The sequence below is a fragment of the Tamandua tetradactyla genome, chromosome 2, assembly GCF_023851605.1.
Source record: "Tamandua tetradactyla isolate mTamTet1 chromosome 2, mTamTet1.pri, whole genome shotgun sequence".
NCBI lineage: Eukaryota > Metazoa > Chordata > Mammalia > Pilosa > Myrmecophagidae > Tamandua > Tamandua tetradactyla.
Genome location: NC_135328.1, coordinates 66,538,182 through 66,610,270, shown reverse-complemented (window position 1 = coordinate 66,610,270; position 72,089 = coordinate 66,538,182).

Here is a 72,089-nt window from a genome sequence, read left to right as displayed (position 1 = left end):
ACAGTATGGAGAAATCAATAGTATTACCGAGCTTTTAGATTCAGCTGGTGGGTCAGTTGGTTTGAACTGATACTTGAAATTAACACATATCCAAATTTCAGCATTTGTTACACTTATTTGGCATGGTGAACAGGAAATACACAATCCCTCCACCTGACAAGTTAGTAATTAACGGTCCAGCACATGTGCAACAGGCTTATTGATAACTGGGTTGCTGAAGGGAAAGAGACATTTTTATGGCAAGTATTCCTGGATTTGTTGATAAGGGTAGAAATTGCAGGCTAGGCCAGGAGGTAAGGACTGGCCACAGTAATGGAATAATGGCTTTTCCAGATTGGAAATATTTACCAGTGTGTGATGGTGAGACATCCATTTGCATATAACTTCCTTCTGTGAAATTTTCACACAAGCAAGCTGGTTAAGGAATACTTTTTTGTTGTGGAGTCATTGATGTGACCCAGAGAGGCTGCTAAGGTCGCTCTCTTTGGGAAACTCTCATTGTTTCATTGATTGCTTGATGGAGCTATTCATTCAATCATTAGACATTAATTAGAAATTTTTTGTGTGCCTATCAGTAGTGTGCTACGCTTAAGAACCCTGATTTTGAAGTCAAACTAAGCTAGATCAAAATAACAGTTCGTATATTTAATACCTCTCAGTTCTTTGAAAATTTGTTAACACCTGTACCTCACTTTCAAGATCTGTAAAAAGGAGTGCATCATAGCTACCAAATAGCAGCATTGGGAGGTTTAGATGGGACATTGCCTGTAAAGTGAGTAAAACTTCTGGAATAGGGAAAGCTCAGTAACTATATCAATTTTTGCTGTTGTTTTTACGGTTCAGTAAAAGAATACAACACAGTAGAGCACCTCATGAATGTCCCATAGGTGGGACTCCAAAGTATTTCCAAGAATTCACTGATACCACTGAAAGTTATGCCTAAATCTTGAAGTTGAATGTGAAATTTTGAGATCATGCAAAGTAACATATAAAAGTTTCCCAATAAAAGAGGGAAACAATAAAAGTTTAACAATATGTAGAAGAAATGTATCTTTGAGGCCTGTGCAATAAGAGAAATCTTCATAGAAATCTTATTGGCTGCACTGGATAATATGCCCTAATACCCTTCCCTTGAGGGCTATCTGCAAGGTGAGGAAGAGTTCATTCAATCATGGGCAAAACCACATTTTAACCAGTTACTGCAATGAGAATCTGAATCATAAAAGAAAGAGAATTTCTCTTGCCAGCTGGCTATTCCCATTCTGGGTCTGTGTATTCTCCATGGTTGGCTGCTTGTTTTTAACAATCACTCTTTCTTATTATTTTTCCCCATTACTACTGCTTTGGTGACCTCTTGTATAAAAAGATCAAATTTTGGAACCAATAAATAAGCCAAGGAAAATATGTATTTTTAAAAAGTGGATTGGTTGTGGATGGACTTGGAGGCATTGGAGAGTAGACTGATCCTCTCACTACCCACAAAATTCATGCATCCTGGGTCTTGCCATAGGGTGACCTCAGGAAGTTAGATAAGGGAACTGATGAGGCTTTAGTTAGAACTCAATTTTTTACCCTAGCTACTTTTAGGTACCTATGCAAAAGTATTAGGAGACAGGCTGCTCAATATATCTCGATTTGAATATGGTTAGACTTGCAGTCTTCAGTTTGTGAAGGCTCATCAACAATGGGTCTGTGGTGGGGTGGGGAGATAACTTACCTTTTGCTATTGGCTATCTTTGCTGCACATTTTCCAGATGGACCTGAAGAATACACCAAAGAACAAGGCAAAAGTCAATAGTAAGGAAATAAAATCTACTCTTCAACAATAAAAACATATATCAAGACTTGCGACAGCTAGGGAGGCTCAGAAATGACAACTCACAGGTCAAAGTCTTAAACCTCACATTTGTGAATACCCTATAGTGTAACAAGGATAAAGGATTTTGGAGAAACAGAAATTACTGTTGCAAAAATTTTTATATATCAAGGCAATGATATTGATTTTATGGCTGCAAAAATATTCTCCCTTTCTGTGTTTTTCTACCTATGTTTACTTCTCTCTTTAATTATTTGAAAGCTGCTCTTTTTGTATTCGGAGTGTACCTGGTCTAGAGCTAGTTCCTAAAAATTCTCAACTGTTATGAAGAGAATGTGGCAAAGAATTGATAGTCAGATTTTTAGAGTAGAATTATTTGAGTATATGAACATCGAGGTGGGGGGTGGCACTACTAAAAATCCATTTTACTTAGTCCTGATAAGCACGTAGTCAGCAAACCAGCTCCCATGCTTCTCTGTTCTGGATCTAATGTCCTATTTCTCTTTACTTTGCTGTATTTAAGTGTGGCCCATATGTGTCTGTTCAAGAAGGCTAGGACCCGACTCAGAATGAGGGTCAACATGTGACAACTGCAGAATGGATAGAGTTCCATTCACAATTTGTGTGAATGCTTAAGAATAATGGGGTTATAGCTCCTCTTCAAAATTGGAAAGACACTGAGGAAAACTGGTAGATACGATGATCAGAAAATATTCAGATCCAAACTTTCACAACTATGTATTTAACAACCTAGTTTACAGTTGGACTATCAATATCCTGGAGAAGTGAGTAGTATACCAATATGTGTCAGTAATGCTGAATAATGCAGAATATGATTAGATGCACAACGTGCCACAGAAAAAGGACAAGGGGCATAAGAAATGAGTTGAAATCCCACTCGATGTTTGGAAAACAGCCACTAAAAAGCCCAAGGAGTTGTCTTGGATTATTCAGTGAAATACTGAGAGCAAGAAAACTACAAGTCATGTAAAAAAGACTTAGGTATGTAGTAAAATTTTAAAGATAAATAAATAAAGCCTTAGGTATGTAAATATCCACAGGCTATCTGTCACTTAGTGTTTGTCCAGTAGACTGGTGAAGGTTTCATAAAATGAGGATTATCAAGATTATACTGGAGATTATAAATTTGTTACTATTTTTCTCCTGACATCTTTCTTCCTTTCCATCGTCTGCTTTATTCCATGCAGCCATGTATATATTTGGACACATTTTTATTCTACTAGCAACACATGCAAGGTGAGTCTGAGTATGAATGTCACCAGGGAGATTTGGTAATGAAAACCACCCATGGATTAGAAATGAGGACATAAAGATGGCATCTGTGGAATGTCCGGAAAAAATGTTCCTTGAAGCTTTAGTGACTAGAGTCCTTTCTTCCATGGACAGAAAGTCACATTAATACCATTACCAGACAAATATCCCCATACCAGTATTTGCCATGCCATTAGATTCTTTTACTCAAGCCAGTATCTTTTTGCTGTATACAGGAAAAGTTGTGCATGACAGAGAGACAATCCTGTGAAGGCCAGCATTCTAGAAAGAATATCCTAAAATAGAACCATCAGGATTTATTGAAAGAGAATGCATTAAATTCTAGAATTTCTAAGCACCTTTTAGTAGAAGTTTGGTTCTATTAACTTGAGGAAATTTAGGGAATTGGGAATATGCCTGAAACTTGTTGGAGTATATGAAATTACGTTTTAAATTAAGAATGATAAAATACAAAAAAGTTTTTATTTAGAGCTGAAGCACAGCCATTAAAACACTTCAGAGGCTATATTAGTACTCTGGAAGATATTTTTGAGCATCAGACAGCTTTGGTGGTAAAATCAATGAGGAAGCTAAACTTGATGGAATAACAATGGGAGAATGAGACGTACTAAAAATAAATTTTGAAAGGATGTGAGAGAAGACTTCTGCTTCAGATTAAGTTGTTGAAGGACTAACAATACTCTTATTCCCTTAGTAACAACAATAAAAATTGAAACAAAATTAAGATTCTACTCCAAGGCTAATGAAGAACAATTGCTGCATTGAAGCCTCGATGAACTGATTTCCTGAGTAAATAAAACCCTTTAGAGGATAGCACAGAGATGCAGAGCTGGTGGTGGAAATGAGAAGAGGAAGAAATGGGCCGACCATAGAAGCAGAGATTTTATAGGGGCTAAATGGTATTAGCCAAACATTAGATGACATTATGAGCTTTATGAGCAGAATATAATCCTGAAATCCCCAAAATGAAAGATAAATCACTAGGCCTAATAATTCTCATTATACTCTCACTCCTGACTTTTGGCCAGAAAACAGAAATGAAAAATGGGCTAGAGATGGAGGGAAATAATGTAATCTTTTTTGTTTTTCAAGGTACGTGGATTCTGAGGTGTGTCTGAGTTAAATCTAAGCATGATCCCAAAATATGTGAAACTTCAACACAATCCCTTTCAGTTCAGATAACTACAAGATCAAAAAGGAAGCACAGCCACTGAAAGTTGTGGGTTGGGCCAATCACAGGTAAACTAATCTAATTAAAGCTCGCCCTAATGCCAGCTCAACTTGGTGTAGGAAATAGCAGGACAATTGGCCTCTCCCTATAACACAGAAAAAGGGACACAGATTCTCTTTAATAAACAACAAAAAATAGTATTTACTTCTGTTTCTACTATATTAAGATAATGTTTGAATAATTTAAAAAATTACATGACATGCAAAAACGTTGGAAAGCATAACTTAAAATCAAGAAAAAATATGATTATTAGAAGCAAAATGATGCAGCTATTGCAATTAACAGATAAGGAACTTTAAAACAGCTATTCTAACAATGTTAAAAAATTTACAAGGGAAAATGGAAATATTGGTGGAACAAATGAGGAATCTCAGTAGAGAAAAGAAAACTCTAAAGCAGTACAAAGTAGGAATTCTAGAATCAAATACCTGAATATCTGATATAAAAATGTATTAGATGAGCTTACAAGCAAATTGGATACTAAAGAAATCATCAGTGAACTTGAAAGCTGACAAATAGATATTATCAAAACTGAAGCAGAGAGAAAAATAATTGAATAAAAAACAGTGTCAGTGACTTGTAAGCTAATATGGAGCCTAACGTACATGTAATTGTAGTGTCAGGTTGAGAGGAGTAAGAAAAGATAATGCAGAATTTTTTTTACATATTTTTACTGAGAAATCTTCACACACATACCGTCCATACTTGGCATATGATCAATGGCTTACATAATCATATAGCTGTGTATTAATCACCATGATTGTTTTTAAAACATTTGCACAAGTCCAGAAAAATAAAGAGAAAAATCTCATACATCTCAAACCCCTTTCCCCTCCCTCTCACTGACTACTAGAATTTCAATCTACCCAATTTTTTACCCTTTATACCCTCTTATTATTTATTTTTTATTCTTATTTTCAGAATTTTTTAAAAAGCATGATTGCTATTTTCTCCAATTTTGGTGAAAAAATATCAACCCACTGATTCAATAACTCAGCACACCAAAATTATGTTAAATACCTATCATAAAAAAAATTGTTGAAAACCAAGAGCAAAGGGAAAAAAAACCCAAAATATTGGAGAAAAATATGCATTCCATATAGGTAAACAACAATAGGAAATGCATTCTTCAGAAACAAGACTAGGCAGGAGACAATAGAGTGGCAACTTAAAATATTGAAAGGAAAAAAATTGTCAGCATAAAATTTTTTCTTCAGTGATAATGTCTTTCAAAAATGAAAGTGAAAAAAGCCATCTTCAATAGATGAAAGTGAAGATAATTTGTACTGAGCATAGCTGCCCTATTAGAAATGGTAAAGGAAATTCTTAAGGCTAAAGCAAGAAGATAACAGAAATAGCATATACAAAGAGGGATGCAGAGATTGGAAAATGGTAAAATTTGTGTAAATATGAAGAAGAATTTTTTTCTTTGATATAATTCTTTTATTTTCTCTTTATTAGATAACCTATGGGTTTACATAACAATGAAGCATAAAATACAGGATTCATATATACCACCCCAAATTGCATCGGCATGGAACATTTGTTACAATTGATAATAGCACATTTTTATATGTATGATTACAGTACATAGTTTAACTTAGGGTTCACTGTTGTGCATGGATTTTTAAAAAAGTTTTTCATGTATACAATCTAACATTTTCTCCTCTTAGTCATAGTCATATATCTCTTAGTGTGTTAATTACATTCACTATGTCATGGTACCATCACCACCATATGTTATCAAAAACATTTACAGCTTTCCAAATAGCAACTTTGGACATTTTAAGCCTTAACTTCCCATTCTCTATCCCCTCATAAATTATATTCTAGGTTCTGACTCTATGAGTGTGCTTATTCTAATTGTTTCAAATCAGTGAGATCATACAGTATTTGTCCTTTAGTGTCACACTTATTTCACTTGACATCAGGATTCATCCATGTGTCACATGTATCAAGACTTCATTCCTTTTTATGGTCGAATAATATTCCATTGTATGTATATACCACATTTTGTTTATCCACTCCTCCTTTAATGAGCACTTGGGTTGCTTCTATCTTTCGGCAATTGTGAATGATACCACTATGAACATCAGTGTGCAAATATCTGTTTGAGTCTCTGATTTTAATTCTTTTGGGTACATACCTAGTTGTGGAATTGCTGGGTTATAAGGTAGTTCTATCCTTAACTTTCGGAGGAACTACCAAACTGTCTTCCAAAGTGGCTATAACATTTTGCATTTACTTCAGTCCTCCTATCAGGAAGGGCTGCCCAAGGCAAATGCAGGGTGCAGGGTTTTCCCTGTCTTATTGGGCCTCTGTCTTGTCCTGGGCTTTTGCATTTTAGTTGTTTTCTAGTCTACTTGTTTACAGGAGTTTGGTTGTCCTGTCTGTGACCCAGGAGACATACAACCCTCTCCCAAGTATTCAAAGCCTTCAGGTCTTTGTCCTAGAAGATCTGCCTCAATATTTTACAGTCCTTTGGCTATCTCTCTCACTGTTTTCGCATGGAGAGCAAATCCTGGGAGAAGGGGGTCACCTTAGGGAGGATTTTCCCAATTTTGTCTTTCCAAGGGCCAAAGATCCAGGAAATTAGCATGGACTAGCTCCAAGGGCCCTGTGGAGGGGATCAGGAAAGGCACCAAAACTTCTCTGATGGCTTTCCAAAACTGAGCTTTCCTGATCTACCCAGAAAATGTAGCCCTTCAGCTAACTTCCCCCTGCAGCCCCAAGGAAGCTGTGCACCTTTAAATCTCCACTGCCTCCATTCCTGTCTGGGGAGTGTTGAAACAATGGCTGCTGCTATCTTTGTGTGGGGTTTGTTGCAATAATAGGTGTCTTCAGAGCTGGGGCCCAGTGATCTGAATTTGCTGATCAAGAGCCATGATCAGTGATCGGCTGTGCACACCCCTGTTCTGGGGGAAGAGAATTTTTATGTCCCTTTCTGTCATAGTAGCTAGCCAGGAACTGGACCCCTTGGCAGCTTTCTGCAACAGTGGGGTATGGACATTGGTAGCCACTGTGGAAAGTTAGCAAGTTACAGTTCTTTTCCATAGTTTATCTGTCTCTTCCTCCCACTCTTCCTTCGATGCCATATAGTGCTTTTCTTGCCTCTGCAGTTTCAAAATAGTTGTTTCAGAGAATTTCTGTCTGCTTAGTCATTAATTTTGATGGGAGCACTGAGTCCTGGAGCTCCCTACTCCACCATCTTCCTTGAAAGTCTTGACATAATTCTTTTTAAGGACAATTGTTTAAGGTGAAAATAATATAATATTATGTGGTTTGTCATATGTAGAAATGAAATATAGGACAACAATAACTCCAAGGATGGCATGGGAATCAGTGGAAATTTCTGAGCTTTCATACCTCAGATTAAAAACTGTATTAATAACTGACTTAAAACCTATGCATTTGAGGAGCATTGCAGAGGACAAACACTGCTTGGTATGGGAACCAGGAAATTCACCCACAGTTTGGCTTATGAATATGCAGGTCCATTTGTTATCAAGACAGAGAAGACAGATTAGCCTCGAGCTAGAGCTCTCAGTCAGGCCAACAGACAATGATTGCATTGCCAAGGGGAGCACACAGCAGAGAGATTAAGTATGACTACTTTTTTCAACTCTTACTAGGACATTACTGTAGACTTTTTCATTGTCTTACAAAATATTAAGAGACTTATAATAATTGATTTTCATCATTGATATCCTCTAACAAGAGGGGTATTAATTTAAAAAAAAGCAATATACAAAATAGTTGTATAGAAGCATTAATAAGGGATGGGAGTTGGCAGTGGGATATTTCCTGATAGTAAAGAGAAGATGCTTGGCTCAGTGCAACTGGGCTGTGTTCTACACTCTTACATATTTCTCACTGAATGGGTCAGTGGACGCACACATTTCAGGAATGAAGTCACATTGCTTCTGATTTTTCTCCTTTTAGAGGGAGAGACATTCTCAAATTCTATAGTGCTTTTCTTGCGTTAATTTCTCTCTCTTGTTCTTTTTTTTTTTTTTTTTTTTTTTTTTTTTAAAGGAAAGACAGAGAGAAGGAAGGAAGGATAGAAGGAAGGAAGGAAGGAAGAAAGGGAAACATCTTTAAACATTTTCTTGTTTTATTGTATTCTGTTTCTCCGTTTTTGTTACATGGGCTGGGGCCGGGAATCGAACCGAGGTCCTCCGGCATAGCAGGCAAGCACTTTGCCCGCTGAGCCACCGCGGCCCGCCCACTCTCTCTTGTTCTTACATACTCCTCAACTTGTGTTAGCATTCCTTGTTCAGTTAAAGCTAGTTGTACAGTGAGGAATTTCTTTCAACTGACAGTGTAATCAACATAAAAATGTGTGTGTGGTGTTATTAAGTGGGGTTTATTGGGAATGCTAGATTTGAAGTGGGAGTGAAAGCAGGAAAAAAGTATGTGAGGATTAGCCAGATTCCAGCTCCCTCAAAGTCTGGTGACCAGGGACTCCACTGTACTAGAAAGAGGGATGCTTCTTTGTCCTTCTCTGACCTACTCTATTTTCCATACTGGGCACATGGCTGTCCATTGTCTGTAGTAATATCTGGTGCTGTGTGATATAAGCTATTGGTGGTTTCAAAGTCTGACATTGAAGACACTCATCTAGGCAAAAAGATTTCAAATGAAATCTTCAAGCTTTGGGGATGTGAAACGTACATATGTGATCCCAAACTTTAGAATTTGTCAGCTAATATAACAAAATTAGTCTAACAGATGTAAGGGAGTCTAAGTATCTGGGAAATGTGCTCATGATTAAGTGAACTTTGTGAAGTTTTCCCAAAACATTAAGGACAAATGTAGGGGAGTAAGTCCATGAATTTAAGAAAAATTATGGATAATTAGGAAAAATTACAACCTCTAACAAGTTGTAGCTTTTTGTGATAACTTCTTTTCTTTTTCCCTGACGTCTGGGCCTTAGTTTCGCAATCTATAAAATGGAGTAAATATTGTCTTCCACATAAAGTAACTTTGAGGATTAAATGAAACAGTGCTTGCAAAATACTTAGAATGGCTGACACTCACCATGGACTCAGTATTATGTAGCTATAATCAGTTTTTACTACACTTCATTAAGGAAACAGAGACCCTGGGGAGATTGCAAAATGAGTTCCTCATGAGTGATTGAAAGATGGAGCCCATAAAGTATTTCTAAGAATAGTAGATGTTGTCAATTGGAAATTAAGCTCTCATGTCATAAAAAAATTAGGAAAATTGCACTGTACCACATTTAGTACACATTATTCCTAAACATATTAGAGAAAATACAATAAATACTGTGTTGAAGTTGAGCCATTATTAAGCAAGTAAAAATTGTAGTCAGTATATTTGAAGTGTGTTGAAAGGGATGAAACTTCCTGATGGTAAGTAGATATGGTAGATTCTGGAATATTCAGCTGAACTTCCCTACCCCTAAATGCTTACTGATAGGAAGAGAGAATGATGAAACTCAAGAAGCCATGTCACAGGAGTACTGTCACCAGCATGAGACTCCTGAACAGGCCCACTGTGATACATGTCCCACTGGGCTCTGGAGCATCAAAGGAGGATGTTTTCCTTCTTGTGTCAGGAACTGGACATAAACTATCTGGCCCTGCAGCTTCATTCTATCAATGTGACTGTCTTTAAGCATCTCTCCATCTCCTTTTTTCTTCCTTTGATGTCTCTTGTTCTTTCTCTCTTTCTCTATCCCACTCTCCTCCTCCCCCTCTGATAAATTTTTTTTGATTGTGTGGTTGATTATCCATATATGTTTTTTGAATTCACACTGAACTGAGGCCATTTCTATGATGAAGAACAAGTTATAGGAGGCAATGAGTTAAAGAGAATTTACCAAAATGCCTGTGAAGGGAAGTGGACATGTTGGTGACTAAGGAATGAATACAGCTCTAAAGCCCTCTCTTGGTCCTTCATATAGAATGTGTCTGAGAGGAACAAGGTTGAACTGGAATGAGCTATGGATCTCAGAACAAATAGCAGAGCAACCAAAGTGGTACTGCAGGATATTCCAAAGAATGAGTAAAAACAGACCTATGGTAAAAATATTTTCTTCAGCTTAAAACATCTATAAGTGGACTGTGACTTAGAGGAAATTTTGGATTCTTCTGTGACCAAGACTCCAAATGTAATTTGTCAAGACTGCATCAGAAAAGAAGAAATCATCAGTCAAGGACCTTGTCCAGTACCTGAAAATTATCTTAAGCTGCCCATACAGATACAGGTTTGGACAGGAGCACATTTTTTTAATTCATAAAATTAGAAGTGTCACTGTTGAATCTGGGGCTATAAAATATTTTACTCTTCCATTGAGCATGAATAGTGTTATCACTCTTCTTGTGGAAATGCCATATCCAAGTTGAACTTGTGTGGGATGTTTTCTTGTAGACCAATTGGAAGAACATTCTACAAAATGGGAAGGATGACAGGAATTTGGTAACAATAATGGTGCTTATTAGCTTTAGTAGAAACGTTTTCTCCTTATTTTGTCTCCCAAACTTCTGATGTTCCCATAATATTATTTTATAAACAGGTTAGGAATAGTGGTCTAATAGAATAAAAGTGTATCACTAGGTTCTTGGATCTTAGGAATTCTAAGAAATCATTTTTAAAAAGGAAAGAACTGTCAATTTGATGAAGACCAAAAATATAAGTGTATTCCAGAGAAACAGAACCAAAAGGATATGTATGTGTGCATGCATGTGTATGTGCATATGATATTATAAGGAATTGGCTCACACAATTGTGAGGGCCACACAATTCTAGATCCATAGTGTGGACTGGCAGGCTGGAAGTTCCAGCACAGGTTGACATTGAAGTTGTGAGTCTGAAATTCATAGTGGAGGTCATAGGTTGAATTTCCTGAGGGGAGTTTATGCTGTAGTCTTGAAACACAATTTATTTTCTCCCTGGAACCATCAGTTCTTTGCTTTTAAGATCTCCAACTGACTGAATGAGTCCACCCATATTATTGAGGATAATCTTAAAATCAATTGACTGTTGATGCTAATCCACTACAATGTCTTAGACAGAGTTTGATAAAATAACTGGATACCATAGCCCAGCCAAGTTGACATATAAAATTGACCATCATAGTGAGAAATATATCTGAAACCAGATGGAGTATAAGGGAGATAAGTAATCCTCAGAGGCATTGAGAGTAGTTCCTGACGGGCTGTGAGGTATAGTTAACCACACTGCTGCACCTGCCATGTGAGGGCCTGGCCTGTGCTATACCCATGCACATCCCAGCCATGGTAGGCATAGTGATCTTTCAGGACATGTTGGTGATTGGGAAATAGTAAGAAAAAGGGGAAAAATCCTCTTGTGGTATTAGAATCATGCAGCTTGACAGACACCTTCCCCACAAAAAATTGCAAAGCAGTAGCTATGGTATCTAGAACAACTCAACTCTGAACAGAAACAAACAAACAGATAAATGAATATGAGAGGGGTGCCAGTAAGGCAAAGTTGTCTGCACTATGGAAACATTCTGCTGCCCAATTTAATGATACACAAGGAATTTTTACCATTAACATTGGTAGAGGATGATGAACTAACAACCATTCAAGTCTCATTCAAGAAACTAACAAAAAGAGGACTTTCACGTAAGCAAATATATATGCTTTCTGAGTTCATTTCCCGGATGAAACTATAGGAATAGCAGATCAAGAACCAAGTCATTAAAGAGGACCTCCAGTGAACTGCATTAAGGTAGAAATAAAATCCACAGATCATTTTAAGTACAGCGGTATGACACTTGGATGGTGGTATCTAAAAGCAGTGAATTTGAGATTTGTAGGCCAGCAAATTTGTATTACAGAATATTTCATAAGACTTTACTGTGTCTTGAATTGACCTCTGGGATCTCAAGCATATGACAAAGAAGTCTCAAGGACTCCCCATATATTCTAAAGAAACTCCACAACAATTGGGGTCAGACATCTCACAGGGCTTACTTATTCGTGATCAATTTAGCTTTGCTACTCAAACTGTTGACTTTCTTTCTTCCACTCTGTTTCATAAAACCACAGTGGGGAGGGAAGATATTTCAAAGAACTTCATTTGAAGTCTATATATCATTCTAGAAGGAAGTGAAATACCTGGTGCCATCCTCCGATATTGGGGGAAAAGGAGGAGCATGGTCTCTACACACAGGTTAAATGAAAGTAATTCTGAGAGAATAATATGTAGAAAGGAAGGATACCTGAAAGAAGAGGGGACTGGTATCCTATGTCTTTTGGAAGTCTTCTTAGGAAGTGATTTTGCTGATCTGACTTTTGTGCCTTTCTGAATAAGACAATAAGATAGTTGGAGAAGAAAGACAGGGTGGTAAAATGGTCTGGCCTGGGAGGACAGAGAGGGCAGTTATGAAGATACAGAGCCTCCCCTTCCATGTGGTCAGGCAAGGTTTTCATGGGTCTATGAGACCCTTGTAAGGTAGCTGAGCTTGGGTTGTCCTGCAGATATCTCACACAAGAAGGCTGCTTTCTGAATGAAACCAACAGAGGCTGAAGCTGTGGCAGAGGGTGGAAATAAATTAAGCTGGAGTCAGATCTCTTGCATCAGAGAACTGTGCAGTAGGGGAGGACTCTGGTGAAGTTCCTAAAGGAGCTCACATCCACCCAATAGGAGAACTACCCAATCAATACTTGCAACAAAGATAGCATTAAGCATCAGTCAATATTTAATGAGAAAAAGCCCATTGCTTCTTTTCTAAATGCAGCCTGAGAAGTGAGAGACACTATTTCCTACTTGCCCATCCCTGTTTGGCAGAAGCCTGGGGGAGGAAAGGAGGTAAATATTAAATATGATATGAATCAAGATTTAAACAAGTCTAAGGAGTTTGTACTTAAAAGTAATTTGATGTTAGGTGTATTAGCTAGGGTTCTCTAGAGAAACAGAATCAGCAGGAGATATCTGAACAATCTCTACTAAGGCCCAATAGCAGGCCAAAAGCTGTTTCTCAGAAGGAGAATAGTTATCTGCAGCAGATGGTGAGTCTTTGCTCCAAAATCCTAACGGTCTACATTGTGATTCTCCTATAGAGGACTGTCAAAGCCTCCAGACAGCATCTCTATTTGTCATTGACACTTCCAGCACCATTGTATCTGCTAGATCATATGGTCTAAGTGGCAGAGCAGCTTGTCAGCAGCCTGGACCTGTCACAGAGCCTCTTCTTGTTCAGGTCCTCACTCAAAATTAGCTGCTTTTCTGGTCACTCGATAAATGGGTCAGAGTAGCACACCCAAATGAGGAATACTTGTTGCCAAAATCCAAAGAGACCAACTAGGCATTGTTCCTCTTTTTTGGTCATTGGAGGGGCCAGATACAACACCTTATTCTTCACCTTAGAAGGGATATCTCAGCATGCCCCCACACCAGTGGACATCTAAAAATTGCACTGAGGTGGAAGGCCCCTATATTTTTGTCGATTTATCGTCCATCCTCTGACATGCAAATACCTTACCAATTAAGTCTACAGTAGTCGCTACTTCTTGCTCACTAGGTCCAATCAACATGATATCAACAATATAATGGACCAGTGTGATGTCTTGTGGGAGGGAGAAATGATCAAGGTCCCTGCAGACAAGATTATGACATAGGGTTGGAGAGTTGATATACCCCTGAGGTAGGACAGTGAAGGTATATTGCTGACCTTGCCATCTGAAAGCAAACTGATGGTCCTTACTAACAGCTGTTGAGAAAAAAGTGTTTGCCAGATTAATAGCTGCATACTAGGTACCATGGTATGTATTGATTTCCTCAAGCAATGATACCACATCCAGAACAGCAGCTGTAATTGGGGTCACCACCTGGTTGAGTTGATGATAATCCATAGTAATCCTCCAAGACTCATCTGTTTTCTGCACAGTTTAAATAGGAGAGTTGAATGGGGATGTGATAGGAATCACCACCCCTACATACTTCAAGTCCTTAAGGGTGACACTAATATCTGCAATCCTTCCAGGAATCTGCATTGCTTTTGATTCACTATTTTGCAAGGTAGGAGCAGTTCTAGTGGCTTCCACTTAGGCTTTCCTACCATAATAGTCCTCACTCCATGAATCTGTCCAATATGGGGATTCTGCCAGTTGCTCAGTACATCTATGCCAATTATACATTCTGAAACTGGGGAAATAACTACAGAATGAGTCCAAGGGCCCCCTGGACCCACTGTGAGATGGACCTGAGCTAAAACTCCATCAATTACCTGACCTCCCTAAGCCCCCACTCTGACTGGTGGACCAGAGTGAGGTTTTTTGGGTCACTAATTAATGTCAGAATTAATGTCACTTCTGAATCAGTGTCCGATAATCCCCCAAATATCTGATCATTTCCTTTTCCCTAAAGTACAGTTACCCTGGTTTAAATGCTAACAGTCTCCTTGGGGAAGGCTTGAACAAAGATTAACAGTATAAATTTGTGGCAGTGTAACTCCAAAGTGACCTGGCCTCCCCCTCATTCAAGGGGGTCTGGATCTGAAAACTGTCTCAAGTCTAGAAATTGATTAAAGGGCCATGACTCTGTGTTTTTGTAATTCAAGTTAGACTTCTGTTCACATGACCTAGAACTCTTTTGCTTATACAGCTCAAATAAGAATTCAGTAGACTGCCCATCTCTGATACACCTACATACCCCATGATCTCCCAGCCAATACCACAAGTCTCATTGAGTCAGATTATTTTGATTCCTGCTTTGAGTCTACTGTTCATTATGATAGCCACATCCACCTTGTCTTTGGTGATTAAGTGCTGCCACCAGTCTTCCGCCAAAATGGAATCTGATCATTCCCACTGTATTTAAGGATTCCAATTCAGTGTAAGCAGTTTCCACAGTAATATCTACAAAGAAGGGCGACTACAGAGATTTTCAGGGATGATGGAGCTAGTCTCAACAAATTTATTTCTCTCAGTTCTGGTAAAAGGTGCATCCTCTGGAGATTCCTGGGGTATATGAGAAGGCTTTTCTTAATAAATTCATTCTAACATTCTACTGTCTTTAAGTCATTGGATCCCCTCATCACGTTATACCAGGGTAGTTCTGACATCTCAACCTCAAGTAATGTCAGCCACCTGTTGATCCATGCTTCAGCCAATCATCCAAACAAACTGTTAATGCCTCTTCTAGTCCCTTGAGCTATAACATTGAAGGCAGAATCTCTGCTTAGTGGGCCCATATCAATAAATTCAGCCTGATCCAGCTTTATATTCCTCCCACCATTATCCCACACCCTTAAAATCCATTGCCACGTATATTTCCCTGGTTTCTGTTTATATAAATTGGAAAACTCATGCAGTTCTTTTGGAGTATAGCATACCTCCTCATGGGTGATACTTTGTACAGCACTTTTCAGGGTCTGTTGGAATGTTAGCCTAGTTATAGGTCTGGATGAAATGAGGGGTGGTGGGGGTGGGTCATGAAAAGAATTAGAAGTATCTTCCAAGCCAATTGCTTCAGGAATTTCATTTGCAGTTTCATCTGGTGAAACAGGATTAATCACTCCAGGGTTAATCCCTTCAGGTGGAGGTTGGTTGGCCAACTTCTCAGGGCAGGCTGGAGGTGGTGTGGTTATGTCCTCAGTGCATATTATTACAAGGTTATCTAGAAAAGACTTAGTAGGATCTAGTGTTTCTACCTCTCCATAGCCATCATCATCAATCTACATGTCACCATCCCATTTTTCAGGGTCTCACTCCTTTCTAATCAATGCCTTCATTTTAATGGCAGACACCATATAAAGTTGAGATTTCAATTTATGTTGTAAAGTTGCTACCCTAACAATAAGACTCTGGATCTAATTTTCAGAGATCTCAAGTCTATGGCTACAGGAAATAAGATTTTCCTTCAGGGCACTCATAGGAACTTTTATGTCTGTCATACAGTGCATAAGTGTCTCATTTGAAGCCTTTAGCTCATACCTTTACTTCATGAATTTATACAGTCTATCTAACAACAATCAGCCAACATCTCTATACCTCATAATTCAAAACTCTGTAAAGGTGTCAAAAACATTATCCCCCAGATTCTGGCTTCATTTAAATGAAGGATTAGCAGAATCCAACGGTGACATTTTGACTATCTCTTTTGCCAGCTCACCCCACACATTGGCAGTATTGTTCTGATTATGGGAAACAGAGCCTTTAGTGCCTTGAGTCCAGTCAGAGTAGAAAACCAATTGTAAAAACCCATTTTTAAGATTCTGTTTCTTAAGAACCACTCCCAGTACCAAGCTCTGTTAGCTAGGGTTCTCTAGAGAAACAGAATTAGCAGGAGATATCTGTAAACATAAAATTTATAAAAGTGTCTCACATAACCGTGGTGATATAGAGTCCAGGGTCTGTAGTGCAGGCCACAAACTGGCAGCTCTGATGAAGGTCCTCAATGAACTCTCAGGAGAGGCTGGCTGAAGCAGGAAGAGTGACTGTCTCTTCTGAATCCTCCTTAAAAGACTTCTATGATTAACTCATGTGCACTCATTGCAGAAAACACTCCCCCTAGCTGATTGCAAATGTAGTCAGCTGTGGATGCCCTCAACATGGTCATGTTTTAAATCCATGAAATGTCCTCATAGCAAAATACAGGCCAGTGCTTGCCCAACCAGACAATCAGGCACCACCATCTGGCCAAGTTGACACATGACCCTGATCATGACATTAGATAATCTGTCCAATACACAGTTGTGGGACTAGAGGGTCTCTAAGACACAGGTGCAACATAAAATTAAATGAGCAAGCATTCTCTTATGGGAAATACCTGTGAGAAAACATGAAGAGGAAGCCCAGGAAGGTTGGGAAAGCCTTCAGGCAGTAATGTAATCCTGACCTCCAGTGAAGGACAGAGGGAAGAGAGATCAGATCGAAGTACTGTAATCAACCATGCAATCAAGAGAAGGTTCAGCAAGGATCGTGGGGAGTCCTCAGGCCAAAATCACCTATCACCAGAGTCCTGCATCTTCCAGGAATGACTTCTTCATATCCCTGCAGTACCAAGTCCTTGGCTGGGAGCAGCCTGTAGTAAGCCTGGTTTCAGAATAACATGAAGGTGGATTTCATGCCTCAGCTAAGTCCCTTCATCTACTATGGTCCCTGTAGTTGAAGGTATGTAAGGATATTCTCATGATACCTCAAAAGTTGAAAGAAAATAAGGGGAGGTTTGAAAAAGCATAGGTGAAGGAGATGTTGGGAGAAAATTAGAACTTGAAACTCATGAAGTTCAGACTGATCAATAAAGTGACTGCATGAGACAGGGGTAGATGGACAGCTTGTGAAAACAAGAGAATAAAATAGTTCAGGGTCTAGGCCATGACTGAGGCATGTGTGTACTGGCCAAGTGGCCCAGAAGCAGCCATTACCTTGACAAGGAGAAGAGAGAAAAGTAGAGCCTTTAAAATGACAAAAAAATTATGGAACCCATCATTTTTAATACTTTTGCAAAGGAATTATTTTGTCACTACTGTTTGTTTTCTTTTGTTACTCATGTTTACTTTGCCTTATGTATTATTTTATTTAATCTTTTTTTCCTCTGGATTACTCATTCTGTATAAGAGAACAGAGTTAACAAATGCATTTAGTATAAATACTTTCAAAATTGCTACTTGAAAATTTTATTTTGGACAATTTCATGACTTTCAGAAGCAGATAAAATTACCTAATGAACTCGATGTATCAATCACTATCTTCAACACTTTTCAACTTACCTTGTTTCATCAATATCTTTCCCCTATTTCACTCTCCACGTTTACTTTAAGAAATTTCAAAACATCATATCATTTTACCTTCATAAATACTTTTGAGTGCTCTTCTAAAATGATAGATAGCCCTTCAGTTCTGTAACTATTATGAAAGTTGTGGTTTTACAATTTCCAGTTCATGGCACTTAAGGGGCTTTGAAAAGCAAGATGGATTATCAGCAATATAGAACTCTGATTTAGTTTTCAATGATTAATTGATTTAAAAGACATATATTTACATGTACTTTATGAAAGGCAACATTATATACTAAGAGCTTAATTTTTTTGTATGCTGTATGGTGGGGGTCATATTTCATTCTTTTTCCATGTGAGTATCCCCTATTGCAGCACTTTTGTTGAATTTTTGTTTGTTTGATTTTTTATTTGTTTGTGAAGTACATGGGCTGGGAATCAAACCTGGGTCTCCTGAATGGCAGGCGAGAATTCTACCGCTGAGCTACCCTTGCACCATCCTAAGAGTTCAATTTTAAGACTTAGATTGGTTTGAAAGCAAATCCCATTTCTAACTTTTCTAGCTAAATGAGAGTGATTAACTTCTGATCTTCCATATCCTAATCTAATAAAACATATTACTTTCCTCTAAGTTGGTTTTGAGCATTAACTATAGTGAGTAGACAATGACTTTTGAACAGTGACTGGCATAGTATATGGTAGTCAATACTATTATCTGTATTGCAATGTACTGAATATGAAACTTTCATGAGAGAAAAGAGTAACTTCCCATGAGAAATTGACTATGCAATGATATTTGTCTAGAATAATGATCAAAGCCAGAGCTATGTCTCCTAACAATCTAGGTGACAAAAATCTTTCTGTGGTGGTCAGAAGTCTTGGCATTTTCCTTCCCAAACCTTCATTCCAAAGTTAAAATTTTCTACCTAGTATAACCAGCTCTTATCAGTTATCAAGTCTAACATTTATGATATCAGTAGGTTATCTTAAGTTTCATAGAAGATGTAAAAAATAATCATCAGTAATGCCTATGAAATCTAAGCTGGATTTATTTATTTTATTTTTTTGCAAAGTTGACAAGGCTGATCCAAAAATTCATATAGAAACATAACAGATGCGAGAGTCAAAGCAATCTTACAGAAGAATGAAATTGGAGGACTCATACCTCCCAATTTCAAAACTCATTACAAAGCTGCAATAATCAAGAGAGTGTGATACTGTCATAAGGATAGACAGATAAATCCATGGAATAAAATTGAGAGTCCAGAAATTAACCATCACATTTAAGACTAATTGATTTTTTTACAAGAGTGCCAATTGATTCTTTTTTATAATGGCACCAAGTAGGAAAGAACAGTGTTTTGAAGAAATGGTGGTGGGACAATTAGATGTGCAAAAGAGTGATATTAGACCCTATCTCACACCACACTCAAAATTAACTCAAAATGGATTGAAGACCCAAATATAAGAATTAAAGCTATAAAAATCTTAAAAGAAAATATGAAGAATAAATGTCCATGAATTTAGATTAGATAATGGTTCTTTTGCATATGACACCTAAACCCAAGTAACCAAAGGGGGGGGGGGTATAGATAAATTGGGTATATTAAAATTAAAAGCTTTTGTTCTTGTATACTGTGGTAGTTAGATTAATTAGGTTAATTTGGCCAGGTGCTGATGCCCTATTGTTCTGTTTCTGCGAACTTAAATCATTTATGGCTGATTCCATTTGCAGTTGGCTAGGTGGAGTACCCTCCACACTGAGTGAGGTTTAATTTGATTAGCTGCAGGCTTAAGAGAGAGAGAGGTCAGAAAGGAGCTCAATGCAGCACAGCCCACAGGAAAATATTATCAAGATCATTAGTCATAAATGAAATGCACACAAAAACCACAAATAAATGCAACTTCACATGCACCAGTCTGGCTAAAATAATAAAAGCATAATAACAAGGGTTGGGAATTATATGGAGAGATTAATACCCTCATACATTGTTGGTAGGAATGTAAAATGTGCAGCTATTTTGGAAAACAATTTATCAGTTCCTCAAAATATTAACCATAGGATTACCATGCGACCTAGAAATTTCCTGCTAGGTATATATCCAAGAGAAATGAAAATATGTGTATGCACAAAAACTTATACATAAATGGTCAAAAGCACAATTATTCATAATCACCAAAAAGTGCAAACAACCCAAATATCCCCCAACTGTGTATAAATTAAAAAAAGAAAAGGTATCTATACAATCAAATATTAGAAAGCAGTATGTTTAAAAAAAGAATGAAGTACTGATACATACTACAACACGGATGAACTTTGACAACATTATGCTAAGTGAAAGATGCCAGTCACAAAAGACCACCTATTGTATGATTCCACTTATAGGGAATGTCCAGAATAGGTGATCTATAGAGACAAAAAGTAGATTGGTGTTTGCCTATGGTTGGGGGTGGGCAATTTGGGGAATATGGGGTTTCCTCTGGGGTGGTAAAAATGTTCAAAATTAGATTGTGGTGATAGTTGAACAAATCTGTAAATATACTAAATACCATGGAATTTTACACTTTAGGTGAATTTTATGGTATATATTTTAAAAGTATAATTTTCAATGTGTATTAAATATGAATTAAGGGACCTCAAATCCTAGAATTTCTAAGCAAATTCTAATGGAATATGAGGAAACTATTGCCTAAGGGATTTGGCCATATGTCTGAGTCTGACTGAGGTTAATATTTTGGAATACTTGTATAAGGATATCAGGTTAGAACATGAGAAATTCCTGTTCACGGCTGCTGGTTAGATTCACAAGTCAGAACTCAAGTTGACTGGAGCTCTGGAGGAGTCTGCTGAGCTGAAAAAGCCTCATTGGCCTGGAATGTGAGAAATACTAGGTAGAGAGGGAGACAAAGAGAAGGATTTTAAACTCTCTTCAGACTCTAGAGCAGAGGTCAATTTTTTTCTTTCAAGGGTCAAATGGCAAATATTTTAGCTTTAGAAAGCCATAGTGGTCTTTGTCACCATTATTCAACTCTGTCTTTGTTTCCATAGAAAGCATCTATAGATGATATGTAAATAAAGGGCATAACTATGTTCCACAGAAGCCTTATTTACAAAACATGTGGCTGAATGGATTTTGCCTGCAGGCCATAGCTTGCTGACCCCTGCTCTAGAGGAGACCTGGGATGGACAATTGTCTCCATTCAATTCCTGAACCTTCAAATTTGGGGTAAAGAGAAAACTGATGGAAAATTTGACTCCTAGTGTAATACATTGACTCTCTAAGAAAAGAACTGGTGAATTTGGAGACTTAGAATTCCTAGGCCAGCCCAGTGTGTGACAGCAATAGACTGTTGCTATGTAGCAATCTGATGAGAGGTGCAACTGCTACACAAATATAATTAATTGATCTTGCAGAATTTAGCAGAGAATGAGACACCAGCCATTCTCCAGATTTGAAATTTTAGAAATGGGTAGTGGCTGGCCTGAAATACCTGTTCGATTCTACTTTACAAGGCTAAAGTTGCCAAAGCAGTTTTCTGCAACATCAGTATCTCAGAATAAGAGCATCATAGGTTAAGGGTGTTAAGCAGGTTTGCAATGTTACATACCTCATTATAAGATATCTGTGGAGGTAAATATTTTGCACTTTGAAATAGAAACTTTGGTACTAAAATTGAATCTGCATTGCTGGACACATCAAGACTTTGTAAGTAGTTTGGAGAAGTTGGCTGGCATTTCCTACTCTTTTCATCCTCTTTGTTCAAAAACTTGAAAAATCAAGTTTTTCTCATTTTTCATTTATGTAGCTTGTCTGGTAAAAGTAATTATGCCATCCCAGAGGCTGTAGAGTGAAATAGCTAACAATGTGTTATAGACAACTACCTGTGTTTTATCACTGTGTTGTCTTAGAACACTCACTTAATTATAAATCTTTATCTATGAATCAGGAACAATAATTTCTACCTCATGAGTTTTGGTAAAGATTAATAGACATGTATAGACTTATTTATTATCCCATTCTGTGATCCATAATAAGTACTTTCAATAAAAAGGTAGCTATTATTTTTGGTTTTCTTATTATTATGCTTCAGTAAGGAGAAAATAAGGGAAAGTCTGGTGAAAATTGTCAGAAGTTCCTCACAATGCACTTACTGTCTTAGCTGGCAATAGATTGTCCCAGAATAATGGATGACTCTATGGAAAGTTAAGCAGGAAGTCTCATGTGGAATATGCAATATTGAAAACTTACCCTATGGGGTTTTTGTATGTTCTGGGAGAGAAGATGCATGTAATCAAGGAATAGTAAGGTACTGTGGAGACAGTGAGTCTATTTAGAAATTGTCAGCCAGACAAAAATCTTCAGTGGGGATTTTAAAGGAAGAATAATGGTAACAGAGCTGAGATATCCTCTCCAGGGTGCTCATCAGCAGGCACTGTGGTAGAGCATAGACCATTTAGTAACTGTGGGAGGCTGTTGTGGCAGCCGTCCCAGTGGGGGTCCATCCTAATGACTATGGAGAGTTAATTCTGCTTTATCAGGTCTCTCTTTCTCTCCCTCCCGCTTTTTCTTTTCCTTTTTTATTTATTTTTTTTTGTTTATATGCTATTAGTGTGGAGCTTCATTTTTCTGGTTCCACGTTCAAAGTAGCCTGTGGTATGTAGGGTCTTGATCACTGCTCTATCAGGAAAAATAACAGTCCATGAGAAAAGTGAGGGAAGGCAAAGAGGGAGTCTGGGGCAAATCCTGGAACTGCTGATTACCCTGTTGATAGAAATGTATGTGTATTAGTGGGTGGCCTCCATGTGTCCCGTTCAGGATCTGCTTTTTATTTTTTTTATTTTTTTATTTTTTATTTTTTTATTAATGGAAAGAAAAAAAAAAGAAATTAACACAACATTTAGAAATCATACCGTTCTACATATGCACTCAGTAATTCTTAACATCATCACATAGATGCATGATCATTGTTTCTTAGTACATTTGCATCGGTTTAGAGGAACTAGCAACACAACAGAAAAAGATATAAAATGTTAATATAAAAAAAAGAAATAAAAGTAGTAATAATAGTAAAAAACAACAACAACAACAAACAAACAAACAAGCAAACAAAAACAAAAAAAACCCTATAGCTCAGATGCAGCTTCATTCAGTATTTTAACATGATTACTTTACAATTAGGTATTATTGTGCTGTCCATTTTTGAGTTTTTGTATCTAGTCCTGTTGCACAGTCTGTATCCCTTCAGCTTCAATTACCCATTGTCTTACCCTGTTTCTAACTCTTGCTGAACTCTGTTACCAATGACAGGATCTGCTTTTTAATATCAGCATTTTTATTTTTTTAAAAATTTACCCCATTACTCATTGACTCTAACATCTTTGTGGTTTGAACAATAAGTGATGGAAACTGAGATGACACACATAAGGTAGATAATTAGCTTTGAAAAATGTGACTTCGTTCTTAAATATTAGACTTAATAAGTAAATACAAGGATAACAACTAGGATTTTGAGACTTCGAGTGAGATTTGAGGAAGGCCAGAAATATAATCTATCAGTTCAGGTTCTCCAGAGAAAAAGAGAGTATTTTTTCCTCTCTTTTGTGTATCTGTGTGTGTGCGTGTGTGTGTGTGTGTGTGTGTGTGTGTGTGTGTGTGTGAGAGAGAGAGAGAGAGAGAGAGAGAGATGTTATAAGGAATTTGTTTACATAGTTGTGAGGGCTGCAGGTTGGACTTTAAAACAGAAAACTACTAGTCCCTGCCTCCCATCCTTTGTGTGATTGCTGTCATAACATATGCATTCATAACTTGATTTGGATAGTCAATTATCTTTTAGAGCAAATAGAATAGGAAAAATAGATTCTATAACTTTATGCAATTTTTGGTACTCTTTATTTCTATGTATAGACCCAAATTTCTGTCAGCTATCATATTCCTTCTATCTGAAAAAATTACTTTAACATTTATTTTGTTGCATGATGCTGGTGATGAATTTTCCCAGAAATTTTTGCCTGAGAATTTCTTTGTGTTGCCTTAATTTTTGAAAGATATTTTTCTCTGGGTATAGGAATCTATGTTGACATTATTTTTCTTTAAAGATGTGGCTCCATTTCTATTTTTTTCTGATTTTTTAAATTAGAGAAATTGTTGGTTTACAGAAAAATCACACAGAAAATGTATAGTTCCCATATACCTCAACTCACTTGTGTGATTTTCCTTATTATTAACATTTTGCAATAGTGTCATAAGCTTGCTACAAATGATAAAATGATATCCTTATAATTATACTATTAACTATAGTCCATAGTTTACATTAGGGTATACTCTTTTTGCTGTGTAGTTCTATCATTGCCCAAGAAGAAGTGTGTACCAATTGGGCATTAACTCCCTATTGCCTTTTGACATGTATTTTCAGAAGAGAACATAGGTGTATGATGTTTTGGAGGGTTTACAGACCCCAGAAAAGTTCATGATCTTAAAGCTAATCCATTACTGTGGGTGTAAACCTATTGTGGTGGGACCCTTTGATTAGGTTATTTCATTTGAGGTGTACCCAAGTGGGTCTTAATCTTCTTACTGGACTCCTCTACAAAAAGCTGAGAGAGAAGGACCCACACAGAACCTAATTAGATTGAAGAGAGAAAAGACATCTGAAGCTGAGAGAGAACCAGCCAGAAGCTGAAGCAATGAAACCTGGAAGAGAAGTACCAGTAGACATCTGTAATGTGCCTTGTCATGTGACAGAGGAGTCCTGGATTGCCAAAAGCTGGTTTGGGGGAGAAAGCTTGCCTTTTGATGCCTTGATTTGGATATTTACACATTGTATTAGTTAGAGTTCTCTAGAGAAACAGAATCAACAGGTAATACTCGCAAACATAAAATTTATAAAAGTGTCTCACGTGACTGCTGAAATGCGGAATCCAAAATCCCCAGGGCAGGCTGTGAAGCCTACAATTCCGAGGGAGGGTCTGGACGAACTCCACAGGAAAGGCTAGCTAGCCACAGCAGAAAGGGAACCTGTCTCTTCTGAATCCTCCTTAAAAAGCTTCCAGTGATTAGATTGAGCATCACTCATTGAAGAAGACACTCCCCTTGGCTAATTACAAATGGAATCAGCAGTGGATGCAGCTGATGTATATCATGATCTAATCCTATGAAATATCTTCATTGCAACAGACAAGCCAGCACTTGCCCAACCAGACAAACAGGTACCACCCCTTGGCCAAGTTGACACATGAACCTGACCGTGACACACATCCTCAGACCTGTAAATTTGTAAGTAATAAATCCCCATTGTACAAGCCAGCCCATTTCTCATATATTGTATTTTGTCAACCTCAATGTGCTATAATCTTATCTTACTCCTTTGTATCTTATATGACTATTTTCTGGCTACATTCAAGATTTCTTTTTTTATCTTTGCTTCTAAACAGTTTGACATTATTTGTCTAGGTGTGCTTTTTTATTTTTTACTTTTATCTCATTTGGCTTTTTTGATCTGTGGTTCACTGCTCTTTACTAGTTTTTGATGTTTTTAGCCACCACCTCTTCAGATATTTCTTGTTTCCTATTGTGTCTTTCTTTAAATTCTGAGTTTTCAAATATAAGTATGTTAGATAATTTAACACTGTCCCTCATCTCTTAATAGTTTTTGCATTTTAAAAAAAAACTTTTTTTCCTCTGTTCTTTTCCCTCTTTGTGTTTGAGTTGGTGCACTTTCCTTGGTTGTATTGAATCAACTTATAAGCTTATGAAAAACTCTTCATTTATTTACTAGTTTGTTTGTTTCCAGCATTTTCATTAGACTCTTTCTTATAATATATAATGGTTTTGTGAAATTCCCCATATGTTCATGCATGCAGTTCTTTTCCTTCAGACACTTTAATATATTAACCATAGTTAACTTAAATTCCTCCTCGAAATGGTAACAGAGTCTGATTCTGTTAATTAAATTGCATTCTTGGCAGTGTTATATTTTCTTGCTCCTTTGCTCATTTTGTAGTTTTTAGTTGAAAACTGAAGGGAGGCCCCATGTGTATAGAATTTGGGGGTTCTCGGTTCTGGGATATATGTTATTGTTCAATATATATATTTTAATTTTCAGCCATTACTTATTCTTTTAACCTGCTCCCTTTTCTTCTCCAATGATTTCATTTGCATTTATATTAGATTGTTTCATATTGTTGCATAAATCTCAGATGTTCTATTCAACTTTGTTTCACTTTTTTTTTCTCTTTGTGTTTCATTTTTGTTCATTTCTTTTGGACTGTGTCCTATGTAATTGATCACATCTTCTGTTGAGTTGGTCCTACTGGTAAGTGTTTTTTATAGTGTGCTTTATCTCTATCTCTCTATATTTTCACTTCTAGCATTTCTTTTGTACTCCTTTTTATAGTTTCCATCTATCTTTGATGTTAAAGATGCAGAGATTTACCATCTGTTTGTCATATTATGCATCTTTAATATCATAGCCATGCAGTGCTATTATTTAATTAAAAATTCTTATCAAATAGTTCTAGTACCTGTGCAATCTCTGAATTGTTTGTGTGTTCTTTTATCATTTGGCAATGGATATTTTCTCAATATTTTATGCCCCTCACAATTTCTAATTGAATGCCAGACATTTTTTCAATAAATTTTAAATAATATTCACACCCAGAAATGTGACTACCCTTTAGTATAGCTTGTAAAAGCTGCCAAAATGCAATATAACAGAATGGAATGGTTTTTGAAATGGGGAATTATTAAGTTGCAAGTTTGCAGTTCTAAGGCTGTGAAATGTTCAAACTAAGGCATGCAGGGAAAGAAACCTTGATTCAAGAAAGGCTGGTGAGTCTAGAACACCATTGCCAGCTGTAAAGGCACATGGTGTTGTCTGCTAGCTTTCTTTCCCAGCTTCTCCAATGGCTTCCCTTGGTGGGGGGAGGGGGTTCTTTTATCTCATAGGGTCTCTGGCTAGGAGGACTCTCCTGGCTCTAAAACTTTTTCCAAAATGGTTTCCTCTTAAAGGATTCCAGTGCACAGCCCCACCTTGAATGGGTGGAGACACATCTCCAATGGAAACAGTAAAAAAGATCTCACTCAGCAATACTGAATAAGGATTAAAGAACTTGGCTTTTCTGGAGTACACAACAGATTCAGATGGGCATACCCTTTTATTCATACAATAAAGTCAAGTTGTTATTATAGAGAGTTAAGCCTACGTAGTTTATAACTGAGTTGATTTTGGAATTTGTTCCTGCTTTATTTAGCTTTGTTGCACCACAGATGTTTTCAATATTTACAAGACTCAGTTGGGAGGGGGCTTCTCAATTCTTCTGCTTTGATATTAAGTAGACTCTGTGTGCCTGATGCTCAGGGATGGGATTCTTTCCACATCCTTCCTCTTCTTCCAAAGTAAAGCAATTTTTCCATAGAGATTTGTGAATGGTTATAGACTCCCATGGTCTGTGTGGCTTGCTCTCATTGTTTTGGTGGGTATAATATATTCCTGAGCATTTCTACATCTTAGGCAGAAGTGGGAGTCTAATTGCATTTCAAAATAATAGCAGCCAACTACTGAAAATGAACATTAAAAACACAACAATTTATAATGGAGTCAAATAGGAACAATTTTAACAAAATAAATGTAAGAACGCTACAATGAAAACAGTAAAACATTACTGAGATAAATTAAAGAATAACTAAATAAAGGGAGAGATGTACTGTTTTCATGCAGTGGAAAACTCAGTATTTCTAAATTTTCCACTTCCAAAAATGATCTAAATGAAATTTCAACCCAAATCCCAGTATACCTTTTTTTGTGGTAGAAATAGAAAATCTTGCTCTAAAATTTGTTTAGAAGTGCAAAATCCAAAAAGCACAAAGGCATTTTGAAAGAAGAACAACATTGAAGGATTTATGTTACTTGATTTAAGACTTAATGCAAAGCTACAATAATCAAGTGATTGTGTCATTGGTAAAAGGGTAGTTAAATAGAATGGAGAGGCCAGAAATAGACTTACTTTTATTCATTCTTCAAAGCTCAGATTAAATAATTTTCTCATTAAAGCCTTCTATGTCTTCTGAACTTTTAACAGTTTCCTTTACTAACTTCTCTGTTTTTTTAGCTATGTCATAGTACTTTTCACAGAAATACTAAAAAAAAAAAAATTTCTATAATTACTTGTTTTTTGTTAGTCTTCCCCTGAGACCGAAGTATTATAGTACTGTATCTCTTTTGTTCACAGCGTATGTTAAGACACAATACAAAGAAATGGCACATAATATGTTTCTAACCAAATAAATGAAATATTTCAGAGTTATGTGAAAGGCTATAAACAATTTGAGATTTTACTGGTATATAATTGATGGCTATTTATAGGAATTATTATCTGAAATACAATAAAGGGAGACTACAATTTTGCTGCTTTGTAATTTTTGGTGATTTTTCTTCATTGCTTCTCTCTTACTGGCCTCTAGATTGCTGTTTCCTTCAGTATTCTTAATTTCAAGCAATCAGAGCAAATGTGCTTCTTTGTTTGTGATAATGTTCAGCAAATTGTCTTTCTCTTAACAGTGAACTATTTAAAGTGAACCACTGGATTATACAACATTTCATGCTTTTAAGTTCTCATTTTTTTTTACTTTGTATTCTGAAATAACTTCAGAACTATAGATAAATTGCCAAGGTAATACAATGAATTCCCTAAACCTTTATCCAAATTCCTTAAATGTTAACATTTTCACATATAATGTTTTATTCTTTACCTCTCCATGTTATACACAACAATTTGTACATGTATTTTTTTTTCTTTAAAAAGTTTGAAGGAAATTTTCAGATATGCCCTTTTGCCTTTAAATATTTTAGCTTTTAGCTAAAAATAAGGACATTCTTTTAAAAATCAAAATACAATTATCAAAATCAGAAAATTAACATTGATACAGTACTGTTTTCAAAACTGCAGACTTTGTTTAATTTCTACAATTGCCCATTAATGTCCTTTCAGCAAATATATATATATATATATATATATATATATATATATATACACACACATATATTTACTTTTCCAAGATCCAATCCAAGATCAACATTGAATTTCATTCTTGAACCTTTCTTTGTCTTTCTTGATCTCAACATATTTGAAGAATTCTGGGTATTCATTTTCTAATCTATTCCTTAGTTTGTTATTGCCTGATTTGCTCATGATTAGAATCTGGGTGTGCATTTTCAGGAGAAATCATCACAGGAGGCATGTGATGTTAACCTTTCCCATTAATTGTGATGTGACTTTGATCACTTGATTAAAGTATTTGCCGATCATCTCTACTATATGTCCCATGGTAATTAATAAGTCTTTTATGGGCATATCTTATAAATGTTTTGTTTTTCATCATAAAATTTGCCCAGTAATTTTTAAGATGATTATCATCTGAAACAATTAATGATAAGATAGATGTCAAATGATAATTTTCTAATTCTATCATTTTGCCTAAATTCATTAGTTTGGAATCTCCTGTAAGGAAGAAGTTTATCTTCTCTGCTATTTATTTCAATATTGGCTCAGAGGTTCTCTTTTTCTTCAATGGGTTATAATAATTAAGAAAATCATTCCTTTTGTTGCTCCCACATTCTGTTGATTTTGAAGGTTTTATCTACCAATCATCAGTCCACATTATGTCTCAGTAATGTATCTAGAATACATAACTTCTAGATCCCATCAGCATCTAGAGGGCATCAGTCTAGAGGACTGGCATCATGTTCCCTGGATGAAAAGGCAGTCAAGGTTCTTGTGGTCTACAATATGGTTATGAGAGGGAATAACACACCCCAGAGGTAAGATAGTAAATATCTTGAAACTCTGGCTAGGTTAAATAAAAGAACTTCTGTTTTTTTCCATTTATTGGAATATGAAAAAAAAAGTAACATCCTCCAATTCAATAGCTACATACCATCTCTTTTATATCAGCTGAAGTGGTGAATAAAATGAGATGATTGGCAATATTACTTTCCTATGCACACTTCACATCTCTGAGAGTACTGTTGATCTCTTACATTCTCTCCCAGTCATGTTTTTGTTTATGCACTAAAGAAAAGTTAAGGAAGAGGAGTGACAAGGATTTCTACACAGCCCTTCCTAGCATAATAACTGTTATTAAAAGGTAAGAGAATGAATGTGGGGATACTCTAGGTGCTCATAATAGCTATTAGAGTGTATAGTCAAAAGAATCAATAACTGGTGGAAATTTTGGAGTTCATCGTGAATTGTATTCCTGTAAAGTCTATGTCAATCACCTACTCTCCATAGCCCCCCATACAGAATGGTAAACGATAGGGTATGTAAGTCCCAGAAAATAGTGTTAACCTTAGCTAGTATCCAGTAATCTAAACATATAGGTAACTTCTAAAATGCCTACTGGTACTTTGGGTAGACTAGGATAAAAATGCTCAGAATATATGGATGTTTGTCCTCAAGTTTACCCAACTTCTGCTTTGTTCAGTAGGCTATGGAAGAAAGAATTGATTCAGGTTTAGGAATGAGGGACATCAGTTGGACACATATATATTTGGTCCTCAGCATACCATGATTATGTATCATCCAATAAAGAGATTATTTCTCATGAATTAAGTTATTATAGCTAATATCCTAGCCTGCCATCCTACTATGTTAACTAAGACTGCCTTGTTTTTGTTTCTGTGATTTAAGAGACACTGCTTGCTCAGGGACACCTAAAATGTACTTATCTTAATTTATCTGTTGTGTTTCTCATCCACATGATTTGATTACCCTAAAGTGAACAACTTTCCAGGCACTTTTCAGAGACACTGATGCACCTCTTTCTCCTGTGGATTTCAAAGACTTATGTAGGGAAAGTATTCTTGGCCATCTTAGGGACTTTAGTTGGACCCATGCCTGTATTTCCAGCTCTTGAAATATTGGCTGTATTTGCATTATTTCAGGGATTTTTGAACTTTAAATTTTAAAAAGAAGACCCAACACCAAATCTTTTTTTTTTAAATCAGTTATAAAAGCAACACTTTAGAACTGGTCCCACCTGTTGAAGGTAGCAGATTGCATCCAGAATATGTGGGAGGTGAATATGTGTATTGACACGTTCAGCCTGACCTACAATTATGTTTCTCCTTCTTCAGAAAATCAACCTCCAGACTCATCTCTACACATCTTCTCTATATTTAAGCTGTTCATACTGATAAATTTTCAAAGTTGTGCCTTTTATAAAAATAATTGAAGCCTCTTCTTCCCAGGATTAATTTTAAAATTTGTCTGTGATACAAAGTAGGCTAATTCCTTTGGTTTGATTCTTTTTCTGGGGAGTTGGGTGTAAGTAAAGGCTTTATTTTAAAATATGACTGTCTAATATGAGTATTTTATGAAGTCTCAAATAGAAGGAAACACCACTTCATTAGGTAAGGAAGGTGCTACTTTAGCTGGCATGAGAGGTTCTAGAAGGGTTGAGGTTTTGGGAGAGCCATTAATTTTGAAATTCCTTATATACCTGCACTTGACTTTAAGAGCCCATCCATTTACAGTCTGTGCCCTGACTTTTACATAAGGGAACTGGAGAGTCAGTGAATTCAACTGTCACTGCAATTTGGCAACGTACAGGAAAAAAAAGAAAAAAAAAACAAATTTGAATTTAAATATCCACTACTTTGGCCCCGCTACTTCTAGAAATAACAGCTTTTGAGGTCATGCAGCATCCTTGGTTTCTAGGCTATGTCGGAAACTAATTTTAGGGATGTGTCCTTGTCATTCTTTTCCTTTAAGCCACTCAACATCCTTGGAAAGCGCCGCCCCACACCGCATTGCTTGAGTTACTTTTTCCCACCATATTATTCTATCAGAGCAACAAGAAGGATCACCTCACAGTTGTTCTCAATCAGCTCGTTATATCATGGGGAATAATTTAATTTGCTGTTTCACAACTGAGTGCCAAGAACAACTAGCTGTCCATTCCTGAATGATGATGGGATTTTCATTTTCCTTACCCATGAAAGCAGATAATCAAGCTTGCATTTCTTCCATTTTACTCTAGCTCTCTCATCTGTAATGTATTCTAGCTTACAAAGGTTGGATAAGACAGGGTTTTCATTGGTAAGCACCAGAAACCTGCTCAGTTGCAAGCAATGGAGAAAACATCAAGTAGTTCAATGAACTGATGGGATGTTCAAAAAATCAGGTTTGCAAAGTGGGCAGAACCAATAGTGGTTCAAAGGCAGAAAATACATGTCCAGAATGCCACCAAGAGCACTATCTCCACTGAACACTAAAATCAGAAAAGGTATAGATGGTTGGAGCAGCACATTTAACAAGCTGGATTTAAGGAGCACATTTAGAACATTGAACCCAAGTGTGGGAGAATAACCATTCTTCACAGAGCACAACATTCTCGGAGCTGCAGCCTGCCTCCCCCAAAGAAGAGGGATTGGGATAACATTTAAAGTCATTTTCCTGTTCTTCCTTTCCTAGTGAGTACAAACTGGAAATAATAATAAAGGCCAAAAAGTTCCTCGTACTCCATGTGGGCACATTGTATTGAACAGTGGTGTCTATGTAAATATCAAGAGTGTGTAGGTTGATAACAACTGCAGTTATATATATTTAGTATATATTATGCTATTTCTCTGGAAAAATGAGCATACTCAATTGTTAGTCAATTTCAGCAACTAATCTCTAGGAGAAATAAAATTCTGACAGAAGCAAGTAACTTTAACTGTCTGGAGCTAAGGTTCAAATGGAATAAAATTTACTAACATAATAAAATCGTTATAGATCAATCATTTCAGTGACAATAATTTTTGCAAAGTTAAAACAATCAGAGTATAATAGGAAAAGGTTTTCAGGTTTTGAATAAACCCTTTGTCAAATTATTCAGCTTCTATACAGAATTTTGTTTGTTAAATGTAACAATCACAATGATATTCTGTAGTGTGTTATGACAACTAGGGCACCAATTTAAGTTTTATGAGAGAGGTCCTTATTCTTTATTTTTGAAAATCTTTTTTTTTTTCTTTTTTTAGTTTCAAGCATGGCCAAGTTCTAGTTTGTAGTTGTCTTATAATAGAAGTAATTATTTTCCACTTAATTTTTTGAAAATCAATTAATATTTAATGAGTACCCATACGGCAGTGTCACAAGTATTCTTGTCTTTAAATGCCTATTTATTTCCAGACTACTATCTTTTTAAGATGCTGAGAATCTTAGCAGTTTCTTAATATGAAAAATATAATAGCCCCATATGAAGAATTAACACCTTCCAAAGTATCACATAAACCAAAGAAAAAGAAATATCATTTCTCTGAGTGCTAATAACTCACATACTTATAAGTTCTTATGGAAAGAGCAGCATCCAGAATAGTTTCAGCATGTCAGGAGGAAAAGAAAGTGAATAATAGAAGGACAAGCTCTGTACCTAATATTTGCAGTTTGCCAAGTACTTAAGGAAATTGTATTCTACTTATCAATAGATGAAACTTCCTTTAGGGGAGAAGGTATCAATAATACAAACCAGTAAGACAACCAAGAAGAAATAAAAATTTTATCCTAGAACACATATTTGAAATCTGAAATCTTTTCTAGTGGTAAAGGACAGACTGACTAGGGTTAGAACTAGTGCTACAAGCGTCTTACTTTTTGGTGGACAGTAGGTAGGTATTAGGCCAATAACTATTAGAAAATCCAGAAATTCTTATAGACTGAAGGGCCAGCTATGGCCTTAATGAAAGACTAATATGGAGGTTGGGCAAGGAAGAATAAAGCCTACATTTTGTTTATCTAAATTTATGTGTTGGAAACTAATCATGGTCAGCCATTGATTAGAAGATTACCAGAATATGTTTTTTTTTTTTTTTTTAATTGCATAGGCAGGCACCGGGAATCGAACCCAGGTCTCCGGCATGGCAGGTGAGAACTCTGCCTGCTGAGTCACCATGTCCCACCCCAGAAAATAGTTTTTAGTTTGTCAAAGCTACAAAATCTCATCTACTCCACAATCAGCCAGGGCTGATCACCGGGTAACCATCAGGAAGAGTGGGGAGGTACTTGGAATAAATGAGTTTCAAAAATTTAATGATACACTTCATCTGATAGTACCACCCTGTTGTCACTTCTAATTGGTGGTGAAATCTATATTGTGGGTTCATTTGTTTATGCATACTTGCAGACTTTTGTCTGGTAGGAGAAATATGAAAACTTTCAGCATTGGATAGAAAAACCTGCATGAAAACAACATATATCTGGCAGATAGTGTACTATCTGAATTCAGGAAGAAGAATTTGCCATGAAAAAAAATGTCTATGTAATGAAAATTATCAGTTATTGCCACCAGCTGCTTTCCACTGAGGTAAGTACCTTTTTAATATGAGAGTTATTATATATTACAAATTCAAATAGGAAGGAAGGATAATAAAAATTCAAATTTGAAGCAAAAAAATGGAATTTGGCTAGATTCTGATCTAAGACAGAAAAAAATTTACCATAATGGCACTCAGCTCCAACTTTGTAGATCAGGAATGACAACTGTAGCTGCATTATGTCACCGAAAGTTTTAAATAGCTAATAAGTATCACAAACCTTGATTGCCTTAAGTGAAAGGGATTCTATAATAGCATAATCCAGCACACAAACTGTGCCAATTGGAAAGTATTACAAGCCCCAGAAAAGCCATATCATAATCTTGCTTCAATCTTGTGGGGCAGCCATTTTTTCTAATTCTGATTCAATATTGCAGGGTAGAAACGATTTCATTTTTAATTTCTTTAATAAAACCAATTAACATATGATATAAACAGTCTTTTTTTTCATCACATAGTTCTATATTCATCATCATGATAATTTCTTAGAACATTTGCATCAATTCAGGAAAAGACATAAAAAGAAAACAGAAAAAATTCATACATACCATACCCCTTACCCTTCCCTTTCATTGATCACTAGCATTTCAATCTACTAAATTTATTTTAACATTTGTTCCCCCTATTATTTATTTATATTTAATCCATACGTTTTACTCATCTGTCTATAAGAGAGATAAAAGAAGCATCAGACACAAGATTTTCACAATCACACAGTCATTGAGAAAGCTATATCATTATACAATCATCTTCAAGAAACATGACTCCTGGAACACAGCTCTACATTTTCAGGCAGTTTCCTCTGACCTCTCCATTACATCTTGACTAACAAGGTGATATCTATTTAATGCATAAGAATAACCTCCAGGATAACCTCTGGACTCTGTTTGGAATCTCTTAGCCATTGATGCTTTATTTTGTCTCATTTCTCTCTTCCCCCTTTCAGTCAAGAAGCTTTTCTCAATCCCTTGATGCTGAGGCCCAGCTTATTCTAGGATTTCTGTCCCACGTTACCAGGAAGGTCCACACCCCTGGGAGTCATGTCCCATGTAGAGAGAGGGAGGGCAGTCAGTTTGCTTGTTGTGTTGACTGAAAGAGAGAGGCCACATCTGAGCAGCAAAGATGTTCTCTTGGGGGTGACTCTTAGGCCTAATTTTAAGTAGTCTTAGCTTATTCTTTGCAGGTTAACTTTCATATGAACAAACCCCAAGATTGGAGGCTTAGCCTATTGCTTTGATTATCCCCACTGCTTCTGGGAATATCAGGAATTCTCTACTTGGGGAAGTTGAATTTCCCCCCTTTCTCATCATTCTCCCAGGGGGACTTTGCAAATACTTTTTATTCACTCTTCAAAGCCTTCTGGGATTTACCGAGGCATCATTCTGGACAAACCTACAAAATCTCAGGCCCTACTTCAGGTTCCATGTACTTAGGATGTTTAATTAAGCTGTTCACATAAGTTATATTAGAAAATGCACTAGTCAAAATATAAATTTTGTACCAGATAAACACTTTTTTGCTTTAGTCTCACACATAAGTTAAGTTTTAAAGTATTAATTACCATCTAATTTGTTGGATATTAGTATAGGTACTCCTCCTCTTTTCTGACTGTTATTTGCATGAAATATCTTTTCCCAACCTTTCATTTTCAATCTATGTTTATCCACGAGTCTAAGGGGCATTTCCTGTAGACAACATATAGATGAGTCCCATTTTTCTAGTCTATGTCTTTTGTTTGAGGAGTTTAATCCATTAACATTTAGTGTTATTACTGTATGGACAGTACTTTCTTCTACCATTTTGCCTCTTGGATTTTATATGCCATATCTAATTTTCCTTCTTTTTACCTTTACTGATAGTCTTCATTTCTATACTCTTCTCCACACCTCTCTCTCCTGTCTTTTCATATCTGTCTCTAGTGCTCCCTTTAGTATTTCTTTCAGAGCCAATTCCTGGTCACAAATTCTCTCAGAGATTTTTTGTCTGAAAATGTTTTAATTTCCCTCTCATTTTTAAGGACAATTTTGCTGGATATAGAATTCTTGGTTGGCAGTTTTTCTCTTTTAGTAACTTAAATATATTGTACCACTGTCTTCTTGCCTCCATGGTTTCTGTTGAGAAATCTACACATAGTCTTATTGGGCTTCACTTGTATGTGATGGATTGCTTTTCTCTTGTTGCTTTCAAAATTCTCTTTTTCTTTGACATCTGACATTCTGATTAGTAAGTGTCTTAGATTACATCTATTTGGATCTATTCTATTTGGGGTATGCTGCATTTCTTGGATTTGTAATTTTAAGTCTTTCATAAGAGTTGGAAAATTTTCAGTGATAATTTCCTCCATTAGTTTTTCATCTCCTTTTTCCTTCTCTTCTCCTTCTGGGACACCCACAACATGTATATTCATGCACTTCATGTTGTGATTCAATTCCTTGAGTCCCTCCTCATATTTTCCCATTTTTTTCCTTATATTTTCTTTTGCTTGTCAGATATCAGATGTCTCATCTCCTGTTCACTGATCCTATCTTCTGCTTTTTGAAATCTAACATTGTAGGTTTCCATTTTTTTCATCTCTTCTGCTGTGTTTTTCATTCCCATAAATTCTATGATTTGTTTTTTAGACTTTTGATTTCTTCTTTTTGCTTGTCCCTTGCCTTCTTTGTATCCTCCCTCAATTTATTGATTTGATTTTTGATGAGATTTTCCGTGTCTATTCAAACATCCTGAATTAATTGTTTCAACTCTGTATGTCACTTGAATTGTTGGTTTGTTCCTTTGACTGGGCCATATCTTCAATTTTCCTAGTATAATTTGTTATTTTTTGCTGGTGTCTAGACATTTAATTTCCTTAATTAGTTTATTCTGGAGATTGCTTTCACTGTTTTACCTAGGGTTTTCTTGCTGGATGACTTTGTTGTCTATCTATTCTTTGACATTCCATTCAGCTTTTTCTAGACCTCTAGCTCTGGTTTTGTTTAACAAACCAGAATTTTTCAATTCTTGTTTTCTTGTTTCTTGCCCTGCCAGTATGGTGTCTTTTGTTTGTTTGCTTGTTTGTTTGTTCTCTTAGGAGGGTCTACTCAGGTATTATAGACCCCAGTCAGATTTTCCCCGAGCAGACTGACCTCCTCTCAGGAGGAAAGAGTCACCTGCCTCAGTTTTCCCTGAGGGTGAGACCCAGCAGGTTGACCGGTTTTCCTATTAAGCCTCTAAACAATGTGTTTTTCCTATCCTGCCCAGTATATGGGGCTTGTCTGCTTACTGGTCCCACCAGCATAAAGTGATGCAGAACCTTTAACTTCAGCAGATTCTCCCTGCTGGGGGTGTGGTTGAGTCAGAGGAGAGATTGTATGCTGGCTTTAAACACTTCAGTTTTCTAGACCCTGGGGTCTGAACTCCTTGAAGGAGGGATTCTACTTGAGCTTGGCCCCACCCCTTTCCTGGGGAAGACATAGCCTTCAGGGAATTAATTCCTTTCACCTGACCAGCCTCTTGGTCTCTCAGACAACCTTAATCCCACCCTTGCCGGCAGCAGTTAGAGACTGAGAAGCCTTGCAGTTGTATGCAAAGAGCAGTCAAACCATAGAAACACAGCCACAAAAAAAAAGAAAGAAAATCATTTTCAGTGCAGGACTCCCATTCCTTGGGCTTGCCATTCAAAAGCTTAAGTTGGTACATTGATCTATGTATCTCTAAGTTCTATGTGCCCCCTCCTTTTCTTCAGGGCCCAGAATTTTTCAAGTACTTTGTTCTGACCAATTTGAAAAAAAGTTTTGTTTTTTTTTCTTCTTTTTCCATCAGCCCTGCCCCCTCTGTGCTAGGACAAAAATCAGTAACCTTAGCTTTTACTGAAGGTTCAGTAAGCTGGGGGTCTATTTTTAGTCATCAGAATTTTTTAATTAACTCCACGATTGGAGTTTGGTTGAGCTCAGCACCTTGCTGTTAGTAAAGTCTCTTTCCTTTTCCCTCTGGGAGGCAGCCTGTGGGGGAGGGGTGCTGGCCTCCAAGGCTTGGGGGACTCATGGCTCTGGATGGGTTCATAGTTAGTCCAGCTTGTCCAAACCGGGGTATGCTGTGTATCTTGTCACTGACATGGCTCCAGCAGTTATTCTACACTGTTCCTGGCTATTTACTAGCTGCTCTGGAAGCCAAACTAAATTCCACTCCTCACTAAGCCACCATCTTGGACCCTTGCCCTGGACTATAATTTCTAAAGAAATTATTGTTTGGGCATTCAATTAGGTTCATATATTTACTATGGCAAACAGAGCTGCTACAAATATTCTTATTTAGTTTACCAATTTTGAAAATGGTATAGAAAGCCAATATAATTCTTTTTCTACTAGAATCCAAGAGATAGATAAGATATTGCCATTTTCTTGTAATATTTTCAGCTATTGCTATACAAATACTGTGCTAATATTTATTCATAAAGTGTTGTTTTATTGCCTTAACTTTGTGATCATTAGGATATATGAACTTTGTGCCTCAAGTTCTTTCCTAAGCATAACACAATAATGTTAAAGTTATTACAAAAAAGAAGATGAAATGAAGGCAAGTTTTGCTTTTATGACTGCTTTTCAGAGTGTGAGATGTCTAAGAGTTAGCACAAACACATTTCAGGAATTTTTTATTCTACTTTTGCTGATTACACATTCTTTCAGAACTATAGTTTAAACATCTGTGAATTGAGTATTGTAGAAATGCAGGATCAGTTGAAGCTTAACTAATGTTTTCAAAATCTTTTGAAATCCCTGGATAAAAGAAGTATAAGATTGCAAAATCCTTGAAATTATAATTAAATTATTATTTCAAATTTTTTAAATATTATTGATGAAGAAATTTTTGGTCACATTTTCCATCTTCATATAATGTGATAAATATAACGAGCTCCACAAAAAGGGATAAATGGTAAGGTCACTGTTGACCTCCAATTCATTGTTTTTTTCCTGGGGCTAAAGGCCAGAGTCCTCACAGAGATTGCTCTAAAATAGCCTCTGTCTGGAATCCTTTTATCTCTTGTTCTCTCTTTTCAGCAAAGAATGTGTGCCTCTTGGCTCTTATTAGGCTTAAGTAGACAGACATTCTGCCTCTTGCTGCATTTTCCTAGGGAATATTCCTCAAGATATCCTGTTCAATCACTGAGACAATCCTAAATAAATTCAGTTTCAGGATCGCAAAATTTTAAAATCTTTTAATGTAACCCCAGGATAAAGTTCTCAAGTGCAAATAAGCCAACAACTATTCATTCACAGACTTCATTTCTCCTGAAGCCTGTTGGACATTTTCAGTTCTGTTTCATTCTTTTACCCTCATGTGGACCGGTGGATTATATACAATTAAAGAGAATAGATCCTAGAGATGTAAAGACATGCAAAAGAGGTAAAACCAGATGCAAAATGCAGGAGATACCATTTGGGAAGAAGCCATATATGGGGGAATACATTGTTTTGATGCCACTCAGGGGCATCATTTTGTTTTCTATAGCAACATAAGAGTTAAGCTTATTTATGTATATGGCTAGCTAATTAGGACACCTATTCCTATACTGTGCTCTGATAATTTTAAAAGGAAATTCCATAAGTGAGCAGCTCAATTAGGTGGCTTTAAGTATTGTAGCAACAATATATATATACCTTCCTTTCTTTCTCAACACTTATGGCAATGCCATCTTTTTATTCTCCACACAGTTTTGCAGAGAATTTTGCTGTCTTGTTCTACTCTCTTCACTGTAGCCAGGATTAGAGAATATAAAGAATTAGTATTCATATACCAAATAACACAGTGGTTTTGAATTTGTTGCATTGCTGGTCTTAATTGCTTTTGTGACACTGAATTAAACTAGAAAAAAGGCCAATGATGGCTGCTGTAAGTTTTAGTATAGTCAAAACTATTCCATTTGCTGCAAAGTCCTATCCTTGATGGTTAAATGTTGCTTAATAGTGCCTTTAGTTGGTGAGTAGAACATAGACATTTTCAAGGACTAAGACCAGAGTATAAATGGGCATTCTGAACTGGTTTTGAACAGAAATCCAGGTCGGCATAATGGACCACACACATGGTTAAGTTGCTGGTATCTATGTTACCAATAAAAGGCACACCTTTTAGACATTTAAAGTTCAAGTAGTTTTTTTTATTAATTAAAAAAAAATTAACAACAAACAAAACAATAAGATATCATTCCATTCTATATATATAATCAATAATTCTTAATATCATCACATAGTTGCATATTCATCATTTCTTAGAACATTTGCATTGATTTAGAAAAAGAAATAAAAAGACAACAGAAAAAGAAATAAAATGATAGAGAAAAAAAAGTTATACATACCATACTCCTTATCCCTCGCTTTCATTTACCACTAGCATTTCAAACTAAATTTATTTTAACATTTATTCCCCCTATTATTTATTTTTATTCCATATGTTCTACTCGTCTGTTGATGTGGTAGATAAAAGGAGCATCAGACACAAGGTTTTCACATTCACAGAGTCACTTTGTGAAAGCTATATTATTGTTCAATCATCATCAAGAAACATGGCTACTGGAACACAGCTCTACATTTCCCTCCAGCCTCTCCACTACATCTTGAACAACAAGGTGATATCTACTTAATGCATAAGAATAACCCCCAGGATAACCTCTCGACTCTGTTTGGAATCTCTTAGCCATTGACACTTTGTCTCATTTTACTCTTCCCCCTTTTGGTCGAGAAGATTCTCTCAATCCCTTGGTGTTAATTCTTAGCTCATTCTAGGGTTTTTCTCAGTCCCTTGATGCTGAGTCTCAACTCATTCCAGGATCTCTGTCCCATGTTGCCAGGAAGGTCCACACCCCTGGGAGTCATGTCCCACGCAGAGAGGGGGAGGGTGGTGAAACTGCTCATCATATTGGCTGGAGAGAGAGGCCACATCTGAGCAACAAAAGAGTTTCTCTTGGGGGTGACTCTTAGGCCTAAATTTTAAGTAGACTTGACCTATCCTTTGTGAGGTTAAGTTTCATGTGAACAAACCCCAAAACTGGGGGCTCAGCTTATAGCTTTGGTTGTCCATACTGCTTGTGAGAATATCAAGAATTCGACTTGTGGAAGTTGAATTTCTCCCCACTCTCACCATTCCCCAAAGGGGACTTGCAAATACTTTTCCACTCACAGATCAAATCACTCTGGGATTCATCGGGGCATCACTCTGGACAAACCAACAAAATCTCATGTCCTACCTGAGATTCCAAGTACTTATGACATTCAATCAAACTATTCATATAAGTTATATTAGGAAATGGTCTAGTCAAAATATAATCTTTGCAACAAACATTTTTTGCTTTAGACTCACACATAAAGTGACATTTTTAAATATTAATTGCCATCTATTTTCAGCACCCTGCAATAATGACATACCTTTGTTCTTCCTCATGTGAAAACATTTTTAAAATTTTGTACATTGTACATTTCACTATTGTTATACACTCTAGGTATTCCTAGATTATACCATCTCAATCTTTAACATCTATCTTTCTTTCTGATTTCATTTATGTCCCCAGCCCTCCTCCCTCCATCATTCTCACATGCAGCTTCATTCAGTATTTTAACATAATTACGTTACAGTTAGGTAGTATTGTGCTGTCCATTTCTGAGTTTTTGTATCCAGTCCTGTTGCACAGTCTATATCCCTTCAGCTCCAATTATCCGATATCTTATCCTATTTCTATCTCCTGATGATCTCTGTTACCAATGACATATTCCAAGTTTATTCACTAATGTCAGTTCACATCAGTGAGAACATACAGTATTTGTCCTTTAGTTTTTGGCTAGTCTCACTCAGCATAATGTTCTCAAGGCCCATCCATGTTGTTACATACTTCATAAGTTTATTCTGTCTTAAAGCTGCATAAATTCCATTGTATGTATATACCACAGTTTGTTTAGCCACTCGTCTGTTGATGGACATTTTGACTGTTTCCATCTCTTTGTAATTGTAAATAATGCTGGTATAAACATTGGTGTGCAAGTGTCCATTTGTGTCTTTGCCCTTATGTCCTCTGAGTAGATACCTAGCTGTGGTATTGCTGGGTCGCATGGCAATTCTATGTTCAGCTTTTTGAGGAATCTCCAAAGTACCTTCCACAGTGGTTGTACCATTTGAAATTCCCACCAACAGTGAATAAGTGTGCCTCTTTCTCCACATCCTCTCCAGCACTTGTTGTTTTCTGTTTTGTTGATAATGGCCATTCTGGTGGGTGTGAGATGCTATCTCATTGTGGTTTTGATTTGCATTTCTCTAATGGCCAGGGATGTTGAGCATCTCTTCATGTGCCTTTTGGCCATTTGTATTTCCTCTTCTGAGAAGTGTCTGTTCAAGTCTTTTTCCCATTTTGTAATTGGGTTGGCTGTCTTTTTGTTGTTGAGTTGAACAATCTCTTTATAAATTCTGGATGCTAGACCTTTATCTGATATGTCATTTCCAAATATTGTCTCCCATTGTGTAGGCTGTCTTTTTACTTTCTTGATGAAGTTATTTGATGCACAAAAGTGTTTAATTTTGAGGAGCTCCCATTTATTTATTTCTTTCTTCAGTGCTATTGCTTTAGGTGTAAGGTCTAAAAACCGCCTCCAATTATAAGATTTACAAGATATCTCCCTACATTTTCCTCTAACGGTTTTATGGTCTTAGACCTAATGTTTAGATCTTTGATCCATCTTGAGTTAACTTTTGTATAGGGTGTGATATATGGGTCCTCTTTCATTCTTTTGCATATGGGTATCCAGTTCTCTAGGCACCATTTATTGAAGAGACTGTTCTGTCCCAGGTGAGTTGGCTTGACTGCCTTATCAAAGATCAAATGTCCACAGATGAGAGGGTCTATATCTGAGCACTCTATTCGATTCCATTGGTCAATATATCTATCTTTATGCCAGTACCATGCTGTTTTGACCACTGTGGCTTCATATTATGCCTTAAAGGCAGGCAGCGTGAGACCTCCAGCTTTGTTTTTTTTCCTCAAGATACTTTTAGCAGTTCGGGGCACCCTGCCCTTCCAGATAAATTTGCTTATTGTTTTTTCTATTTCTGAAAAATAAGTTGTTGGGATTTTGATTGGCATTGTGTTGAATCTGTAAATCAATTTAGGTAGAATTGACATCTTAACTATATTTAGTCTTCCAATCCATGAACACGGTATGCCCTTCCATCTATTTAGGTCTTCTGTGATTTCTTTTAACAGTTTCTTGTAGTTTACTTTGTATAGGTCTTTCATCTCTTTAGTTAAATTGATTCCAAGGTATTTTATTATTTTGGTTGCAATTGTAAATGGAATTCATTTCTTGATTTCCCCTCAGCTTGTTCCGTGCAAGTGTATAGAAACACTACAGATTTTTGAATGTTGATCTTATAACCTGCCACTTTGCTGTATTCATTTATTAGCTCTAGTAGTTTTGCTGTGGATTTTTCATGGTTTTTGACATATAGAATCATATCAGCTGCAAACAGTGATAGTTTTACTTCTTCCTTTCCAATTTTGATGTATTTCTTTTTGTTGTCTAATTGCTCTGACTAGAGCTTCTAACACAATGTTGAATAACAGTGGTGATAGTGGACATCCTTGTCTTGTTCCTGATCTTAGGGGGAAAGTTTTCCGTTTTTCCCCATTGAGGATGATATTAGCTGTGGGTTTTTCATATACTCTCTTTATCATTTTAAGGAAGTTCCCTTGTATTCCTATCCTTTGATGTGTTTTCAACAGGAAAGGATGTTGAATTTTGTCAAATGCCTTCTCTGCATCAATTGAGATGATCATGTGATTTTTCTGCTTTGATTTGTTGATATGGTGTATTACATTAATTGATTTTCTTATGTTGAACCATCCTTGCATACCTGGGATGAATCCTACTTGGTCATGATGTATAATTCTTTTAATATGCTGCTGGATTTGATTTGCTTGCATTTTGTTGAGGATTTTTGCATCTTAGTCATTAGAGAAATCGGTCTGTAGTTTTCTTTTTTAAATATCTTTACCTGGTTTTGGTATGAGGGTGATGTTGGCTTCATAGAATGAATTAGGTAGCTTTCCCTCCACTTCAATTTTTTTGAAGAGTTTGATCAGGGATGGTACTAATTCTTTCTGGAATGTTTGGTAGAATTCACATGTGAAGCTGTCTGGTCCTGGATTTTCTTTTCGGGAAGGTTTTTAATGACTGATTCAATTTCTTTACTTGTGATTGGTTTGTTGACGTCATCTATTTCTTCTTGAGTTAAAGTTGGCTGTTCATGCCTTTCTAGGAAGTTGTCCATTTCTTCTACATTCTTGTATTTATTAGCATAAAATTGTTCATAGTCTCCTGTTATTATCTCCTTTATTTCTGTGGGGTCAGTGGTTATGTCTCCTCTTCCATTTCTGATCTTATTTGTTTGCATCCTCTCTCCTCTTCTTTTTGTCAATCTTGCTAAGGGCCCATCAATCTTATTGATTTTCTCATAGAACCAACTTCTGGTTTTATTGATCTTCTCAATTGTTTTCATTTTCTCAATTTCATTTATTTCTGCTCTAATCTTTGTTATTTCTTTCCTTTTGCTTGCTTTGGGGTTAGTTTGCTGTTCTTTCTTCAATTCTTCCAAACAGACAGTTAATTCTTGAATTTTTGCCCTTTCTTCTTTTTTTGATATAGGCATTTAGGGCAATAAATTTCCCTCTTAGATCTGCCTTTGCTGCATCCCATAAGTTTTTATATGTTGTGTTTTCATTTTCATTCACCTCGAGATATTTACTGATTTCTCTTATAATTTCTTACTTGACCCACTGGTTGTTTAAGAGTGTGTTGTTGAGCCTCCACATGTTTGTGAATTTTCTGGTGCTCTGCCTATTACTGATTTCCAACTTCATTCCTTTATGATCTGAGAAAGTGTTGTGTATGATTTCAATCATTTTAAATTTGTTGAGACTTGCTTTGTGACCCAGCATATGATCGATCTTTGAGAATGATCCATGAGCACTTGAGAAAAAGGTGTATCCTGCTGTTGTGGGGTGTAATGTCCTATAAATGTCTGTTAAGTCTAGCTCATTAATTATAATATTCAAATTCTTTGTTTCTTTATTGATCTTCTGTCTAGATATTCTATGCATTGATCAGAGTGGGGAAATTGAAGTCTCCAACTATTATGGTAGATGTGTCTATTTCCCTTTTCAGTGTTTGCAGTGTTTGCCTCATGTATTTTGGGGCATTCTGGTTTGGTGCACAAATATTTATGATTGTTATGTCTTCATGTTGAATTGTTCCTTTTATTAGTACATAGTATCCTTCTTTGTCTCTTTTAACTGTTTTACATTTGAAGTCTAATTTGTTGGATATTAGTATAACTACTCCTGCTCTTTTCTGGTTGTCATTTTCATGGAATATCTTTTCCCAACCTTTCACTTTCAACCTATGTTTGTCTTTGGGTCTAAGATGTGTTTCCTGTAGACAGCATATAGAAGGATCCTGTTTTTTAATCCATTCTGCCAGTCTATGTCTTTTGATTGGAGAGTTCAATCCATTAACATTTGGTGTTATTACTGTATGGGTAGTACTTTCTTCTACCATTTTGCTTTTTGTATTTTATATGTCATATCTAATTTTCCTTCTTTCTACACTCTTCTCCACACCTCTCTCTTCTGTCTTTTCATATCAGTCTCTAGTGCTCCCTTTAGTATTTCTTGCAGTGCTGGTCTCTTGGTCACAAATTCTCTTTGTGACTTTTTGTCTGAAAATGTTTTAATTTCTCCCTCATTTTTGAAGGACAATTTTGCTGGGTATAGAATTCTTGGTTGGCAATTTTTCTCTTTTAGTAATTTAAATATATCTTCCCACTGTCTTCTCGCCTCCATGGTTTCTCCTGAGAAATCTACACATAGTCTTATTGGGTTCCCTTATATGTGATGGATTGCTTTTCTCTTGCTGCTTTCAAGATCCTCTCTTTCTCTTTGACCTCTGACATTCTGACTAGTAAGTGTCTTGGAGAATGTCTATTTGGATGTATTCTCTTTGGGGTGCACTGCACTTCTTGGATCTGTAATTTTAGGTCTTTCATAAGAGTTGGGAAATTTTCAGTGATAATTTCTTCCATTAGTTTTTCTCCTCCTTTTCCCTTCTCTTCTCCTTCCAGGACACCCGCAACACATGTATTTGTGTGCTTTGTATTATCATTCAATTCTCTGAGTCCCTGCTCATATTTTTCCGTTCTTGTCCCTATAATTTCTGTTTTTTTGGATTTCTGATGTTCCATCCTCCAGTTCACTAATCCTTACCTCTGTCTCTTGAAATCTGCCATTATAGTTTTCCATTGCTTTTTTCATCTCTTCTACTGTCTCTTTCATTCTCATAAGTTCTGATATTTGTTTTTTCAGACTTTCCATTTCTTCTTTTTGTTCATTCCTTGCCTTCTTCATATCTTCCCTCAATTCATTGATTTGGTTTTTGATGAGGTTTTCCATGTCTGTTTGTATATTCTGAATTAATTGTTTCAGCTCCTGTATCTCATTGGAACTATTGGTTTGTTCCTTTGACTGGGCCATATCTTCAATTTTCCTGGTGTGATTTGTTATTTTTTGCTGGCATCTAGACATTTAATTAACTTAATTAGTTTATTCCAGAGATTGCTTTCACTTATCTTACCTATGGTTTTTTTGCTAGATGAGTTTGTTGTCTATCTGTTCTTTGACCTTCAGTTCAGCTTTTTCTGGACCTCTAGCTTAGGTTTTATTTAACAGAGGATAATTTTTCAGTCCTTGTTTTCTTGTTTGTTGCCCTGCTTGTAAGGTACCTTTTCCCTCCCCACTCTTAGGAGGGTCTACATAGGTAATATAGACTCAGCCAGGTTTTCCCAGACTAAACTGGACTCCTACCAGGGGGAAGGAGTCACCTGCATCAGTTTTCCCTGAGGGTGAGACCCAGCAGGTTAAAAGACTTTCCTGTGAAGTCTCAGGGCTCTGTTTTTCTTATCCTGCCCAATATGTGGCTCTTGTTTGCCTGCAGGTCCCACCAGCAAAAGATGTTGTGGCACCTTTAAGTTTGGAAGGCTCTCCCTGCTGAGGGTGTGGTGGAGACAGAAGAGAAGTTGTAGGCTGGTTTTAATGGCTTCAAATTGCCAAGCCCTGGGTTATGAATTCCTTGAGAGAGGGATTCCACCTGAGTTGGGCTTTACCCCTCCCCTGGGGAGGGCATAGGCCGGAGACAGCCCTGAAAACAGTCCGTTTCTGCCTATGCCTGTGGCAGTTGCAGTCTGAGTAGTCCTGGTGCTGAATCCAGAGGCAGCCAAGCCTCCATAGAGCCAGCCATGAAAACCTCCGTTTCATCCCCTTTCCTTTTTTTTGGTTAGCCCAATAATTGACCTCCACGTTGACCAGGTTTGCCTGATTGGGAGCCTATTTTTAGTAGTCAGAACTTGTTAATTAATGCCACATTTGGTGTTTGGTTGGACTCAGTCCCTGCTGCTGTTAGAGTGTCTTTCCTTTCCCTCTGGGAAGCCGCCTGTGGGGGAGGGGCACTGGGCACTGGCCACTGCAGCTTGGGGAACTCACAGTTCTGGGGGGGCTCGCTGCCGGTCCAGCTGATCCAGACTGGGGTACACTGTGTATCTGGTTACTGTCATGGCTCCGGGAGCTGCTCTGCACTGTTTCTGGTCATTCAGTAGTTGTTCTGGAGGATGAACTAAAACATGCATCTTGCTAAGCTTCCATCTTGGCCCCCTCAAGTAGGTTTTAATCACTGATCAGATGAATTTTCCTTAACATGATTATCCTGTGTCATTGATGGTCATTTGAGACTTAAGAAGTTCTTATGAATAACTGGAAGATAGTCTGATATGTGCCGAATGCAGCCTGAGAACAGAGAAGGAGATAACAGAAGGCTTGGTGGAGAAGAAGAGAAGAAACAAGGGAAGTGAATTGAGACCCAACTTTCTCTGTTTCCTTTTCTATTTCTGTGTGTCTCTGTTTCTCTGTCTCTCTTTTTATTTCTCTTATCACTTTCTACCCCACCCCATGTCGATCCATATGTACTCCCAATTTTACTTCTAGACTCTTTCCTATTCCCTACTCTTTCCTATCATGAAACTGGCATTTGCAACATGTATTTTAACCTCAACTAAACAATGTGTAATGAGGATAAACAGCAAATTTTAAATTGTCATGGTTTTACCAAATCTGTTATTAGTAAATTTAATCATTTCGTAGGAAATTGAAGTTGGCAAGCATCAATGCTGCCACAGTCACTTTATGTTCCAAAAGTGATTAATCAAGGCTAATCAAAAGCTTCCTTTACTAGCATGCCAAGCAGCCATGACCAACTTACCAGAGTTGGTGCATGAGATGAAGACTACTTTTTTTTTTTTTACCTTAATTTAATAATTACTGTGAAACAACAGGGATTGATTTCAAGTGTCAGCTATCGAACCACTCAGGGGCATCATAAGTTGCTTTAATCAAGGAAGAAGCAGTATATAAAACAAAGACAGTTGATTGAATTAGATTAGCATGGATTCAGTCTTGATTTACTCATGGTTCTGCTGGCTTGTCTTTTTAGTGAACTTGTTTTACAGAGACAATTATCCTTAGCTCTTGGACTCCTCAAAGTAGCTTGTAAATAAAACTAAGCAGTACTAGCTCAACTTTTATCATTTAGGTTATTCACGTAAGGGTCCATTCTCAGAGATGGAAACTTTCATGTTCAGACCTCTGGTACCAATGAATAGAGTCCTGCCACAGCTACCAGCCAGATTGAAATGACTCCTTTCAGAGGGAATATGCTGTTGTGTGTTCTAGCCCACCAGGACCCCTCCAAAAAGTCAAAATGTGGCCTCTGTGCTCCCATTTTCAATCTACACTTGATTGTCAAGGTTTATTCTAAAGGATATACTCTTCTCTCTTCTTATTTCATTATGATTTTGTGGGGAATGGTTTCCATTCCACGTATATATGTATGTATATATGTATTTGGGAAGTTGTAGGTTACAAACAATTATGCATAAAATGTAGGATTCCTGTATACCATTCTATTATCAATTACTTGCATTTTTACAATTGATGAAAGGATGTTTTTATTATTGTACTATTAACAATAGTCCATGGTTTGAATCAGGCTTCACTGTTTGTGTTGTGCAATTCCATGGATTTTTTAAAAACTTTTATTCTAATAACATGTATGCAATCTAAAATGTTCCCCCTTTGAACCACATGCAAATATAATTCAGTGCTATTGTGTTCATAATGTTATGCTACTATTACTACCACCCATTGCCAAAACTTTTCCATTTACCCAAATTGATACTCTTTATATTTTAAGCTTTAATCCCTATTCTGTATCCCTGCCCCATCCAATTCTTTTTTTTTTTTTTTTTTTTGCATGAGCAGGCACTGGGAATCCAATTCATTTTTAACATGAAAATGTCATATTTCCTCATTACAAATTTGGCAGTTCAGTTACACACATTATTTGCTCTAAAACTGCTTCATCGTTATCCTGTGGCTATTTTCATAATTATTATGCAAGAAGAAATCTTAAGATAGTGGTTCTTTTAGGTTGTCACTTTAGGCTCATGGAATAAATTTATCAAAAGGCTGTGTGTGAGTGATGTGTTGAGGGGAAGGAGAGGGATGTTATGAAGAATGGATGATATTTTTTTAAGGTGTCAAACTTTAGTAAATCAAACATTACTTATTTTACCAAGTTAATAGGCCAAGCCCTTAATTTTGAGGGCTTGAAACTAATTTCTATAATGGGGAAAGCTAAGCCTTTTTATGATTATGCCTAAGAATCATTTCCAGAGAATCCCTTTTCTTTGCTCAGATGTGGCCTCTCTCTCTTTAAGCCTAAATCTGCCAGTAAGCTTATTATCCTCCTCCTATGTGGGACACGACTCCCAGGGATGAGCCTCGCCCTGACATTGTGAGATTGACAATATGTACCTGACCAAAACGGGGGAAATAAATATATCAAAATAAGGATTCAATGGCTAACAGATTTCAAATATATTTGAGAGTTCATTCTGGAGGCTATTCTAATGCAAGCTTCAGCTAGATATCACTAATTGCCATAGTTTGTCAAATCTGAAACAACAGTATTCCTGAAAACCCTAAAGAATGCCAGGGCTCTATCTGAGGCACTATAAAAGCTTCACTCACTAAGTTTATTTTTCAGAAACTTAAAATTTCCAGATTCTTTCTATGCCAGATAAACCCTGAAACACAGAGGCATCAGTCTCTCTAAGAACATCAACTAGTTGCATCCCCCTACCCCATAATGTCAACACCCCTTTCAACATAAAGATGTTAGAATGGTCATAGCCTGACTATCCCTGAAGATTGGGAGAAGGTTCAAATGAGAGGGAGGAGTTGTAATAGAAAAGATAGCATTTAATATTGAAACTATAGAATCACTATATTGATATTTCTTGTTAGTCCCTCGTGTATTGGAACAGCTAGAAGGAAATACCTGATATTGTAGAACTGTAACCCTTGCCATACCTTAAAATTTCTCTAAAACTACTTGTTAAACAGTACTTTGAAATTTAATACTTTTCTGCATATATGTTGTATTTCACAATAAAAATGTTAAAAAAAAATTTAGTAAAGACATCACCATCACCATTTGTAGTTTTTAGCATCTTTTTTCCTTGACTTGACACTCGTTTCAGACCTTAGAAATGTTTTTTTCTTATATTGTAATACTTGTCTTTCATGTCTCTGTGTAGCTGAGTTCACCTGATAGAAATATAGTACTTCATTAGCTAAGAGGCCTATTCTAAAATGAGGGCATTTCCTCCAATCAGAAAAGCCTGAATCCTTTTGCTAAGTGATCTAAACCCTACTTTAATTCAGTTTTCCCTGAGTTCTTAGTAAACACATGGCTTCCTTTCATTTCAGAACCTATGGCAGATCAAATTACATCTCAGTTCTGAAGAGTTTCCAAAAGGAGGATGAGGGAAACAGTTATGGGAGATTGAGAACACAAGAAAATAAATTTAACTACATGAGAGTAGAAGCATTTCAATTGCCCAATTTGGCATTTTAGATTAAATCCCTAGTGTATCCAAGATATAGACATCAATAAATCCACAGTCACTGTCTCCTTCAAGTACACAGATTATTCTCACTGTCAGTGCTAAGGAAGTTTTCTCTTAAATTAAAAAAAAAATTGGTTTCTCCCCTCTCAAAGGAATACTGGTTTTCCACTTACTGTGTGAGTTTTACAAGGAAATGCCAACAATAAAAACTAATTGAAAATTGTACTGTCTTCTTCAGAACTCACAGAATGTTCAAAAAACACAGTTCAATTCAAGGTACAAATGATATGTTTTGAGCTATACCCAAATCATATCTTGAGGTTTTAAATAATGGAATAAACAGCTCTTATTTGCTTCACATGATAGTAATATTGAAAATAAATATAATTCTTACCTCTCTGGGAAAGGCAATGAAGAATGTTCTTCAATGTAATATTGATGTCACTAATTAAATATGAGGGGGCCTCTTCTGGATGTGTGTGCACCATTACAAAGAATTTACACTGGCAAAATCCCAATAATCATGGTATTTAATTTGGCAAAACTAATCCTAAAATTCATTAGTTTAGCAGAGGACATCTGTAATACAACACTAAAGAATCACTCTTTATGTCTACAACCAACTTTATCTTCTTACAGAGTGTTGTGTTCTTTGTTAATGATAAAAGTTGGGATTTAATTACAACTTGCTTGTACTAAACATTGTTTAAATGTTATATATAATAACTTATTTAATGGTCACAGCCATCTTATGAAGTAGGTATTAATTTTATTTCCACTTTATAGATGCAGGTCCTGAGACATAGAGGTTTAGTACTGAATGTATCCAAGATCACACAGCTAGTGAGTGACACAGCAGGAATCTGAGCCTGAGCAATCCATCTCCAGGATCGATGCAATAATGCATGAGACTATATGATCACTCGATAAGAATTTATATGGCTCAGTTATGTGAGAAAGACTTCAGTATAATGATTTTATAAGTGTTATTTCAAAAAGACTTACAATAACACTATGAATTATATAAAGCTATTTTCCACATTGTATAGTTGAGGAAGGCCATCTCTGCTTACTGGATAGGGTGCTTTGTCTGCTCCAGCCTTTCAAGTGCTGTTTTCTGATGAGAGTTCCACTCCCATTATTCTGTTGTGTGTATTACAGTTCATGTTCTTTACCTCCAATCTAGGTTGTCATCTCCTTCCAACTTCTCACACTTTTCCTATATGTCTTTAGACTTGGTTCATTTTTGCCTTCTTCAACATGTTGCCATTTTTACTTTTTGGTTTTATAATCTATGCTGGTAAACTATCTAAATGTTGATGGAAACTTCATTGACTGCAATATTCAGTGAATAGCAACCATCTACCAGGTTCTCGTTAAAACCTGGGAGTAGATTATACAAGTGTTGTAACCAAATAGAAGGATAGAAACATGTCATCTCCTAGCTGGGTAGTTTTATTCAGTGACTTAATGCATTTAATTCTGCTTCCAAATCTGTTAATAGAAATAATACATATATTTCATGGAGTTATCATGAAAGAGTACATGTTATTAGTAAAAATACCTTTTTTAGGTAAAATATAAAAGTGACTAAAATAAAACTACTCCTGGACAAATGATGATAGCATGCCATAAACCAAAGATCATAAATAATCCAATTCTGCATAGTCCAGGTCCATTTAAAACAATTAAAAATTTCAGTGTCATCCCAGTGTTAATTTTTGACATTTCAAAAATGTTAAAAATTAACATTTTTAACATTTTAACAAAGTGGAGGACTTTGCATTTAGAACTATATTAGATTCAAAGTAGTAAAAGAGATAACTCATGCTAGCATTTTTGGTCTAAATTCTTCCAATATTTATAATTATTATATCTACATTAGTAAATTCTGTTTTCATGGAAATAAAATAAATCTATGCTACTTTATAAAATTTAAATGAAAATTATAACAATCCCAGTCCATTTCTTCACTCCTGTCTCAACTAATTCATCACCAGGTCTCATTCATTCACAATACAATGCACTAGAGGAATCCAATGAATAGGGTAAGATACAAAAGTTTTCTAACTTAGTAGGGAAAATATAATCTATACAATAAAAAGTAATAGTTAAATGCTTTATTAGTGGTAGGACATTCTGTAAAAATACAGGAAATATCTTTGTTAGCTTTCTTTTTTTTATTTTCTTCACATGATTAATTTTCAAGGTAATCTTTGATGCTTTGTTCTTAAAACCTTACATATATTAACTTGAACAGTTTATCAAATAACATAATTTCAAGTAGCACTTCTATGTAGCTAACTCCAAACTATATAAATTACTCCTTAGCAAAACCCTAGTCCTTCACACACAATTTCTGATTCTTTTCATAGCAAATAGACTTGTATTTAGAAAAATAGTGTTTTCTTTCCATACCAAAGCCCCTTTTAAATTCTTCTTTGTTAATATTTCCCTAGATACCATATTCTCCACCTCTTTCTCGTCTCCACTTCTTGACCCCCAATACCTAGAATATCGCCAACTGGGAATAGATTGGAAGGGACAGAATTGCAAATAAAACTTTTTAACATGGCCCTGTTGTTGATTTCAATTCCTTGTATAAATCTTATGGCTGGGGTAGGATTCAACAAGATGTCTGAAGTAGGAGCCAGAGCACAGCAGTAGGGGATTGACCCCAGTAGCATGGACTCTGGCACATCTTTCTGAGAAAGAACATTGTCTTTCTTGCCTTACATCTCTCTCTTTTAAAGACAATTTTACCTCAATTTGTTCCTTAAAGGAAGGGATTGTAAAATTAGCTATGAAAGTAAATACTTATTGAGAATGAGAAAAGCAATTATAATAATGATTGACAAAAAGGTAAATACCACAAAGCATCACAAAATTCAGAAACCTGTGCTAATGGTGGGCTCTGAAGCTTAAACTTCAATAGCTTTGTGAAAACTCCCTTACTCTTTATCATAACAGAGCTGCAGAGGGAATTAAAAAGCCATAGTCATAAAAAGACACAGATCCTATGGCCACGGAACTCCCTTGACTTGATGTTACGTTGGGTGATGTAATAGTTGTTCCTCAAAGAATCTCCAGCTGTAGTGATGTATAGCAGCAGTGAGAAATATGTCCCTCTAGATTTGTTTTGCAGCAGCTGCCACACTGGCTCCCGATTCAGCAGCTGTAGACTCAAATGGCATTCATCTAAGGCCTACTCTCACAAATATTCTGGAATAAGCAGAATGACTCCTTCTAACCACCCCAAATGCCTTCCTCTTTTCTTGTCAGTTGGTGTACCCAATCCCCAATCCCACTCACATAATTGTCCACACATTTTAAAAATCATGATTTCTAAACTTGATGGGGATAGATTAGACTTTCTGATAATCTGAAAAAGTAGGAAATTCAAGCATGTGAGTACTGTCTGAAGCCTAAACCATTGTTTATTAATCCAGACATTCTTTAGTTGAGCTGTATTGAAAATGTGAGTTCACGAAAAACAGGTTTGTGGGGCCATAGTTCTGAGACATCAAGGAGAGTTGGACAGTAAACCCTGTGTTTATTTCAATTCAAATTTTTATCCTCTGATTCACTAAACCTAATCATATTGGTGTAAAATTGTCAGTGCAGCTGAGTGACTCATATTTCCCAATTTTTACATATGTTGCCTACACAAGAGTGTTGATAGTTGGGAATCATATTTTCTTTATTTCTTTAATATCCTTTTGGGTCATAATGTTAATGTAATATAGTGCCTCATACCTAAGAGTATAATAAAGACTTACCTGGACTCAAAGCACAGTTTTTCTTTCATAAAAAAAGAATAAACAAGTCCAGAAAATTGCAAAGAATATACAGAATTCATCTATGCTAAATAAATATGAAAGATATTTATTTTATGATATGATCATATTTACAATGGAAATAAAAATATACATTTTGCAGACTGTTCTGCATCTAAAATGTGCTTTCATATTAATTCAGGTTCTTATTTGTACACATTTGCATTCAAAAGGGGAGAGAAGCATCTATTTTTCATGGTGAGCTTTGATGAGATAAAAGTATTCATACTTTCATGTATACAAGAATGGGAGGATGTGTTTTGTTTTGTTTTTTGTCACAGGGTTTCCACTATATTTTCAGTTATTTGCACATAAGGCTAAATGGCAACCGGCCCTTTATTTAGAGAATCTTCATTTGCAGCTATTGGCACTGTCTTCCACTCAGCTGTTCTTAGCCTCTAGAGCCTGCCCAGAATAAATAATACAATCTGCTGGAAGCCTCTAACCAGTTTAAATGTTTCAGCTAATGTGCCCATGGCATTTTACAACAGACTTTAAAACTTCACTAAAATCTAAAAATTACAAAACATTTATGGATTTAAAAGAGCATAAATTAATGAACTGTTTGATTTTCTTTTAGATAGGAGGTCCATTTTCCATCTCAATCACTGAGTATTTATTGCTGTCTGTTATCTGATGGTGGGGACAGCTAATGACCAATTATAAATGACCACACTCTTTACCGTATCTGCATTAAGCTCAATCTGCACTGTTAGTTTGGGAACCAGAATATTAGGGCTACAAAGCTGAAATGAAAGCTCAGCTCTGCTTCAATTTTGAAAAACAAAAATTATTGTTCATTCACACCTACTGAGTGCTAACTTTTTCACTCTTATAATTCTAATCTCTGTGGCAAGTTCCTAATGGCCAGAGGGAAGAAGTTAAAACTTCTATAGTGTTTCAAAAGTTAGGCAGATATAAGGGAAAAAAAAGACAAAGCTGGTCCTGTATTTTCATTTCAGATTATTCTCTGAGCAATTCATAAAATACAAAGTGGAATATATACTCTAACTAAGGATGAGTACTGTTTTAGGAATTATTATAAGCCTTGTGAAATAAAGCAAGTTTTGCTCTAAAAGGTAAGAACAGCTATTTTGCAAAGAGGATCTGTGGGAAAATGGCTGAAGAATGTTTCCATAATGCAGACGAGGGTGTGGACCTTGGAACACCAGGTCCTTGCAAGGGTGGAACGCTGTCCTGGTGAGCACACGATTGTTTGCAGAAGGAAACGTTCGGAATTTTGAACAGCATGCCTGATATTTATGTTGAAGTGGCAGTTCGGGCCACATTTGCTATGTTGGGGCATATAATTCAAAAATTTCCAGTTTTTGAGATTTTGCAAGGTGAGATATTTCAAGAAGTTAGATTTTTGTTCAAAGAGCTGAAAACCGCCAATGTGTAATATAATAAAAAGTCAATTCGTCTTTCTAATAATATTATTGCTGATAAAAAGAGTATATTTCTGCTCATTATAATTTGGTTATTCCAAATTAGGGATGAACTTGGTCACTCTTAATTTTAAAGTTCTATTAATTCTATGTACTTTGTTTTGATTTGGGAGAAGGCTGACTTAACGGTAAAAATACTCTGTTAAAGATAGTGTGCTCACTAAATAAAGTAGCTCAAATAAGTGTCACTGATACCTTCAGGCTGTAAGTTTGGAGGCTATAAGTAATTCTCTTCTTTGTCTTATGTGACACCACGTTGTTCTTGCCTTCCTGGCAGTTCTTATTTTGGGTATTTTGGCCCAAATATTTGAACATTTATTAAGGATCTGACATTGTTACTCTATCTTATTTTCAACAGAGGCTATAATCCCTGTTTTGGGAAGAACAACCTTTTCCACAAATTTGAATATCATCAACTGATCCAAGAACCTTTACTATTAATCATGAATTTTCTACCAAGTTTCAGTCCTACTTATCCAAACTATTTGATATTTCCTTTTACTTTCCATCTATCTGTGCTGGTTTGAAAGGATATATACACCCTAGAAAAGCCATGTTTTAGTCCTAATCCCATTTTGTAAAGGCAGCTGTTTCTTCTAATCCCTGTTCAGTACTGTATATCTGAAATTTTAATCAGATCATCTCCCTGGAGATTGACTCAATCAGTGTGGTATTAAATGTGATAGGTAGAGACGTCTCCACCCATTCTTGGTGGGTCTTGATTAGTTTACTGGAATCCTATAAAATGAGAAGTATTTTGGAGAAAACTTTAGAAACAGTACGACAAGAGAAAATGCTAAAGGATTCAGAGAGAGCAGAGAAGAACAACATAGCCACGAGAAGCAGAGAGTCCACCAGCCAGCAAGCTTTGGAGATGAAGAAGGAAAACTCCTCCTGGGGAGCTTCATGAAACAGGAAGCCAGGAGAGAAAGCTAGGAGATGACACTGTGTTCACCATGTGCCCTTTGAGCTAAAAGAGAACTGTGTTCGCCATGTCCCTTCTCACTTGAGAGAAAAACCCTGAACTTCATTGGTCTTCTTGAACCAAGGTATCTTTCCTTGGATGCCTTTGATAGGACATTTCTATAGGTTTATTTTAATTAGGACATTTTCTCAGCCTTAGAACTGTAAACTAGCAACTTATTAAATTCCCCTTTTAAAAAGCCATTCCATTCCTGATATTTTGCATTCTGGCAGCTAGTAAACTAGAACACACATCAAGCCAAATATGACTAAAATGATGCTCAATTTAAAACCATCTACTTTTTTTAGTGACAATCGTGTACAAAATATTTTAATAGCTGTAGTAATTGATAATCCCACCTTAGATGGATATATGTATATATTTTTAGCATTCCATTCCTGTTATATAAGCAATAACTCACCATATCATCACATAGTTGTATATTCATCATCGTGATCATTTCTTAGAACATTTTCATCAATTCAGAAAAAGAAATAAAAAGAAAACAGAAAAAAAACTCATACATACCCTACCCATTACCCCTCCCTTTCATTGATCACTAGCATTTCAATCTACTAAATTTGTTTTAACATTTGTTCCCCCTATTATTTATTTATTTTTAATCCTTATGTTTTACTCAACTGTTGATAAGGTAGATAAAAGGAGCTTCAGACACAAGGTTTTCACAATCGCACAGTCACATTGTGAAAGCTGTATAATTATACAATCATCTTCAAGAAACATGGCTACTGGAACACAGCTCCACATTTTCAGGAAGTTCCCTCCAGCCTCTCCATTACACCTTAACTAAAAAGGTGATATCTGTTTAATGTGTAAGAATAACCTCCAGGATAACTTTAGACTCAGTTTGGAATCTCTCAGCCATTGATACTTTATTTTGTCTCATTTTGCACTTCCCCCTTTTGGTTGAGAAGATTTTCTCAATCTCTCAATGCTGAGTCTCAGCTCACTTTTGGATTTGTGTCCCATGTTGCCAGGAAGGTTTATACCCCTGGGAGTCATGTCCCACGTAGAGAGGGGGAGGGCAGTGAGTTTGCTTGTCATGTTGGCCGAGAGAGAGAGGCCACATCTGAGCAACAGAAGAGGTTCTCTTGGGGGTGACACTTAGGCCTAATTTTAAGTAGGCTTAGCCTATCCTTTGCAGGGTTAACTTTCATATGAACAAACCCCAAGATTAGGGGCTTAGCCTATTGCTTTTGTTGTTCCTACTGCTTGTGAGAATATCAAGAATTCTCCACTGGGGAAGTTGAATTTTCCCCCTTTCTCACCATTCCCCCAAGGGGACTTCACAAATACTTTTTTATTCACTGTTCAAATCAGTCAGATTTATAAGGGCATTAGATGGATATATTATTTGACCTATTATTTATGTTCATGCAATTGTCCAATTCTATTCACAGTGTTTATTCATATTCTGTATATTAAGAGACCCAGTTATGATTTCTGTGGAATCAAGGATGAATAAAATACTGTCCAATCTTTTCAGACAGAACGCTATAAAACAAGTTTGTGAGTAAACTGAAACAAAACATGCTATAATTGTATTTATTCATGCCCAGGTGGTTGGGCTGTGGTTTTAAGAACCAAAAAAGAGAAACAAGTCAAAATAAGGGCAAAGAAAAGAACTGTTGTTTGTAAGTAGACATACAGGCATAAACAATTATAAAGCTTGGATTGTATTGGTTATAAAAGCTAATGTCCAAGCAAGGATTTGAAAATTAACTTTTGTATTAATTGTAAGGTAGAATATACCACTTGCAATTCTGAAATTTAGCAAGAACATTTAAATAGGATAAAATAGTGCCGGGGGGAAGTAAAACTAAATTAACTTTATAGGAACAATCCACAATTTAGGCTCTTAACAATTTCAACATTTCAGAATCATCAAAAGAATACATTAAGGAAGCAATAAAAGTCTACAATAATGAGCAGGGATATTTTAAATGTAATAACGTAGATTTTAAAATACAAAACATATATTGTTGAAATTAAGAAATGGGCACAATTCAGGTTCATAAGTAAATGATTCTAAGATAATATTGCTCTCACAAGAACAACGAAAGGAAGTCAAATCAATGGCCTATTTATAGATATTTTTATTTATTATTTTACCCATCATAGAGGATGTAAAGATACATAAATGACATAAATTAATCACAGTTCAGAGAGTAAGAAGAAAAAAGATCTATGGGAGCTTTCATCCCTGAGTGAGAGAGAAAAAGGGGAAGGAACTTGCAACACTTTGGGATAAGGAAAATAGCCAAACATTTTTTTTTATATAGGGATTATTTTATTATTTTATTACCTCTATTTTTTTCTTTTTTGTGAAAAAACATGCATGGAAGAAAGCAATAAATTTCAAAGCACATCACACCAATTAGTTGTAGAACAGATTTCAGAGTTTTGTATGGGTAACAATTCTACAATTTTAGGTTTTTACTTCAAGCTGTTGTAAGAAAGCCGGAGACTAAAAGTAATATCAATATAATCATTCAGCAATCCTACTCATTTGTTAAACCCTACCTTTTCTGTATAACTTCACCATCACCTTTGATCTTTTCCCCACTCTTTAGGGGTATTTGGGCTATGCCCAATCTAACTTTTTCATGTTGGAAGGGGCTGTTGAGAAATTGGGATAGAGGGATGGAACTGGTTGATGTTCTGGAGAGACTGGGCTCTCTGCATTTCAGGACTTATCTGGTCCAGGGACCCATCTGGAGGTTGTAGGTTTCTGGAAAGTTACCCTAGTGCCTGGAACTTTTGTAGAATCTTGTATAATACCCTGGTTGTTCTTTAGGATTGGCTGGAATGGTTTTGTTTGGGGGTTGACAAGTTATGGTAGGTAGCAATGTCTAAATGAAGCTTGAGTAAGAGTGACCTCCAAAGTAGTCTCTCAACTCTGAACTCTCTCAGCCACTGATACCTTATTTGTTCCACTTCTTTTCCCACTCTTGGTCAGGATGGCATTGTTGATCCCATGGTGCCAGAGCCAGACTCATACCTGGGAGTCATCTTCCACATAGGGAGCCCAACTTTTTAAAAGGTTTTAATGGAAATGTGTTGATTGTCTTGGCATATTAATATCAGAGGAGCCCCAGACAGAGAAAGATTGCATTACCTATAAAACTCTTATCCATGAATTTGAGCACAATGTCGGGGTTGTACCACAGCAAAAAGGGCAGAGGAGGAAAACAGAGAGAAACACTCCAGGGATTGCAGGCCTTCCAACAAGAAAGACAATAGGAGTGACAGGAGCAGGAATGTGCCTCTTTCTAGGGACAAGAATAATTCACTCCCACCTCTATTGTGCTTTTATATAAATGTATGGTACAAAATAAATTTAAAAAAAACATGGAAAAACAAGAAAATGTGATGCATTGACTAAAAAGGAAACAGTCAATAAAAGTAGAAATACAAATCAGATATTGTAATTATTAGTCAGATATTAGTCAGATATGATAAAATATTAGTCAGATATGATAAAATGTTGAGGAGTCTAGTGAAATACAAAAATAATGGTTAAAAAATGGGCTATTCTAGGAGAGATATCTAAACTATCAACAATATCCTAAATTAAATGTTTGAAATAATATTATAAGAGTAAAAAGAAAATGCTCAATAGAAGACTAAATGCAGGTAAAAAAGAAAATGATCAGACTGAAGTACAAATTGACAATTTTTAAAAGGTGAACAAAGTGTCAGCAGTCTTTTGGAAAATATTAAATGGTTTAACATACTAATAATTGAAGTTTCTGGAAAATAGAAAAAGAAAATGGGAGAGATAATGACAGAGAGATTTTTCAAAGTAGATAAATTGTATCAATCCACAGATCCAGACATTTAGGGGACAAAAAGCAGGCTAAATAAAACGGAAACCATACCTAGGTATATTATAGGCAAATAGATTTAAATCATAGCTAAATATCAGACCTTAAAGACATCAAAATAAAGCAGACACCTTATAAATAGGGGAAGTTGTAAGAATGACTGCTAATATTTATTCAGAAATAATGAAGGCTAGAAGTGAATAAAATGACATCTTTTAACTGCTTAAAGAAAGAAAAAATCAAGCTAGCATTTTATACTTACTGAAAATTCATTCTGCTTTTTACTTTGAAAACAATTGATTTTATTTAAAATCTAAGGTGAAATACAGGCTTTCTCAGCCCAGACTAAGAGAATGTGTCACCATAACCCTCTCACTAAAACAAATGACAAAAATTTATTTTTAGACTCAAAATAATGATCTTAGAAGAAATTTTGGATCTTCAGGTAGGATGAAGAACACCAGAAAGGTAAATGTCTGGGTAAAATAAAAGACAGACATTAAGTAGCATGGGTCTTCATGTGTGTGAGTGTGTGTGTATGTGTGTGTGTGTGTGTGTGTGTTCATGCATATGCTATAAAATGAATGCATATATATTGAAGTAATAGTGATCACAATTACTCTCCACATTAATTCATCAAAACCCTGACACAATAAATGAGTGAACAGTTTGCAGAAATAACAGATATGTAGTCACTGAGGGATGGGAAACCAGGAATCTGAGTACCTTGATCATAGCAGTTTACTGCTTGGAAGCTTTTTAAGGCACAGAGAAGGGAAAACAGAGCACAACCTGATGCTCACTGGGTAGAGGGCACAGAGATTTTATTTTAGATAGTTAAGTTACCTAAAATTTTAACTTGCAATACCAAGAGCCAGAAAGGAGAGAGCTGGAGAGAGAGAGAGGCAGAGAGAGACAGAGAGACAAGCAGAGACAGAGAATGAGAAGACACTCTGCAATTTGACATACAGTACTTTTAAGTCTGTGGTGAAATACTACTTTATGAATGTGAAACTAGGTTAAGTACTATTGGAAAGCAGAAGACAAAACAATTCCTGGAGCTCATGCAAGGCAGGGAATATTTTGTGTTCTCACAAAAAAGAGTGGAAAGAGGATATAATAAATGAATATTCAAAAAAAATTGTTAACTTCTTAGAAAGGCATGAACAATCAACATTGACATGAGAAGAAATAGATGACCTCAAAAAACAATCACACATAAGGAAATTGAATCAGTCATTAAGAAGCTCCCAGAAAAGAAAAGTCCAAGACCAGATGCCTTTACATGTGAATTCTATTAAACATTCAAGAATTAGTACCAATCCTGCTCAAACTCTTCAAAAAAATTGAAAAGGAGGGAAGGCTACTTAACTCATTCTATGAAGCCAACATTACCCTCATACCAAAGCCAGACAAAGATTCTACAAGAAAAGAAAATTACAGACCAATATCTCTAATGAATACAGATGCAAAAATCCTCAACAAAATTCTCGCAAATCAAATCCAGCAGCACATTAAAATAATTATACACCATGACCAAGTAGGATTCATCTCAGGTATGCACAGGTGGTTCAACATAAGGAAATCAATTAATGTAATAAACCATATCCACAAATTGAAGCAGAAAAACCACATGATCATCTCAATTGATGCAGAAAAGACATTTGACAAGATTCAACATCATTTCTTGTTGAAAACACTTCAAAGGCTAGGAATAGAAGGAAACTTCTTCAACATGATAAAGGAATATATGAAAACCCCACAGCTAACATTAACCTCATGGGGAAAGATTGAAAGCTTTCCCTCTAAGATCAGGAACAAGACAAGAATGTCCACTGTCACCATTGTTATTCAACATTGTGTTGGAAGTTCTAGCCAGAGCAATTATACAAGAAAAGGAAATCCAAAGCATCAAAATTGGAAAAGAAGAAGTATGACTGTTACTGTTTGCAGATGTAATGTTACTATATGTTGAAAACCCTGGAAAATCCACAGCAGAACTACTAGAGCTAATAAATGAGTTCAGCAAAGTGGCAGGTTACAAGATCAATACTCAAAAATCTGTAGTGTTTCTATGCACTAATAATGAGCAATCTGAGGGGGAAATCAAGAAAAGAACTTCCATTTACAATTGCAACCAAAATAATAAAATATTTAGGAATAAATGTAACTAAGGATACAAAAAGACCTATACAAAGGAAACTATGAGAAATTGCTAAAAGAAATCATAGAAGACCTAAATAAATGGAAGGGCATACTGTGTCCATTGATTGGAAGACTAAATATACTTAAGATGTCAATTCTACCTTAATTGATTTATATATTCAATGCAATACCAATTAAAATCCCCAAAATTTACTTTTCAGAAATAGGAAAACCAATAACCAAATTTATCTGAAAGGTCAGGGCATGCTGAATAGCTAAAAAATATCTTAAGAGAGAAAAATGAAGTCAGAGGTCTCACATTACCTGATTTTAAAGCACATTATGAAGCTACAATAGTCAAAACAGCATGGTACTGGCATAAAAATAGATATATTGACCAATGGAATCAAAACAGTGTTCAGATATAAGCCCTCTAATTTATGGACAATTAATCTTTGATAAGGCAGTCAAGCCAACTGACCTGGGACAGAACAGTCTCTTCAATAAATATGCTTGGAGAGCTGGATATCCACATGCAAAAGAATGAAAAAGGATCCATATCTTACACTCTATACAAAAATTAACTCAAAATGAAACAAAGACCTAAATATTAGAGATAAGACCATTAAACTTTTAGAAGAAAATATAGGGAAATATCTTATGCAACTTGCAATAGGAGGTAGTTTCCTAGATCTTACATTTAAAGCATGAGCATTGAAGAAAGAAATAGGTAAAGGGATCTGCTCAAAATTAAACACTTTTGTGCATCAAAGAACTTTGTCAAGAGAGTAAAAAGGCAGCCTATACAATGGGAGACAATATTTGGAAATAACATATCAGATAAGGGTCTAGTATCTAGAATATATAAAGAGATTGTTCAACTCAATAACAAAAATACAAATAACCCAGTTAAAAAATGGGCAAAAGACATGAACAGACACCTCTCAGAAGAGGAAATACAAATGGTTAAAAGGCACATGAAAAGATGCTCAACTGCCCTGGCTATTAGGAAAATGCAAATCAAAACCACAATGAGATATCATCTCACACCCATCAGAATGGCCATTATCTATAAAACAGAAAACGACAAAGTGGTGGAGAGGATGTGGAGAAAGAGGCACACTTATTCACTGTAGGTGGGAATGTAAAATAGTACAACCTTTGTGGAAGGCAGTTTGGCAGTTCCTTAGGAAATTAAGTATCGAATTGCCATATGACCCAGCAATACCATTTCTAGGTATCTATTCAAAGGACTTTAGGGCAAGGACACAAATGGACATTTGCACACCAATGTTTATAGCAGCATTATTTACAATTGCCAAGAAATGGAAACAGCCTAAATGCCCATCAACAGATGAGTGGCTAAACAAGCTGTGGTATATACACACGATGGAATATTATGCAGCTGTAAGACAGAATAAAGTCATGAAGCATGTAACACTGTGGATGGACCTTGAGGACAATATGGTGAGTGAGATTAGCCAGAAACAGAAGGATAAATACTGTATGGTCTCACTGATATGAACTAACACTAATGAGTGAACTTGAAGAATTTCAGTTAAGAACAGAGGATTTCAGGAGCTAAAAACAGGGCAGAGATTGGGTAATTGTAGCTGAAAGGATACAGATTGTGCAACTGGACTGATTGTAAAATTTCAGAAATGAAAACACAATACTATCTGATTGTAGCACAATAATGTAAGTGCCCTGAATGAAGCTGAATGTGAGAATGACAGAAGGAGGAGGACTGGAGGCACATATGAAACCAGAAAGATGGATAGACGATAAAAACTGAGATGGTATGATCTAGGAACGCCTAGAGTGTACAATGATAATGACTGAATGTACAAATTAAAAAACTTTTTTGCATGAGGAAGAACAAAGGAATGTCAATAATGCAGGGTGTCAAAAATACATGGTCAATCTTAGTTTAAAATTTCACCCTCTTTGTGAGATTAAAGCAAGAAATATTTGGTACAAAATTTATATTTTGACTAGTGCATTCTTTAACCTGTATGGACAATTTAATGAACATCCTAAGTACATGGAACCTTGAATAGGGCATGAGATTTTGTAGCTTTCTCCAATTAGTGTGATGCTCTGATAAATCCCAGAGTGATTTGAATGGAGAATAAAGAAGTATTTGTAAAATCCCCTTAGGTGAATGGGGAGAAAGAGGGGAAATCCAACTTCCCCATTTGGAGAATTCCTGATATCCTCACAAGCAAAAGGGACAACCAAATCAATAGGCCGATCCCTCAAACTTGGGGTTTGTTCCCATTAAACTCATCCCTGCAAAGGATAAGCTAAGCCTACTTAAAATTAGGCTTAAGAATCACCCCCAGAGAACCTTTCTTGTGGCTCAGATGTGGCCTTTCTCTCTCTCTCTCAGCCAACAGGGCAAGCAAGCTCACTACCACACCCCACCCCCTATGGAGGACATGACTCCCAAAGGGGTAAACTTCCCTGGCAATGTGGGACAGAAATCATAGAATGAGCTGGGACTCAGCATCAAGGGATTGTGAAAACCTTCTTGATTAAAAGTGGAAAGAGTGAAATGAGGCAAAAAAGTGTCAGTGGCTGAGTGATTTCAAACAGAGTTGAGAGAGTATCCTGGAGGTTATTCTTATCCATTATATAGATATCCCCTTTTTATTTTATGGTGTATTAGAGTGGCTAGAGGGAAGTGCCTGAACCTGTAGAGCTGTGTTTCAGTAGCCATGTTTCTTGAAGATGAATGTATAATGATATAGCTTTTACAATGTGACTGTGTGATTGTGAAAACCTTGTGTCTAAAGTATGGACAGATGAGCAAAAAATATGGATAAAAATAAACAAATAATAGGGAGAACAAAGGTTAAAATAAATTGAAGTAGATTGAAATATTAGTGATCAATAAAAGGGAGTGGTAAGGGAAAAATAATTTGTATAGTTGAAGGTGTAAATTAGCTTTAGACTACAAACTGGTCTATAATTGCCCTAATTAAAAGACAGTCTCAAAAGGGTCCAACTGACTGCAATTAACTGTTTGTCAGCAATGAACTCATCACTATTTGAAGAAATATAACAAAACAAAGTACAGTAACAATAATGCTAATTCCACATTATCTAGTACCAAAAGAGAAAACCCAAGCATTCGAAGAAACAGGAAAATGTGAATCAAAACCAATAGAATAAATAGATGTAAACAGAAAAGAAAAATTATTGAATGAGCAAATAAGTACATTTAAAAAACTAAAAGTTCTATAAACATCCTCTCCACATACAAAGGAAAATAGAGGCAAACATGAACATGATGAGGAGAGACACGAGTAATGCAAAAAGACCCAAATTGATACTTTTGAGAAGAAAGTTCCTATGTTTGAAATGAAAACCTATGTATATTAGATACTGATAAGGAATGATCAGTGAATGTGAAGACACAGTTTTAGAAACTCACCAAAAAAAAAACAAAAAAAAAAACACATGGAGAACTTAAAAGGAAGAAGAAGAAGAAGGAGGAGGAGGAAGGGTAGAAGGAGCAGGTGGTGGTGGAGAGGAGGAAGAAGAGGGTAAGGGAGAAGAAAGATAAATCACTGACAAAATCAGGTGGTCTAGCATAAGTGTAATTTGACTTTCTGATGACAGAAGTGGTTTCCACACACACACACACACACACACACACACACACACACACAAATACTTGAAGCAACAGTACTGGAAAAATTTCCAAATTTAATAACAATTAATGGCCCACACATCCATGATGTTCTAGACAGCCCCAAAAAAACAAATGCAAGGAAAATCATTTTAAGAGAAATCATAAATAGTTACCAAACAATGAAAATGAGAATATGTTAAAAGCATGCAGAGAAAAGAATTTATTACATTTCAAGACAAAATAAGAATAACAGCAGACTTCTCATCAGAATGCAAAAAGAAAATGGAAAAATGTCTTTTAAATAAAATAAAAAACAGTCAAACAAGCTAAAATATCTTTCCAAACTAAAAGCATTATTTTAAACAAAAATGATATGATAATTAAATGAAAGAAATAATGGGTTGTATCAGGGTTCTATGATATCTGAGCATCCCCATATAAAAGAATGAACTGAGAAACTTAATTCCCACCATACCAAAAAATAGCTCAAGCTTGATCATAGATTTAAATTAAAACGCTGAAGATATAATACATCTAAGAAAAGAAAAGCACAATTGGTAAAAGAAAAAATTATAAATTAGACTTCAAAATTTAAAAATGCTTGAATTTCGAGCGAAACAATAAGGAAATGAAAAGACATCACAGACTGAGAGAAAATATAAATCACATATCAGTTAAGGAATTGATATTCAAAATATATGAAAAAATAACTTACAATTCAATGATAAGACAATCCAATAAAAATGTGCAAAGTATTTGCATTGACATTTCTCCAAAGATTTTATTTAAATGGCCAAAAATCACATGTAAAGATCTCAACATCATCAGTATTAGGGTAATGCAATTAAAACCAGTTATTATTTCTCACCCACAAAAAGGGCTTCGACAGAAAGAAGACAGATGATAACAAGTGTTGACAAGGATGTGGAATAATTGTATCCCTCATATATTGCTGGTAGAAATGTAGAATGGTGTAACCACTTTAGAAAACAATTTTGGAAGGAAATTTCTTGAAAATGTTAATGAATTAGTATAGACAACAAACAAATCAATTTCTTGGCATCTACTCAACAGAAATGAAAATAGGTTTCTACACAAGTCTTATCCATTAATGTTCATAGCATCTTTATTCATCATAGCCAAAAATGTGAAAACAACTCAAATGTACAAAATTGATGAGTATATAACAAAATGTGGTATAGACAAACAATGCAATATATTTAGTAATAAAAATAAATGAAGTAATGATACATGCTAAAGGAGTCATGGAATCTCACAAATATTATGTTATTTGAAAAGTTCAGGGATAAAAGATCATATATTGTATGATGCCTGTGCTGGTTTGAAATGATGTATGTACCCTAGAAAAGCCATGTTTTAATCCTAATCCCATTTTGTAAAGGCAGCCACTTCTAATTCCTATTCAACATTGTATGTTTGAAACTGTAATTTGATCATCTCCCTGGAGATCTGATTTAATCAAGAGTGGTTAAACTGGTGCAGGTGTGTCTTCACCCATTTGGGTAGGTCTTGATTAGTTCTTCGAGTCCTATAAAAGAGGGAAGATTTTGGAGAATGAGATTCAGAGAGAGCAGAGAATGCTGTAGCACCATGAAGCAGAGTCCACCAGTCAGCGACTTTTGGTGATGAAGAAGGAAAATGCCTCCCGGGCAGCTTCATGAAATCGGAAGCCAGGAGAGAAAGCTAGCAGATGATGCCGTGTTTGCCATGTGTCCTTCCAGCCAAGAGAGAAACCCTGATTGTGTTTGCTGTGTGTCTTCTCACTTGAGGGAGAAACTCTGAACTTCATCAGCCTCCTTGAATCAAGGTATCTTTCCTTGGATGCCTGTGATTAGACATTTCTATAGACTTCTTTAATTGGGACATGTTCTTGGCCTTAGAACTGTACTCTAGCAACTTATTAAATTCCCTTTTTAAAAAAGCATCCACTTCTGGTACATTGCATTCCAGCAGTTAGCAAACGAGAACAATGCCATTTACATGTATTGTTCAAAGTAGGCAAGAAACAGAAACTAGATTAGTGGTTACCTAGAGCTGAAAGGAGAGACTGGTCGGTGACTGCTAAAAGCAGAATTATTCACTGTGGCATGATGGAAATATTCTCAATTGTGCAATTCAATATATTAAAAACCAATGATTGCATAAAGGGTGATTTTATAGAATGCAATTTGTATATCAAAAAAGCTGTTTTCAATATCTAATGAGATGAAAATAAAGAAGCCATCAGAATATCAAAAAGTACAAAAAACTTAAAGGAAGATATTCAGACCAAAGGAAAATTATATCAGAAAGAAATTTAGTTTCACTCAGAATGATGAGAGCAAGAAGTAATAAAAATGCAGGTAAATATAAAATATTTTTCTAATTTTAAAATGTCTTCTAAAGGTAATTTACTATTTAAAGCAAAATTAATAGTGCATTGTGAGTATAAAGGATAGTTCAAAGACAAATAAACATAAAAAAACATTTAAACATCCACAGTTTTAAAATGTGAAGGGAAGATGGAGGAAAAAGATTTCAGTTCTGTATGCAATTGTATAATATAATCTGAAGGTAGATGGTGATAATTTAAAGGTTGATATGTTGAAACCTAGAGCTGCACTGTCTGATACGGTAGCCAGTATACACATGTGACTATGGAACATCTGGAATTTGACACATGTGTCTGAGAAACTAAAATTTTAATTTTATATCATTTTAATTAATGTGATTTAAAATTTATAAAACAATCATGGTAAACTATTATTTCTGTTAAACACAATCCTGAGTGTGGTATAATGAAAGATAATGTTGAATTACACTGTGAATATTTGCTTCATGTGTAAAACCTATTAACCATAAACACATCAACAATCTAGTCAGAGTCCATATGATTATTTGAATGATGTTTTAGTTTGCTAGTGTTGTCAGAATGCAATACACCAGAAACGGACTGGTCTTTATAAGGGGATTTATTCAGTTGCAAAATTACAGCTCTTTGGAGGAAAGGCAGCTGGCTTTCCTTTGACTTTCTCTGTAATTTGGGAAGGCACATGTTGATGTCTACTCGCCTTTATTCCAAGCTTCTGGGTTCAAACAACTTTCCCCAGGGTGATTCCTTTTTGTGTCTCCAAATGTCGTGGTCTGTGTTGGCTCTTTGCTCTGTGCTGTGTTGTGCTGTGCTGTACTGAACTGTACTGAGCTAGTTCTCTCTCTTCTTCCTTCTCCTTTCAAGCCTCACTCATTGAGAAAGGCACTCTTCTTAGCTGACTGCAGATGTAATCAGCCATAGATGAAATTCACATGCTGATGATTTAAGTCCACAGCTGCAGAACCACTGCACACTATCACCTGGCCAAATTGAAATCTGACCATACCTAGTACAGTGTCCACTCTTGTCAGCTCAGCAACTGTACAGATCACCTTAAACCATACTTAATTTCTAAGTAGAAATCAATAATAGACTTTTTTTTTTTGCCTGATAATGCTCATCTGTCCTACATACATACACTAAATCTTTCCACATACAGTATACATTCATTTCATCATGATATCACAAAAACCTTAGAGCATTTCATTAACAATATAAATACAATACCAACTCAAAAATAGTATAAAATGAAAAAAAAAACAAAAAAAATTTAAAAGCACAAAATTTCCTCAAAGGCATGATCTATTCTAAAGCAAAATTCTCCTCTGGCTGTGGACCTGTGAACCTACAGCAAACTATCTGCTTCCAATATGCAAAGGAGGAACAGTCATAGGATAAGTGACCCCTTTGCCATGGGGGGAAATTGTAAGGAAAACAGTGATCAATGGACCTAAACAATTCTGGAACTCTGTAGGGCAAATTTCATTAAATTTCAAAGTCTGAAAGTCATTTATTCTCAAGCCTTTAGAAAGCAACAATTTGACACTTTACAAGGACCTACACAGCAGCCCTGTTCTCTCCAAACACTGGGATGAGGATTGTAACATCAGGGAACATTACGGAGCCCATCTTTTTCTTGGTGCTACCCTCCTCAAGCATCTAGGTAGCACGCAGATTCATTGCCCTCTATGGAGCACATGCTCAATGCCTTCAGAACAATGGGGTGGCAGTGAGGCTCCCCCCAATCCATGGAGAATGTACTCCACACTCTCTGAGGCCCAGGCACCAGAACTCTTCCTGAATATTGAGGCAGAGATCTTGCCCTTTGCCTTTGGGGCAAACTCACCTGCTCCACACCCATAGGTGGATCCATTCTCCTAGCCTGAGGTTTCCTGGCTTCAGACCTTAGCTACCATGGTTCTGCCTCTGAGGTTATTCTTCCTTCTTTCTATCCATTTTCTGTCCCTTCAGGTCTCACAAACATTTCTTGACTTGGCAGGCAGCATACAGAGATTGAAGCCATCAGACAATAGGACCTTTCACAAATCCTTTCTGGATAACTCCATCTCCAATCCTAGCATATCTTGTAATGCCTAACTGGTTCCATGTTTGGTGAAATCCTCACATGGAGCAGTATTGTCTGGGGTCTCACTTTCTGGAATCCCAAAATATCCAGACCAACAATTTCAGGCTTCTTTTTACCCCAAAAGAAGTTCAGTTCTTAGATTAAGATAAAATACTTATAATCTAATCATAATATGATTAAATTATTTTCCCAATCTAAAAAATGCCTATGGATAAATTTCAGAATTTAAAATCAAAACATACTACTACTGCAGGACCAAGAGGTGATGCAAGAGGAAGTACTAAAAAATGGAAAATTGCATAAAAAA